General features: G+C 35.6%; 4 protein-coding genes across 4 annotated transcripts; all 4 read left to right on the forward strand.

The window, feature by feature from the left end:
• The first annotated feature begins 6,680 nt into the window (after window positions 1-6,680).
• On the forward strand, window positions 6,681-7,070 carry LOC142508298 (putative mitochondrial protein AtMg00820). The gene has a single exon (XM_075619527.1). The coding sequence runs from the start codon at window positions 6,681-6,683 to the stop codon at window positions 7,068-7,070; it is 390 nt and encodes a 129-aa protein (XP_075475642.1).
• A 33,415-nt stretch (window positions 7,071-40,485) lies between these two features.
• LOC142518751 (uncharacterized) lies at window positions 40,486-41,077 on the forward strand. Its single transcript, XM_075621568.1, has one exon. The coding sequence runs from the start codon at window positions 40,727-40,729 to the stop codon at window positions 40,922-40,924; it is 198 nt and encodes a 65-aa protein (XP_075477683.1). The 5' UTR covers window positions 40,486-40,726; the 3' UTR covers window positions 40,925-41,077.
• A 2,529-nt stretch (window positions 41,078-43,606) lies between these two features.
• LOC142508329 (uncharacterized) lies at window positions 43,607-44,671 on the forward strand. The gene has a single exon (XM_075619528.1). The coding sequence runs from the start codon at window positions 43,607-43,609 to the stop codon at window positions 44,669-44,671; it is 1,065 nt and encodes a 354-aa protein (XP_075475643.1).
• Window positions 44,672-47,581: 2,910 nt separating this feature from the next.
• On the forward strand, window positions 47,582-48,394 carry LOC142508361 (secreted RxLR effector protein 161-like). Its single transcript, XM_075619529.1, has one exon. The coding sequence runs from the start codon at window positions 47,582-47,584 to the stop codon at window positions 48,392-48,394; it is 813 nt and encodes a 270-aa protein (XP_075475644.1).
• Window positions 48,395-72,089: the final 23,695 nt, after the last annotated feature.

A 72,089-nucleotide genomic window follows, 5' to 3' on the forward strand; every position in this document is an offset into this window, starting at 1 on the left:
ATCATACCAAGAGTTTCACCTTTTTATCTCAACTTTGGGAAGTTAGCTACTCATTATTTAAAGAGTAAAACTTTGAATATGAAATTAACATGCTAAATATATTTAAATGAAAAAATAAAGGAAAACACAAAGAGAGAAATATTATGAACTCAAGGTTTTGTTCATAAAATGAGGGATATCTCCATACATTACAATGCACCCCTATTTATCGCCCAATTGGGAGAAATAACCACAAATAAAATATTATTTTATATACATAAGTTTTCATTGGTGTTTCAAGAAATTATGTAATCATAAACTTCACTTTTGAAAATCTTCCCATCCGATTTTGTTTTTCTACATAAAACAAAACATGTAGATATTTTAGTTGTTTTAATTGTGGTAAATTTTTTTTTACTATTTGATCAAGTAATTTGAGATATATGGTCAAAATGATAGAGCATGGTAAAACTGTCACTCTTTTGGTAACTTTATTTGTTGATTAATTTGATCCCAATTGTGAGAAGATTTTTATCTCAAGCTTGCCACCAATATTGTAGATATTAAAATCAACTTTCTACAGGTCAAAGAATCGCCTTAATCTAATTTGCAACGCCAATGTTATTCTTGTTTTATCGAACCTGTAAAAATAGTAAAAACTTATAATTACACAAAAACTTATATTTTATACAATTTATTATAAAATATATAATATTTAAACATTTAATAAAACAAAAATTCTAAATTTATATTATAAAATATTTAATTAATATATAATTTTTATGTTTATCACACCACCCACCAGCTTTTTTATAGTCCCTAGCAATTTAAGCATTAATAGCAACACAAAACATATTGATTGATTTAAATAGAAATGTAATCGAAACTATCTTAAGTGTTTAAATTAAAGTTGAAAACTGTCAAAATTATATCAAGACCATCATAATTATAATTTATGAAATAATTTGAGCTGATCAATTCAAAGCTTATTTTAAGTTAATTAAATATACATGGCTTTCAGAAATTCCTAGTAAGAGTCTCAACTTCATATCGTCACAGGTTAATAAATGTTTCAATTCATGGGAACGATTTCTCTCATGCAGTTGAAATACAGATTAATTCTCAGGAAAATGGTTTACAGAATGCAGACAGACAAACGAGCCAAATTAATCAAAAGATAGGAAATCCATTTATTCAAAATCTAGTTATTCTTATTATATTTTTTTCCTGATCTTCTTTTTTTCATAACACCATGGAATCAGATTAAGTTTATGCTCCTTGACAACATATTTATTTCATTCGTACAATATATTTCTCTCTTTCTATTTTTTTCTTTTTTTATAAAAGATAATTCGGTCGTAGCATATATTTTAAAGTTACATAGATCTTCAACATTTGTTTTTCTCTTTTTTTCCAGGAAATATTTTTTTCTTCAAAATAAGAACTCAAGATCTAAACAATAGATAGCCTTTCTTATGATCAATAAAGGCTCGAAAGCTGTTTTTTCAATCATCTCCACTCACTCACAAAATATGTGTGAGTTTAAAATTTTAGGCGCTCTTATCAGGTATATCTTGGGCCATATACTTTAATAATTGATCTTATCACAATGGTTAATCACTCAAAAAGATTTCATTAATCATATTTTTATAGTGATCGGAATATTAAAATTGACTTTTTATTTCAAATAAAAATTTAAACATCCTTAGATAGATTAATACATTTTCTAATTTAAACCTTTCTGTTAAGAAAATATTATTTCCAAGAATTTATGTGTATGACAAAAACAAGACAGCACGAAAACAGTTGCGGTTTGTATATGAGATATGCATCAGTTCAACCGCTCGGCTCATTATCTGGAATATCTTCATAACTTGCTAAAGCTCAAAGAAGTCTCAACCGCTTACTTCAGACCGCTAGCTGTTTCAGCTTGGACTTAAATCATCCTCAGAACCAGATCATTAAAGAGAATCATTTTTGCTCAAAGACATTCTCTGTCCGGCTTAATACATTCAAAGTATTACACCGTCTTGAAGTCAACGTATACATTCAAAATTTTCAAGAATGATCTGCATTTATATCTTTATCCCAGAAAAGGTAGACCAAGTATAGACTTCAAGTTCTGATGAAAGAAGACAGTTACCATAAAGAGAACTCCTCAGGAAAAGCGCTTCAGAACTACGCTGAGCAAAAAGAACATTAAATGCTTTTATGAAAGATCATTTAATGCTAATAAAGACGATAGCAACACATCTATTCAGTGGATCAGGTTAATGTTATTGCATCCTTTCCGACCGTTAAGAAGATCGTGTATATTAACGGAGGAGTGTGTTAGCTAAGACCAACTCTTGATCCACAGCCAAAAACTCTCGTTGCTAGCATACACAAAAATCTCAGAGCGCTATCAAAAGCATTTATACTTCATCGCTCTTTCAGCACGCTTTAACCATCATTACATTCGATCTTCTAAGGATCAATTTCGTGCTACTCAACAAACTGATTGTTCATATCCGTAACCTTTTGGTTATCGGATTTAGCCTCGGTATATGGTGAACTAAGTGTTCTTAAAACCCAAAAGTGTAAAATGATCACTAAGATTTCCAAAACACGCAGTGTGATAAGTTCTGATTGGAGTGGGCTGTTGCAAAAAGTTTGTAGAGCCAAAGTCTTTTAGTGGAAACATTCCTAAGAAGGAAGAAGGGGTGACGTAGGAGTATTCATTCTCCGAAAATCCATAAAAAATCTTGTGTCACTTTACTTATCGCAGGCATTTTCTTTGTTTCCAATTGTTGAATTAGATTGTTAACGTGTTCAAGTTTCCATTGGAAATTGTGAACAGTCTTCCGCACTAAATAGTGGTTCATATTTCCAACCGTTTGAGAAGAATTAATTCAACCGCCTAAAAAACGGTAGAAATCAACATTTTACATGAGAAAATTTGAAATAGTTCATTCACCCCCCTCTAAACTCTTTCTCGATCCTACCAAGTGGTATCAGAGCGGACTTTTCTCAAACACTGATATCTTTTTGAACACTTATGGCTTCTTTCAATAAAATTCCAATGTTCTCTAAAGAAGATTATGATGATTGGAAAATTCGTATGCAGGTACATCTAGCAGCACAAGATGATGATATGTGGTATATTATCACTGATGGGCCGATGAAAATCTTGAAAGTTAATACAGCTGCCGCTACAATCGAAGGTGCTCCTCAGATGGTAGAAAAGCACATATCTGAATGGACAGCTGAAGACAAAAAGAAGGCAAATCTGGATAACGTTGCAAAAGACATCCTCTACAAGACTCTGGACAAAAATATGTTTGTCAAAATCAAAACTTGCACTACTGCTGAGGAAATATAGGAAAAACTCACTCAATTATGTGAAGGCAACGATCAGACAAAAGAAAAAAAGTTAATTGTTGCCATCCAGAAGTTTGATAATGCGAAAATGAAGCCAGGAGAAACTCTGGCAGAATTTGATGAACGGTTGGGCGGTATTATCATCGAACTCATTTCATTAGGAAAAGATTATTCTAATCGTGAAATTGCCTTAAAGGTTATGCGAGCTCTTTCTAGAGAATGGGGCATAAAGACTATAGCAATGCGAGAATCTAAAGATCTAAACAAACTGGAACTTCATGACCTCTTCGCCGACCTTAAAGCGTATGAGTTCGAGCTTGGAATACGAACTGAAGAAGAACCATCAACCTCTCAACAAACGAAGGCCTTGGCAGCTACCACACTGACTCATCCGGTCAAAGAGTCCACAAGTAAGAAATCGGCCGAGTAACTAAGCAATGAAGCCATGTCTTTATTTGTTAAAAAATTCTGTAAATTCATGCGTAAGAATCAATCACAGATGAATAAACCTCATTTCAACAAGGACCATACTGATGATGGTCAAGCTTGTTTTAACTGTGGAAAGAAAGGACACTTTATTGCAGAATGCAACATACCAAGAAAAGATGAAAATAAATCAAGTGACAGAAGACGAGTTAAAGAAAACAAAAGATTCATCAAAAAGAAGATTCAGCGAGTCTTAGTTGCAGAAGAAGATAAAGGCAAATGGGCTGAATCAGAATTTGAAAAGTCCATCTCTGAAGAATCTTCAAGTGAAAGCAAAGATGAGAAGTAGAATGTCTCATGGCCAAAGAAGATCAAGAATCTACCGATGAAATGATATTTGACTTTAACTCTGATGAATTCACATGAGAAGATCTTGTCACCGCACTTCACGACATGGTAAATGAGTTTAAGATGATATCACAGCTGTTCAATGAAGCCAAAACAGAAAAACAAAACTTTGAAAACAAGTTAACTCTCTCTAGTTGTTCGCAGCAAAAAGAGGTTGACAGTTTGAGAGTAAAGTAAAGTCTGTTAACGGCTGAGAACGATGACCTGCGAAGATTGTTCCATGCTACGTTAATAGAAAATAAACGGTTGATAAATACAATCAACACTTGGAACAAGTCCTCTGTTTCTCTTAATAGGATGCATGAAATGCAGAAATCGGTCGGAGACAAAACCAGACTAGGTTATGGCATTAATGAATGCAGCACTTCTGGAGGATCAACTCAACCGCTAATAGAGAAAGACAATTTAAAACAAATTAAATTTGTCAGATCTAGTATGGTATATGAACATGATAAGACTGAATATCAAGGTACTCAGAATGTAAATCTTGAAAACAACAAAAGGCGATGTGGTTTAGGATACGTCAAAATTGAGAATACTAAAACCAACCGATCACGGCTCAGATGCAGGCCAAATACAACCATTCACAACGGTTCAGGTTGGGCCAACAGAAAGTCAGGGTCAACCGAAAATCATTCAAAAACTAGACCTGACCATTACCACAATAGCCGACCTGTTCAAAAGAGGTACCGATTGAGTGACAATGACAGACGGTTGAAACAATCTACACCAATTGATTATGCTCACAACATCACTTACTTTAGGACACATCATGAAAAATCCTTCAGGATAATTCAAGTGTGGATTCCTAAAGGACTAATAAACTCAGGACCCAAATAGGAAAGGGTACCAATCTCTTATTTCAATAATGACAGGCAACAAAGAAAAAGGAGCTGGAAGAATCCATCTGGTTTCTGGATAGTGGTTGCTCTAGACACATGACTGGAAACAAAGATCTTCTATCAGAAATAGTCAACTACAGAGATCCAACCATCACCTTTGGTGATAATTCTAAAGGTAGAGCTGTGGGTAAAGGTAAGATTATCCACGACAAAGTTATCATTAAAGATGTGCTTCTTGTAGAAAATCTATGCTATAACTTGATAAGCATAAGCCAACTATGTGACAAGGGTTACACAGTTGAGTTTCAAAAACTCTTATGCACTGTTAAAACCACAGCTGGTAATATCATGTTAACTGGTCATAGAGAGCAAAATACATATAAAGTCAAATGGAATGATGATTATCTTAATGCACATACCTGCTTTATTGCCTTAAATGGAAATAAAAATTGGCTTTGGCATAAACGACTCAACCATCTCAACTTTAAATCCATTGCTACTATTAGCATACTTAAATTTGTATCTGGTTTGCCTAACATTGACTTTGCCAAAGACAGAATTTGCAATGCCTGTCAATTAGGAAAACAAGTTCGCTCAACATTCAAAAGCAGAGGAAGAAACTCATCAGTAAGATGTCTGGAACTTCTTCATATGGATTTATTTGGACCGATACCCGTAAAGAGCTTAGGGGGAAAGAAATACACTCTCGTAGTAATTGATGATTTCTCCAGATTTACATGGGTAACATTTCTAAACTCCAAAGATCAAACCGCCGATCAACTAATCAAGCTGCTCAAAAGACTTCAGAATGAGAAAAAGCGAAGCAATTGATAGAATCTGGAGTGACAGAGGAACTGATTTTTTAAACTAATTCCTGTCATCCTATCTCGAAGATCATGGCATAAAGCATGAATTATCAGCGGCTAGATCACCTCAACAGAAGGAGTTGTTGAAAGAATAAACCACACATTAAAGGAAGCAGCTAGAACTATGCTAGCCGAATCTAGTATTTCACAAAGGTTTTGGGAAAAATCTATTAACACAGCCTGTTACACTCAAAACCGGTCCATGATCAATAAAAATCATGAAAAGACTCCATATGAAATCTGGATCGGCAAGCAACCAGAAGTTGGATACTTTCACAATTTCGGTTGTAAGTGTTTTATTCATATTAATGGCAAAACACATCTCACCGCATTTGATGTAAAAGCTGATAACGGTATCTTTTTAGGATATTCAGCAGTGGGCAAAGCATACAGAGCTTATAATCAAAGAACCCTCACTGTTGAAGAATCCATACATATTGTATTTGATGAATCTTCTATATGTCATGACAATAGTAGTAATAGTATATATGATTTAATAAATAATCTTGATGCTACTAAGCTTGAAGCAAGCAGTGATGATGAGGTAGATCTGAGAAAAATAGGGGGAAACATATCGAAAGAAAATCCAACTGCACAAGAACAAACTCAACAGATGCACGAACCAGAGGACTACCAGCAGACACAAAATACACAAATAGAAGAAGCACTGGAGCAAGAAGAGGAAATCATTCAACCAACTGAGCAAAATCCATATGGACCATGTCTGCAGTAGAGAAAGGATCATCCACTCGAACTGGTAATTGGTAACCCGACTAATCCTCTTAGAACTAGAAATCAAATGATAAATGAATTTATGCATGATGCGTTTGTATCTCAGATAGAACCTAAGAAAATCGATGATGCACTACTTGACACAAATTGGATAGAGGCCATGCAAGAGGAACTTAATCAGTTTGAAAGAAGTAAGGTTTGGCATATAGTCCCTCGGCCTAATAATACTCATGTGCTTGGAACAAGATGGGTGTTTAGGAATAAAATGGTTGAAAATGGCTTAATTATAAGGAACAAGGCTAGACTAGTAGCTCAAGGCTATAGACAAGAGGAGGGTATAGACGTTGATGAATCATTTGCCCCAGTAGCCAGGTTGGAAGCCATTAGAATATTTTTGGAATTTGCAGCATTTAAATATTTCAAAATATATCAAATGGATGTTAAATCTGCATTCTAGAATGTGTGAGAACCCGGATTTTTCGAAGCAAAGCACCTCAAAAAGCTCGGAAAGTAACTCAAAAAGAAGCTGAGGCAATGCAAAACCTTGAGAATTAAGGGTACGCCGCTCGGAAGAGGAAATCCTCAGCTTAAAAGCTAAAACCCTCAGCTCAAGGAAGCTCCAGGATTCTTGGACAAGAAACCCTCAGCTCAAAAGCTAAAACCCTCAGCTCAAGGAAGTTCATTTATTCTTAGGGATAAAACCCCTAGCTCATGAGCTCGATCTTTCAGCTCAAAGAAGCTCAACCATGCTTGTCCTAAAAAGGCCAAAAAAAGGAGCTAAGGGAGGAGCTAAAGGACTAAGACATATTGATGATGCAAGAAATGACCCTTTAGAAAACCAAGGTGACATTTAAGGATGCATGAAATTTTGAACCCACCATTATAGCTAGTCTTGGACTTGGAGAAACAAATGGAATTTTGGTCTACAATTAATCACACCATTATTGGTTTTCTTGATGGCCAAGAATTCGGCCAAGGGGGTGGCAAGGTGGAGAGTTTTTTTGTGCCTATAAATACTACTCAAATGGTTGAGAAAAGGCACACCATCAAACCTCTAAAATTTCGGTCCTCTCTTCCCCTCTCCCTAAACCATTCGGCCGAAGTAAAGAAAGAAAAGGAAGGGAATATTTTGTGCAGTCCAGAGTTTTCTAACCCGTACCGGAGGGCTCCCCGATCGAAGACAGTGTTTGTTGGAGTTGTGCCGTAGTGCTGCCGAAATTTCGAGAAAGAACTTTGTATAAAAATCAAGTAAGTGGGCTTTTGATATATATTCGTTTGTATTTTAAAACTTGAATATGTATATCATGACATGCATGTATGTGTGTCTTCATTTTCGAAAATTGCTATCTGTTCTATTTAAAATTTCGATCGATTATGTGTTCTCTTTTATGCTTCGAAACTCGTTGATTCCGCTGTGTCCATATGAAAACTCTGAAATCTGAAAATCTGAAAAGTTCTATCTGTTACTTCTGAATTCTGTTGCACTGTTACGATTCGAAGTTGAAATGGGATGAGAATTGTGATTCTGTTTGGCCCCCAATGGTGGGTATAAAACCATTTCTGTTTGGCTCCCAATGGTGGGTATAAAACCATTTCTGTTTGGCCCCCAATGGTGGGTATAAAACCATTTCTGTCTGGCCCCCATCGGTGGGTATAAAACCGTGTTCTGGCCTCACCCCTTAGATGACTAACATATTAGGGACAATTTTACCACGGAAATGAGATGAGTAACAGTGTTCTATTTGTTCTGATATGTTCTGTTCTGAATTGAGTAATCGGTTTCCGAATTGTTCTGAATCATCTGATGAATTCTGTCATTTATTCGATTTGTCTCTGTCCTGATAAGTTAAGAATATTAAGTTTTGAAAATCTGTTAAAAGAACGTTTTAAGAAAACTAAGTTCTATATGTATCTTTGGAATCGATCGACCCCCACTTGCTGAGTGTTTCCCAAAACACTCACTTCTTACAAATTTCAGATTAAAATGAAGAGCAACTGAATGAGGAGGAACAAGAAGCCTTCTGAGGATGGTAGCCGATGAGCAAGATACAAGAAATCAAGACTTTATTTTCCTTTTGTTCAGTTTCCGCATTTGCAACTCTGATGTATTTTTATTGTCAATGTAAAGACGATGTTTTATTTATGAAAAAGACTGGTCTTTGGCATTTCGATACGAGGCTTAATTGTTTTCAAGTAATTGTTAAACAATGCCGGATGTCACAGACGCTTCGGACACGGGGCGTGACATTTAAGTGCTATCAGAGCCGCCAGGTTCATAATCCCGCTGGGATTTTGACAGACAAAATTTGAAGAAGTCAAATTTTGGCAAAAGCCTAGTACAATATGAAACAAACTTTCATTCTTTCCAAAATTCTTTGAGATTCGAAATCTATTCCTTCAATCGTTCTGCAAATTCTTAGTATCAAAAATCCCACGAAAACATTGTTTGTGCCTTTCTATTCTTTATTCGATTCTGAAATTTTACCTCAACGGATGCCTTCGTGCTCGTGCTCAATCCATCCTTCGCAAGCGTCAACATACCATTGAAACCCAAACACGAGAGATTGCAACCCTAAAGGATCAACTCGCTATAGAAAAACAAGAGAACAAGAACTCGTAAAGATTAAAAACCTACTTCAAACTGATATACGTCGTCTCACCTATCGCCTTGATAGATCAAAGAGCCAGCTCGCCCTAACACTACGTAACCCATCTCACGTGATACGACCCCTAATCGAAAGTTGATAGTAAAGATTGAAACTGAGAAGGATCTTGCTCACCGCTCTCTTTATCAACATGAAGACCTTTCTAGCAAGCAAGAACGTTACATCTCCAAGCTTCATGGTGATATGGATAGAATGCAAGAACAACATAATTATATGCACCTTGTCATGGAAAACATGGAAGAAGAAGAAGAAGAAGAAGAAGAAGCACCTATGGAAGTAGTTGAAAAAAGAACAGTGATGATGAAGAAATGATAAGGTAGGCTAGACTGGTATTATGGTTATATGATACGATAAGAAAGAAGTGTAAAATTTCTTTGAGAATGTACAGAGATAAGTTGAATTATATTTTTGGGAACATACCTATCAGAGATAATTTGACTTATATTTTTGGGAATACAAATACTCTGATATAAGTTGACTTACATTTGGAAATTTACTTATCGAAGATAAGCTTCTGACTTAAGATGAAATGTTTGATTCGGGGATAATAAATTATTTATGAAAAAATGAGATAAGAATTATATAAGTTTTGATATTCGGAGATAAAAGTTGATTTTAGGTCAATAATTAACGGTATGGACATTTAAATTTGGGATATTAAGCGATAAATTTAAAAATGTAAGATTTTGAAATATTTAATAGAGGTAAGAAACAATAACTTAAGTTAAGAAATTAAGGTCATTACCTTAGTTAAATAAAGAGAGTTATGAGATATTGGTGGACATCGAGGGAAATGTAGCATGCATAATAGGTTCTGACTCTTCTTATAGTAAAAAGAAAAATAGGGGAAAGATTTGTGGAGAAAAACATCCAACGAAACTTGTTTGTATTAAAGCATGTTAGGCTCATAGTTTTGATTAAAAACAGATTTAGTAAAAGAAGAATTATTTTAGGATTTAGTTTTTTTTTTCGTACATTGTTGTAAGAAATTTTAACTAGGTTATTGGGACTCAAGTCAATAGGCTGATAAGGAGTTATGTTCTAAGATTCTATATTGATTTTAAGTTTTGAGATATTAATCGTGATAATTTTAAGATAGAATAAAATAAGTATGGATACGCATATATTCAGTGCCGATTTTATTTAGTGTACTATGGTAAATTTCAACGTCATTCTGAGAATTGGTTGGTTGGACAAGAATCATGCAATGGTAAATGGTTCGGGGTAAGAATGTCAAACTCCAATCCAAGAATAAATCATATTTTATGGTAAGGATAAGGAGCCGAAATCCTTCCTTTCTGCCTCTCAGATCTAGAAAGGCATGGAGTACAGGAAGAAGTCTAACTAGCAATAATGAGAGAAGCAAAAGAAAGAATTAAGCTCAAGATATAAAATATTCCTGTGGTAGCGAGCTTCGGAAAGGTTACTTTGAATTATCTTAGACTGTGAAGTAGAATTCGAAAGTAACTTGATAGCTCGTGCTACACTAAAATCTAAGGAACCCTAGCAAATGGCTTCAGTTGAACTTAAGAAGCTAAAAGATCAATTCCAAGATTTGTTAGTCAAAAACAAATCAGACTAAGTGCCTCTCCTTGGGGAGCTTCAGTCTTATTGACACAAAAGAATGGTGAAAGCACAAGATGGTGTGTCGATCTATAAAGAACTCAATAGGATCAAGAACAAATGTCATCTTTCAAGAATAGATGACATTTTCTATCAGTTAAAAGGAGCTAAGATCTTTTCGAAGCTCTATCTAAAGTCAGACTACCACAATTGAAGACCAAGGCAGAGAATATTCCTAAAACAGCCTTAAAAAAAAAAGGGTATGGACACTATGAGTTCACGATAATACCTTTTGTCCTGACCAATGCTCCAGCAACATTCATAGAACTCATGAGCAGAGTGTTCAAGAAAATTCCTCGACAAGTTTGTGGTAGCATTTATTGATGACATTCTTGCATATTCAACAAGTGATTAAGACCGCAAGGAAGATCTTCGTCTTGCTCTACCGATGCTCAGAGGAAAATAACTAAATACTAAATTTAAGAAATGTGAATTTTGATTAAAAAATGTCACATTCTTCGGTCATATAATCTATGAAATGGGCATATCTGTGGATCACCAATAAGGTGGAGGCAATCATAGACTGGCCTTGATCGAATACTGGAATAGAAATTTGAAGTTTTTGGGATTAGTTGGCTATTAAGAAAATGTGTTGAAGGATTTTCTTCCGCTCACCAAGCTCACTCAAAAGAACTCTAAATTTAATTAAAGTGAAAAAAATGTGAGAAGAGTTTTTAGATCTTGAAAAAGAAACTCGTTTCTGCGCTAGTATTAGTACTTCCCGAAGAAGGCAAGAATTTCTTAATGATGCATCGAAAGAGGATTGTGATGTGTTCTCATTCAAGAGGGCAAGTAATTTCTTATGCAACGATGAAATTAAAATCATGTGAGCAAATTATCCAAAACATGATAGTGAATTAGCCACAATTATATTTGAGCCAAAGATCCAGAGAATTAATTTCTTTGGTGTCAAATGTGTGATATTTATAGATCATCAAAGCCTCAAATACTGTTCACACAAAAGGAATTAAACATGAGGCAAAGATGGTGGATCGAACTATTGAAGATATTTTAGGGCGTGTGCCATGGACCTCGGAGGAATTAAATAAACACCCCCCTTGATTGAATTTGCCGATAACAATAATTATCATGGAAGTATTGAAATCAGAGAGAAAGCTATCATGGTACTTGAATTGTTGATAAAGTAGCTATTATCAAGGAAAAACGCAAGGCAGCTCATGATCGACAAAAGAGCTGGACTGATTTAAAGTGAAAACCGTTGGAGTTTGAAATCGGTGAGAAAGCTTACGACAACGTTTCCCTATGAAATGAGTGGTTCGATTCAGCAAATCTAGAAAGCTAACTCCAAGGTATGTCGATCCTTCATAATACTGGGAAAAGTGGGAAACCTAGCTTATCGGTTGGCTTTACCACCAGGCATGTCAAGGATTGACAACATCTTCCACGTCTCACAGCTAAGGAAGTACGTCTCAGATCCAAGTCAGAATTTTAAAGTTGCATCGCTACTAAACGAAGGAAAGAAGTCCCTATTCAAATAGTGGACACCAAAGACCAAGTGCTGAGACGCTAAACAATTCCATATGTAAAGATACAATGGTCTAATCATATGGAATGAGAAGCAACTTGGGAATTTGAAGAAAGTATGCGCACTCGGCACCCTTATCACTTTATTGATCTAGCTAACTAAAGTTTCGAGGACGAAACTTCCAATAAGGAGGGTGGGATGTGAGAACCCGGATTTTTCGAAGCAAAGCACCTCAAAAAGCTCGGAAAATAACTCAAAAAGAAGCCGAGGCAATGCAAAACCTTAAGAATTAAGGGTACGTCGCTCGGAAGAGGAAATCCTCAGCTCAAAAGCTAAAACCCTCAGCTCAAGGAAGCTCCAAGATTCTTGGACAAGAAACCCTCAGCTCAAAAGCTAAAACCCTCAGCTCAAGGAAGTTCATTTATTCTTGGGGAGAAAACCCCTAGCTCATGAGCTCGATCTTTCAGCTCAAAGAAGCTCAACCATGCTTGTCCTAAAAAGGCCAAAAAAAGGAGCTAAGGGAGGAGCTAAAGGACTAAGACATATTGATGATGCAAGAAATGACCCTTTAGAAAACCAAGGTGACATTTAAGAATGCATGAAATTTTGAACCCACCATTATAGCTAGTCTTGGACTTGGAGAAACATATGGAATTTTGGTCTACAATTAATCACACCATTATTGGTTTTCTTGATGGCCAAGAATTCGGCCAAGGGGGTGGCAAGGTGGAGAGTTTTTTTGTGCCTATAAATACTACTCAAATGGTTGAGAGAAGGCACACCATCAAACCTCTAAAATTTCGGTCCTCTCTTCCCCTCTCCCTAAACCATTCGGCCGAAGTAAAGGAAGAAAAGGAAGGGAATATTTTGTGCAGTCCAGAGTTTTCTAACCCGTACCGGAGGGCTCCCCGATCGAAGACAGTGTTTGTTGGAGTTGTGCCGTAGTGCTGCCGAAATTTCGAGAAAGAACTTTGTATAAAAATCAAGTAAGTGGGCTTTTGATATATATTCGTTTGTATTTTAAAACTTGAATATGTATATCATGACATGCACGTATGTGTGTCTTCATTTTCGAAAATTGCTATTTGTTCTATTTAAAATTTCGATCGATATGCGTTCTCTTTTATGCTTCGAAATTCATTGATTCCGCTGTGTCCGTATGAAAACTCTGAAATCTGAAAATCTGAAAAGTTCTGTCTGTTACTTCTGAATTTTGTTGCACTATTACGATTCAAAGTTGAAATGGGACGAGAATTGTGATTCTGTCTGGCCCCCAATGGTGGGTATAAAACCATTTCTGTTTGACCCCCAATGGTGGGTATAAAACCATTTCTCTCTGGCCCCCATCGGTGGGTATAAAACCGTGTTCTGGCCTCACCCCTTAGAGGACTAACATATTGGGGACAATTTGACCATGGAAATGAGATGAGTAACAGTATTCTGTCTATTCTGATATTTTCTGTTCTGAGAGAAATCGGTTTCCGAATTGTTCTGAATCATCTGATGAATTCTGTCATTTATTCGATTTGTCTCTGTCCTGATAAGTTAAGAATATTAAGTTTTGAAAATCTGTTAAAAGAACGTTTTAAGAAAACTAAGTTCTATATGTATCTTTGGAATCGATCGACCCCCACTTGCTGAGTGTTTCCCAAAACACTCACCCCTTACAAATTTCAGATTAAAATGAAGAGCAACTGAATGAGGAGGAACAAGAAGCCTTCTGGGGATGGTAGCCGATGAGCAAGATACAAGAAATCAAGACTTTATTTTCCTTTTGTTCAGTTTCCGCATTTGCAACTCTGATGTATTTTTATTGTTAATTTAAAGACAATGTTTTATTTATGAAAAAGACCGGTTTTTGGCATTTCGATACGAGGCTTAATTGTTTTCAAGTAATTGTTAAACAATGCCGGATGTCACAGACGCTTCGGACACGGGGCGTGACAGAATGGATTGTTAAATAAGAAAGTTCATGTAGAACAACCACCCGGCTTTGTTAATCACACTTTCCCTGAGTATGTTTACAAACTTGACAAATCTCTATATGGACTAAAACAGGCCCCGAGAGCATGGTATGACACTTTAACCAAATTCTTGCTTGGGCATGGTTTCACAATCGGGACGGTAGATAAAACGCTGTTTAGATTCTCAAAAAATGATCATTCACTGTTTGTACAAATATATGTGGATGATTTTATTTTCGGATCAACTAACCCTAAGCTATGTGAGAGATTCTCTAAGATGATGCAAGAGAAATTTGAGATGAGCATGATGGGTGAATTAAATTACTTTTTAGGATTGCAAGTCAAGCAGTCCGAAAATGGTATATTTATCAATCAAGCCAAATACACTCGAGATATGCTAAAGAAATTCGGCATGGAAAATTGCTCTCAAGCTTCCACCCCAATGAGTTCATCAATTAAACTGGACAAAGACGAAGGGAGAATCTCTGTGGACACAAAAATGTACAGAGGGTTAATTGGTTCTTTGCTATATTTAACTGCAAGTCGACCGGATATTATGTTTGCGGTTTATTTATGCGCACGATTTCAAACTAAACCTATGCAATCTCATTTTATTTCTTCTAAACGTATCTTTAAATATCTTAAAGGTACTGCTAATATGGGTCTTTGGTATCCCAAAGATTCAAGTCTCAATCTTGTAGGGTACTCAGACGCAGATTCTGTTGGTTGCAAAGTCGACAGAAAAAGTACAAGCGGTTCATGTCAGTTCTTAGGCGAAAGACTAATATCATGGCTTAGTAAGAAACAGACGTCAATTGCTACATCAACCGCTGAAGCAGAATACCTTGCGGCTGGAAGTTGTTGTGCACAGATGCTATGGATACAACAACAATTAAAAGATTATGGCATCCAAGCTACTGAGTCACCCATTTTTTGCGACAATACCAGCGCATTAGCCATCACATACAACCCTGTTATGCACTCTCGGACAAAACATATTGACACTAGACACCATTTCATCCGAGAACAGGTCATGAAGAAAGAATTACGGCTTGAATATGTTCATACGGATCAACAAACGGCCGATATTTTCACAAAACCATTACCAGAGGCTAAGTTTTCACATTTCTGAAATATGCTTGGATTAATCGATTTATCTTGATATAATTATTTCTTGCATATGTTAAGTTTGTAATGCAGGAAATAAACGGAAATATAAAGAGACAGCCAGTAATACAAAATAGAAATTTTTTATTACAACAACCGGGCACGTACAACTATAATTTCATTATCAACCGCCCTCGACCAGCTATCCAACCAAGCGGTCAGCCCACCGGTGGAGGTACGTAAAAAATCATCTGAGGAGGCAATCCTCCTCAGAGTCCTCTGCTATTTTAGGAGCATGAGGAGGGAGACGCCATCATCAAAAAAGACGTCTGCATTATCAGTGACGTAAAGACGTCGCTGATATTTCTTCAGAGTTGCCACCTCCTTAGAGGTAACAAGTAGTCCTCCCTCAAGGGAGGAGTGAAGCTCCTGGACCTCTGTCCAGACTGCCAGCGTCTTCTCAAAGACGCTGTCCTCAAGAGCAGTCTTGCGAGAAGCCACCACTGATTCCATAAACACTTTAGCAAGATCTGGCTCACTTGAACTGCCTGCTTTCGCCATTCTGATATCAGTTGTTTTTATCTCTAATATTTGTAAAACTAACCCCTCTACCTGTATTTATAGATGAGTACCATATGAAGGGTCTCTCTCTCTCATAATGACAGACACTAATGTTTGAAGAGGCTTTCTATCAAAGCCATCGCCGGTTCATCTTCTAGGATTAGCTTTAATCCACATGCTTAGGGGAAACAGTGGTTAAGTCAATAATTAAATAGACTTCTCAACTGTTTCCTCCTAACTACATTACTTATACAGTTCATTTTCCTTGGGCACGATACTTCCACGTCATTTCTTAAAAATTACTCAAACTTTTTGACTGCCTCTGACTGACGTGACGGTTTTTACTTTTGAAATTTCAAATTAATGATGTTACCGCCGCCCAATTTTTTTTTCAAAACTTACAAAATTTTCTCCACTAACAGTCCTCCACGTGGACTGACTGATGATTATCTGAACCGCACATACATACTCTACATTTGCAACCTTGTTGATATTACCTTTCTATTACAATCGATCGCGTTTTAACTTAACTTGCAGGTGCTAAATTCAAACCTTCTCGGTAAATCAAGGAAATGGCTGCCTACATTGCTCAAAACACAGTTGCTATTAACTTTGCGTCAATATTTTCCATGCCCAACAAATCTATGCAAGCCATGTTTCGCACGATAGAATATTCTTTGATTCCGCGTACATGAAAAACGGAAAAATTGTTTGTGCTATTCAAAACAAAAACCTCTTGTTCACAGAGAAGATGTTTGCTGAATTGTTCAGCTTACCACGGAAAGAACTACTGATTTCTCCACACTGCCGGTCGGAACTATTGACATTTGGCATAGTGCCTTCTCAAACACAGATTCTCCAATTTCTCATCCAACATGTCAAAAACGCGACTTAAAGATTGAATTCAGACTGTTGGCAGATATGGTGGCAAATGGACTACTTGCCAAAGCTGGTGCCTATGATAAAATAATCTTGGAGAAATTTCTTTTTATGGCCACTATCTCATCCAAATTGCGGATAAATTGGTCTGACGTTCTCTTCAAGATATTGGTGGCCATGATCAACAAAGAAAATCAATCGCAAGGTTTTGCGGTTCAAACTGCCATATGCTGATTGATGCTGGGGTTCAACCGGTTGATATGGTAGAAGTTGGAAAAACTAAGCTTTTCAACAGGGTATCGATTGAAAAATTTATCAAAAATAATCGGCCGGCAGATGAGGAGATAGTCTCCATCAAAATCGAAACCGGGGAAGAATTCGTGAAACAGAAGAAAACATCCAAGACCGCTTCAACAGCCAAACAAACCAAAAGGAAGCTAGTTCTAAAATCCAGTTCCGATGATGAGTCCAAGGATGACGTTCCAGTCTCTCAAGTTTTTAAGAAGAAGAGAACTGCACACTCAAAACTAGCAAAGATCAGACTGGTCAAACATCTCTCTGCACCACTCGTTCCTGCCCCAATCCCTGCAATCTCAGCCACAAAGTTAAAAGGGATTCAAATTACTGAACCAGAGATTGAGTCCTCTTGCTCAGGAGTTCCTATTATTCTCTCCTCAGATAAGGACAAACAGGTAATGATTGAAAATTTGCCACAAAGCAATTCAGTTCATATGGCCATAGTACTCACAAGCGAGCGTGTCAATGAGGCCGTCCAGAAGAAAATGAAGATGTTTGATAAATGGGTTCAATATCGGACTGCTGTAACTTTTGACTCTTTACTTCAAACCGGCAAAATAAAAGCAGCCGCTAAGCTTGAACGGTCCATTTTGGAATGGACAGAGACATCTGATATCCAAACCGCTCTACGTCGACGAGACTTTCTGGAACTTCAGATGAAAGAAATCACTCTCCGAGTCATCAAACAATTAAAAAGGAAAAAATTTGATCCTTTTTGTCCTACGGCCAAGGATGATTCAGCTGTCATCTCTCAACTTGAGATGGACGCATTGTCGCTTGCTATGAAAGTCGCTCTAATGCGACAGGATATCAATCTTCCAGCTGAGTGGACCCAGACGCTAACTCACTTTCTTAACTCATCGTTGGGATTAAATGGATCAATTAAATAAACTAGGTCGAATTTTTTTTTTTAACTGTTGAACACTTCATACACAAATGTTCAAAATACTACAACAAGTTATGTTCCATCTTATTCAATTTACAAGATCAAGTTCAATATCTACAACATGATCAAAGGTACAAAACTTGTTCAAAATAAAGTCATAACAAACTAGTGTTTAACAACCACATAACAAGTGTAGAACAACCAGTTTCTACATCTAAGCCCGGATCACCACTCTAATCCTGATCTTTCATGCTCTTCTCGACCCTGATCATGTCCCACCTATTGTCATGCACACATACAAACACAACAACAGCCGGATAACTCCGGTGAGAAACATATTTCCCATTATAAACAATGTATACATGCATTTCATACAAGCATATACAAAAGCATATAACGTTTGTCAATCAACATGTATCATAATCTACGAAAACATAAATCGATACAAAGTTTTAAATCAAACTCTTTAACTCTTAATCTATGACTCGACTCATATCTAGGGATCCCGTTTTGAATAAGAACGTAACAAGTCTCCCATCTACCCTCCCATTCGAGATGGTGGTACGTCCTTATTCCCGGATCTTGCAGGATCAAAATTACAAAAGATTTAAGAAATAAGCTTGAGAATTCTTCATGAAGGGTCTCGGTTCTTGTTCTAAAATTCTGAAGAAAAATGTGGATTGTTGGGGTTGATTACATGTTCAAGTGCATGGCAAGACAAGTGTCGCGTTTTCATACATTACTGCTCGCGCATATGCGCGCCCAATACTTGCGCATATGCGCGAGACCTACTGTCTCGGCACTTAGGACTTCATCTGCTCGTGCATATGAGCGCCTTATCTCACGCATATGCGTGAGACTCTCTGTCTTGGCATTTTGAAATTCACCAGCTCGCGCATATGCGCGAGGTCTTCTGCCTCGGCATTTGGCTGCTCGCGCATATGTGCGCCTCATCTCCGCGCATGTGCGCGAGATCTTCTGGCCTCCACATAATTATATGCTCTCCCAAGTCTTTCTCGGAGTTTGTCCTTCCATAATCACATCAATTCATCAATTAAATAATTTCAGATTAAATAATATAATCTCGGGCATTACAATTCTCCCCCTCTGAGACATGATTTCGTCCTCGAATTCACAGGCAATCAAATAACATAAGATAAGAATATATAACAGAAGCTGAATAAGAAACTCACATTAGTGAAACAACTCTGGAAATTTCTGTCTCATGTCTGATTCAGTCTCCCAAGTAGCTTATTCAATGCCATGACGACTCCACTGAATTTTCAGAACCGGAATAGTCTTCGTTCTGAGCTGCTTTTCTTTACGATCTTAAATCTAAATTGGTTTCTCAAAATAACTCAGAGTTTCATCAAGTTCGGCCTCTTTAGGTTGAAGGACATGAGAAGCATCAGGAAGATATTTCCGCAGCATAGACACATGAAAGACGTCATGTATTCCAGATAGAGACGGAGGAATAGCGAGTCGATAGGAACGATTACCTATCTTCTCAAGAATCTCATAAGGACCAATATAACGTGGAGACAACTTCCCTCGTTTGCGTAATCTGACAACGCCTATGAAAGGAGAAATCTTCAGAAATACTCTGTCTCCTTGCTCAAATTCTAAAGGTCGACGTCGAATATTTGCATATTTGGCATGTCTATCCTGAGCTGTCTTCATTCTCTGCTGAATCAGCTTTACTTTTTCATTCATATCTCGAATCATGTCAGGCCCAAGTTCAGGTACCTCGGAGATATCATCCCAGTAGAGAGGGGATCTGCACTTCTTGCCGTACAAAGCTTCAAACGGAGCCATAGCTATTGTTGTATAAGAATTCACAAAGTAGTAAGGAATCTTGCTAACTAGTGCTAAAGTCTAGCACTACAGCTCTAAGCATATTCTCCAATGTCTGGATAGTCCTTTCTGATTGCTCGTCTGTCTGAGAATGATATGCAGTACTCAAATGTAATTTCGTACCTAGAGCTTGTTGCAAATTGTGCCAAAAATGTGAAGTAAATCGAGGATCACGATCTGATACAATGGACTTTGACATGCCATGCAATCTGACCACTTCTCTGACATAAATCTCTACCATCTGGTCGTGTCTGTACGTCATTCTGTAAGAAATAAAACACACTGATTTGGTCAATCTGTCAATAACGACCCAAATCGCATCACAACCTCGGGAGGATCGTGGTAGCTTCGTAACAAAATCCATGGAAATGTGATCTCATTTCCATTATGGAATAGATAAGCTATGCAACAGACCTCCTGGTTTCTTCCTTTCTGCTTTCACCTGTTGGCAATTCAAACATCTAGATACAAAATCTGCAATAATTGATTTCATCTGTTTCCACCAAATCTGATTCTTCAGATCATTGTACATTTTTCTGCCACTAGGATGAATACTAAAACGACTACATTGTGATTCTGTCAAAATCTGTTGTCTCAAGTCTGAAACATCTGGCACAACAAGACGATTATTAACATATAACACATTATCACGAACCTCACATTCTGATTGATGCTCTGATTTGACCATCGCAATCGAATTCTGAATATTCTGATCAACTTTCTGTGTGTCTTTGATTCTTAAAATCAGCTCTGGTTCAACTTGAATGGTATAAAGTCTCAGAGGTTGATAATCTGTCTCAAATACTAGTCCAGAAAGACAGCAATCTTTAATCAAATTCGAGACACCAATCGTCGATAAGAATAAGGAATATACCTTTCGACTCAGTGCATCAGCTGCTGCATTTGATTTCCCCGGATAATATTTGATTTCACAATCAAAATCTTTCAATAAATCAAGCCATCTACGTTGTCTCATATTCAGTTCTGACTGTGAAAATAGATATTTCAAACTCTTGTGATTAGAATAAATTTCAAATTTCTCACCATATAGATAGCGTCGCCAGATTTTCAATGCAAATACGATGGCAGCCAATTCAAGATCATTATTCGGGTAGCGAGTCTCATGTGGTTTCAATTGTCTCGAGGCATAAGCAATAACATGTCCTCACTGCATCAAAACACAACCTAGTCCTCTGTGAGAACATCACAATAAACAACAAAATCACTAGTACCTGACGGAATAGTCAACACCGGAGCACTGGTTAATTTCTTTTTCAACTCTAGAAAACTGGATTCACACGCCTCTGACCAAACAAAAGGGGCATTCTTCTGGGTTAGCTGAGTAATCGTCTTAGAAATATTGGAGAAATCTTTGATGAATCGACGATAGTAGCCTGCTAAACCCATAAAATTGCGTATCTCTGGTACTTATGTCGGTCTAGGTCAACTGATCACAGCCTCAACTTTGCTAGGATTAACAGAAATACCATCTCCAGTTATAATGTGCCCCAGAAATACAACTTGTTTCAGCCAAAACTCACATTTCGATAGCTTTGCATACAGTTTCTCAATTCTTAGAGTCTTCAATATAATTCTCAAATGCTCAGCATGATCAATCAGATTCTTTGAATAAATCAGAATATCGTCAATAAAGATAATCACTAAGTCATCAAGATATTTCTGAAATATACGGTTCATCAAACCCATAACTATAGCTGGAGCATTCGTTAAACCAAACGGTATGACTATAAATTCATAGTGGTCATACATGGTTCTGAAAGCTATTTTCGATATATCAGAATCTCTGACTCTCAAATGATGATATCTAGATCTCAGATCGATTTTGGAATAAACAGAAGAACCCTGCAACTGATCAAATAGATCGTCAATACGAGGCAAAGGATATTTATTCTTTATCGTAGCCTTGTTCAATTGCCGATAATCAATGCAGAGTCTCATTGAACCGTCTTTCTTTATGAAAAATAGTACTGGAGCGCCCCAAGGAGAAACACTCGGTCTGATGTAACCCTTGGCTAGTAAATCTTCTATCTGATTTTTCAATTCAACTGGGGCCATTCTATATGGAGTTTTAGAAATAGGTACTGTACCTGGTATCAGTTCAATGCTGAAGTCTATTCCTCGGACTGGAGGCAAACCCGGAATCTCATCTGGAAAGACGTCAGCAAACTCACATACCACTGGCAAATCTGCCAATGAAGGGCTCGACTTCAGTACATTTACTGAATACACAAGAAACCCTCTGCTCCCTTCTGTAATAATCTAGTCATAGACAAAGCAGATATCAAAGGAATTCGAGCTCTGGAACCCTTACCGTAAAATTTCCATTCATCAACCATCTCAGGTCTGAATCTTACAATTTTCTGGAAACAATCTACGGTAGCTCTGTACTTGGTCAGCATATCAATACCAATAATGCAGTCAAAATCAAACAACCCGAGTACAATACAATCTAACTCTATCGCATTACCATCATACTGCAGCATACAATGTCTAACAGACTTCACTGATATAAGACCTCTCCCAAAAGGTGAGGAGACATATACTACAATAGATAATGAATGACTCAACAGGCAAATCATGTATCAATGCAAATCGATCAGAGATAAAATTATGGGATGCACCTGTATCTATCAACACATAAACAGGGTAACCATAAAGAAAACAATTACCTTCAATCACATCATCAGGTGCTTCCTGGGCCTGTTCCTCGGTCAATGCAAACACTCTGGCCTACTGTCTCGGAGGCTGGCTAACAGTCTGGCTTCCTCCAGGCCTCGGCTGTGACCGGGTAGTTAATGGCTGGAAAGAGTGGACCGAAGATGTTCGTCTATCAGCCTGAGTCACTGATCCAGATGATTCTGCTCCCTAGGATCGTTGAGAACCTCGCTGTTGACAGACTCTAGCAAAATGTCCCGGCTGTCGACAGATATTGCAACTACCAAGCACTCTTTGGCATTGCTCTTTTAGGTGTCTTCCTTCACATGTTCTGCAATAGACCCCTGTATAACTCTGGCCAGAACCGGTTTGTCGTGAGCCACTGAAGCTAGATGAACTACTTCCAGACTTCTTAAACTATTTCCCTTTGGCTTCCAGATTATCTTTATTCCCACTGCTGCAACCACCACTATCAAATCTGGGAGGTGGTTGGTGGAACTGGGCTGAAGGTTGTGGCTGTAACATCCATCGGATTATTTGAAGTACTACCCTATTTTAGGGCTCTTCGAGTAGGAATATTTGATTATCAAAATGGTTAGTAATCAAATCTAACAAATATGTCTAAGTCCTCCTCTGATCATCATACTTCTGATCAAGAATCGGTTCTGATTCATTCTCAAATAATACACGCTTCCAATCAAATCAGATAATCAGGGAAACATATATTTTCTAAAGTAGTAAAACATGCTGTCATACTTGCATATCATTATGCAATCAACATTACAATAAATCACATGCTAGTATCATAGAAGCAAGAAAGAAAATGTAGCCCGCTAACTCGCTTCTATTTCAGTTTAAGGAATGTACAACTCTGATATCACCTGTTGTGGGGACCCGGACGCTAACTCATTTTCTTAACTCATCGTTGGGATTAAATGGATGAATTAAATAAACTAGGTCAAAATTATTTTTTTTAACTGTTGAACACTTCATACACAAATGTTCATAATACTACAACAAGTTATGTTCCATCTTATTCAATTTACAAGATCAAGTTCAATATCTACAACATGATCAAAGGTACAAAACTTGTTCAAAATAAAGTCATAATAAACTAGTGTTTAACAACCACATAACAAGTGTGGAACAACCAGTTTCTACATCTAAGCCCGGATCACCACTCTAATCCTGATCTTTCATGCTCTTCTCGACCCTGATCCTGTCCCACCTGTTGTCATGCATACATACAAACACAACAACAGCCGGATAACTCCGGTGAGAAACATATTTCCCAGTATAAACAATGTATACATGCATTTCATACAAGCATATACAAAAGCATATAACATTTGTCAATCAACATGTATCATAATCTACGAAAACATAAATCGATACAAAGTTTTAAATCAAACTCTTTAACTCTTAATCTATGACTCGACTCATATCTAGGGATCCCGTTTTGAATAAGAACGTAACAAGTCTCCCATCTACCCTCCCATTCGAGATGGTGGTACGTCCTTATTCTCGGACTTCGGTACACTATATCGAGTATCTACAATAGGAGTCGATCTGCTCCTAAGCGCATCGATATAAACCAAACGTCCAGTGACTTGGCACCTCTGCCAAAGACTCATAATACATGCTTTGCTATAACTCAATAGACTAAGCATATTAATCTCAAGAATTGCAAACACATCAAAGCAATAACAATTTAGTATGTGGTTTTGGGAAACTCGAGTTATATCTTACTCGAGTTGTCTCTCTCGGTTTAACATTGATTTATACCTTTCTTTTCGTAGTTCTTGGTTGATGCTACAAATCTCAATCTTGCTTTGTTCGCTCTTCGAAGCCTTCAATACCAAATCTGGAATGACATTTTCGAGAGGCACTATATCAACACACACCTCAAAGCAAGACATGATATGATCAATCTCAATCTAATTACGTTTCGACGGCATAACAGCGCAATCTCAATATATCCGGCAACCAAAACATCAACAGATACAAACCACAACTCATAATCAATAACAATTAAAGCCCACAATTTCAAAATCTGTACAATCTCATTCAACATAGGCTGAAAAATGATAACAATTGCATACACTATCTGTTCTTCAATCTGGTTTCGATTATAGGCTTATCATAATCTCAAGAACCCATAATATCAATCAAATTATGATTTCTCCAATACCAAATTTTCGAATCATGCAGGAAAGTAATAAAACTTACATCCCTTCGAAGCACTTGACAATAGAAGCACGAAACTAAACTCGGATTGAAAATCGGACGGTCGGATCTTGCACAATCAAAATTCCAAAAGATTTAAGAAATAAGCTTGAGAATTCTTCATGGAGGGTCTCGGTTCTTATTCTGAAATTCTGAAGGAAAATGAGGATTGTTGGGGTTGATTACATGTTCAAGTGCATGGCAAGACAAGTGTCACGTTTTCATACATTACTGCTCGCGCATATGCCCGTCAAATACTTGCGCATATGCGCGAGACCTACTGTCTCGGCACTTAGGACTTCATCTGCTCGCGCATATGAGCGCCTCGTCTCGAGCATATGCGCGAGACTCTCTGTCTCGGCATTTTGAAATTCACCAGCTCACGCATATGCGTGAGACTTCTCGCGCATATGCGCGAGGTCTTCTGCCTTGGCATTTGGCTGCTCGCGCATATGCGCGCCTCATCTCCGCGCATGTGCGCGAGATCTTCTGGCCTCCACATAATTATATGCTTTCCCAAGTCTTTCTCGGAGTTTGTCCTTCCATAATCACATGAATTCATCAATTAAATAATTTCGGATTAAATAATATAATCTCGGGCATTACACCAGCAGTTACAGAACAGGGAAAGTTCGACTCTCTGATGGAAATACATGAAGATCTGAGCTCTGAACAGTTTCAAGCCATCCCCACAAATAAGGATTCCTCATCTACTTCACCCGGTACCACCACTAAGCTCTCATCACAAGTACTTACCGTAACAGCTCAACCGGTTGCTGAAGAGAACACTCTGCCTCCTTATGAAAAAATCATGCCAGAAAACTTTACTATTGCTGAAAAACAATGCCACCAGATTACTTCCGACATCCCATCTGTGTCTCCAACAATCTCTGCCATTGATACATCTGCACAACTGCCTCCACTTCATCTTTTAGCCGCTCAACCTATTTATGTTGATGAGGCAGAGAAGTTTCTAGCTGATTTTGATTAAGCTATCACCTTTCAAGATAAATCGATTTCTCCAACAGACTCTCCAACGAAAGATGATCCAACGGCTCTTTCAGAACAGCTGTTGACCTCTCCCAAGGAATTTCATGAAACCGAGCTGATCAATCCTTCGATGTATGCACACTCTCCTCCACCAAGTTCTCCGCCAGCAAAACCAGAGGAACCAGATGTCACCGAATCTAAACCGTCTACTTCCACTGAAGACATTGATCAAATTATTCAGAGCATTACGAGTGAACTCCATGAGCCTGAACCATCAGAATATGCTGTTAAGCTATCTTCCTCTCAACTGGTCTCTTTCAAGAACAGGTTATTATCTGAAGACGACGTACCTGAAGAACAAGAAGTTCTAGAAGAGAGTTGCCAACAGCAGATTCTGACCAGACTAATCGCCATGGATCAACCTATTCTGGCTCTCAATTGCAAACAATTTAATCTAAAGGAGGACTTTCGATCCGTCAGGACTGCTTTCCGCAACATCTTTCGACCTTGGAAAGAAGTCTTTCTCTCACGCAAGCAAAACATAACTCTGCTCATCTTAAAATCTGCCTTGGCCTATCGGAGCAAATGACTCGTCTTCAGACAAATCTGGAACAACGCTTCGATGCCCAAGGTGCTCAGCTTGCAGAAATCATGGAGTTCCATGTTCATGGTGATGTCAAAAAGGGGGAAAGAGAGCGACAAAGGGCAATTCAAGATGCAGAAATATCTGTTCTGAAGGAACTGCATGAGTTGAAAGAAAAGGAAGACAAGGCCAAAAGCAGTGGAACAAAGTAAAGGTCCAAAGAAACACTAGTTGCCTATTTTCTTACAACAGTTGGTTATTTTGAATATTGTAATTTCATTTATTTAATGAAATACAATACTTTCGCTCTTATATATCCTCTTCAAAATTATTATGTTACATATCTTTACAGCTAGGTTTTGTCATCACCAAAAAGGGAGAAATTGTTAATAAAATATTATTTCCAAGAATTTTGGTGTATGACCAAAACAAGACAGCACGAAAACAGCTGCGGTTTGTATATGAGATATGCATCAGTTCAACCGCTCGGCTCATCAGCTGGAATATCTTCCTAACCGGCTAAAACTCAAAGAAGTCTCAACCGCTTACTTCAGACCGCTAGCAGTTTCAGCTTGGACTTAAATGATCCTCCGAACCAGATCATTAAAGAGAATCATTTATTGCTCAAAGACATTCTCTGACCGGCTTAATACATTCAAAGTATTACACCGCCTTGAAGTCAACGTATAAATTCAACAGTTCCAAGAATGATCTGCATTTATATCTTTATCCCAGAAAAAGTAGACCAAGTATAGACTTCAAGTTCTGATGAAAGAAGACAGTTACCATAAAGGGAACTCCTCAGGAAAAGCGCTTCAGAACTACGCTGAGCAAAAGGAACATTAAATGCTTTTATGAAAGATCATTTAATGCTCATAAAGACGATAGCAACACATCTGTTCAGTGGATCAGGTTAATGTTGTTGCATCCTTTCCGACCGTTAAGAAGATCGTGTATATTAACGGAGGAGTGTGCTAGCTAAGACCAAGTCTTGATCCACAGCCAAAAACTCTTGTTGCTAGCATACACAAAGATCTCAGAGCGCTATCAAAAGCATTTATACTTCATCGCTCTTTCAGCATGTTTTAAACATCATTACATTCGATCTTCTAAGGATCAATTTCGTGCTACTCAAGACAAACTGAATGTTCATATCAGTAACCTTTTGGTTATTGGATATAGTCTCGGTATCTGGTGAACTAAGTGTTCTTAAAACCCAGAAGTGTAAAGTGATCACTAAGAGTTCCAAAACAGGCAGTGTGATAAGTCCTGATTGGAGTGGGCAGTTGTAAAAAGTTTGTAGAGCCAAACTCTTTTAGTGGAAACCTTCCTAAGAAGGAAGAAGGGGTGACATATGAGTATTCATTCTCCGAACATCCATAAAAAATCTTGTGTCACTTTACTTATCGCAAGCATTTTCTTTGTTTCCAATTGTTGAATTAGCTTTTTAACGTGTTCAAGTTTCTATTGGAAATTGTGAACCGTCTTCTGCACTAAATAGTGGTTCACATTTTCAACCGTTTGAGAAGAATTACTTCAACTGCCTAAAAAACGGTCGAAATCAACATTTTACACAAGAAAATTTGAAAGAGTTCATTCACCCCCCCTCTAAACTCATCCTAACACTTTCAAACATGTAATGTGTGATATTTTTGCAAAAAATACTAAGATATAAACAATAAACATGGTTTTATTTTAAAATAAATATTTTTTAATATATATTTTTTTAAATTTTTTTATATATATAAGTTTGTTCTCTCCTCAATCAGAATATGACATTGTCCCTACTGCCATAATAACTATTAATAAAGATTACATAATGAAAGAGATATCACCTGAAATTTTATTGAAGATAACAAACTGAAACAAATAGAATCTAATCCACGACTTTTGAATCAATGATCCAACTTTCTTTTCTTACTACTTGATTGCGACTAATTGATCTTTGTTATCATCGGATCATGCTTATGAACAGAAGCTTCCAAATCATCAATTAATTGATCAGCAGTCGAAGCAGAGATGAGCATCCGTCGTGAATATTTTTTTGAAGTTAAATTCTGCTTCACATCTTTATCAAGAAATGTCAACAAACTGTCATAATAATTATTGATATTTAACAAGCCCACAGGTTTATTATTGATATTAAATTGTGCCCAACTAACAGTGTGAAAAATTTCTTATAATGTACCCAAACCACCTGGTAATGCGATAAAAGGATTAGAATTTTCAATCATTATGGTGATTCTTTCATACATAGAAGAAAATTTTAAGCCCTCCCCAATCGTAACACCTGTAATATTTCCTTAAGTTAAAGCTATAGGAATAATACCCAAAAGCTAACTACCTCCAAGATGAGCAGATTGAAATAGATCTCATTAACCCAATATTAGCTCCCTCATGTACCAAGTGAATTTTTTCCTCAGCCAATATCTTTCCAAGATTATTCGCTGGTTCTATAACACTTCATTTTTTCTAGGACTCGACCCACAAAATACACAAATATTTTTCAATGTTTGTGTAGAGGATCCAGCAATGTTTTTACTTTATTTTTGGTCTGTGAAAATAGATAGAAAGATGAGAGATTTTATAAGGGTAATATGTTATCATGACAAAACTATGGGTCACAGCTGTAAGCAGAATAAACAGTAAAAACAATAATGACACACATGCATATAAACAGTAGTGTGATTGTGGCTAATAATTTTCCTCTGGTTTTACGTCCAGAAATGGCTTCAACGCTTTCTATGAGTCGAGAATATGCTTCCCATCCAATTTTCTTATAAATTGGCAAATAATGTCTTTTTTAGTCAGATTCCAGACACTATTACGATGACGCTCATCTTAGAATTGTTTCCATAAATGGAGAAGTTCAATATGCATGTGTCCACTAAAATGCTTTTCAAGAGTCAATAAGATGTCATCTAAAGACTCTGTACTTGGCTCATTCTTAATGAAACCAATTTTATCTTCTCTATTATGTGAAACACATCCCAAAGATCTGCATCATTTTTCACAAGTACATCTTGCACACTTATGACAAACCCCTAACCTTTTGGCCCTTCGTTTTTCGCATAAGTGCTTTTTCCTAATGCATGCATATATCGAATGAGCAATGATTGTGGAACTTCTCCTCCTAATTGGACCTTAGCTTCTATTACAAGACAAATATCTTCTGGAATTCTTTTTACAATAGCAATCTCAATCTTTCACACATACCTGTATAAATTTTTCTTGAACATTTTTAGAAATAGAGGGAAAATATTTACAAATTTTTGAGATAATTTCATCCATTTTGGAAAAAAAAATTTAATTTTTGTATCAGCAATTGTGGGAAACTGATTTAACTGACTATGAGAGAAACGAAGTACCGTTATCCACCATTTAACCGGAAAAATAAAAATATTAAGGAAACCTCAAATAAAAACAAACAAAATTAAATGCAACACAAAAAATCAAGGATTGGAAAGGGAAATATTGAAAGATTTCATTTTCTAGAAATGATTTAAGCCTTTTTCTATTTACTTTAAAAATATCACTATTTTTAGGATTTTCAATGTCCACAGCTCCATAAGGATACACATGTTTAACAACATATAGGCATGTCTATCTTGATCTTAATTTTCCTGGGAATATGTGAAGTCGAGAATTATAAAGAAAAACTTTTTTTACCAATCTCAAGTGATTTTCTAAAAAAAAAAATTATCATGAAATGATTTGATTTTTGCTTTATAAATCGTTGAATTCTCATACGCGTCATTTCTGGGATCATCAAGTTCATTAAGTTGCAATTTGCGCAATTTGTTGGCATCATCCATACTTAAATTAAAAGTTTTGATCACCCAACAAGCTTTATGTTCCAATTCCGCAGGCAAATGACAATGTTTTCCATAAACCAACCTATAGGAAGACATATTCAATGATGTTTTAAAAGCTGTTCGATATGCCTAAAGTGCATTATTAAGTCGCAGAGACCAATCTTTTCTATTTGGGTTAACGGTTTTTTTCCTAATTTTGCTTTATCTTCCTATTATTTAATTCAACTTGTCCATTTCTTTGAGGATGATAAGGAGTAGTTACTTTGTGAGTAATACCATATTTTTTATTAATGAAGCAAATGATTTATTAACAAAGTGAGTTCCCCCATAACTTATCATGGATCGAGAAATTCCAAATCTACTAAAAATATTTTCTTTCAAAATTTGATAACAATTTTATGATCATTTGTTCGACATGGAATTGCATCTATCCATTTGAAAACATATTCAACTGCAACTAAAATATACAAGTATACAAACGACGGTGGAAAAGGTCCCATAAATCAATTCTCCAACACTCAAAGATTTCAGCTACACCATTTTGCTGAGGAGTTCTAGCTACTGAGAGCACATGCTTGATCCCTGTATTTTCTAAAAACGTTGAAAGATTTTGATTGATGAATTCAGTCCTTCTATCAGACCTTATTCGATTGATCCCAACTGATTTTTCATTTAATAATCTTTTGAAAAGCTTAATTAGTTGTGCAGCAGTTTGGTCTTCGGATTTGAGAAAAATAACCTAAGTAAATATTGAAAAATCATCCACAACTACTAAGGAGTATTTCATTCCCCCTAAACTCGTGACTAGTATTGGATCAAAAAGATCCATATGTAACAGTTCTAAGCATCGGGAGGATGATTTACAACCTCTTTTTTTGAATGAAGATTTTACTAGCTTACCAAACTGACATTTTGAACAAATTTTATCTTTTGAGAAATCTATTTTGGGAAATTCAGTTACAAGATCATGGTTACTCAGATAGACAATAGATTTAAAGTTTTATCGGTTCAACCTCTTATGCCACAACCAGTTTTTAGAAAATTTGGAAGCAATGAAACAAACAGAAGCATAAGGTTTATCAGTCCAACTGACTTTATAAGTATTTCCACAGCGATTGCCAATTAGGATGACCTCATCAGTTGAGTCTCTAACTGAACAAGTGTGTTTGTCGAACTGAACTGAGAAATTATTATCGCATAACTGACGGATGCTAATCAAGTTATACTTCAAATTCTCAACTAGTAAAACATCTTTGATAGTAAAGTTACCATGGATAAGCTTACACTTACCCACAATTTTACCTTTGGATTTGTCTCCAAAACTGATGTTTGGTCCAGTGTATTTGATCAGTTGAGATAGCAGACTTGCATCCCCTGTCATATGCCGTGAGCATCCACTGTCTAGATACCAGGTGGATTCCTTGTTTGTACCTGTCACCTCCAATCACACACAATATATGATATTGGTACCCATATTCATTTGGGTCCTAAACCTATTAGTTCTTTAGAAACCCAGACTTGGACAAGTCTAACTGACTTTTCAGTTGCTGTGTTTCAAATAGTTTTTCTCGACTTTTGGGTATTAAGTGTGTGGTGTGAGGAAGAAACAATACGATTTGTACCCTTTTTCAACTGACTGATCTTTTGATATCGTTTCTGAATTGGCTTACATTTGTAATAATTGTAATAGTCATTCCTTGAGTTCTGATTTTTGCAACTGAATCGTTTAGGTGACCAGTTTCTTGAATGAGTTGAACTCTCAGAGCTATATCCAATTCCATACCGTTTGGCTCTGTTATTACTTTCAGTCAATTGGACAGTTGGTTTACTTGGTTCTGAAATTCATTTACCATAGTTGATTTTACAAAAGTAATGTACTTTCCTTTGTTTTCATTCAACCTTGGCTGTGTATCACTTGCGGAATTTTCAACATGACTGTTAAAGCCTAAACAAGTTTTATCATCAACTGATTTTTGTGAATTCTGCATTTCAGTCAATGCAACTGATGACTTGTTCCAAGCTTGAATCAGTTCAGTATGTTTTGAAATTTCAGTTTTTAACTGATATATCAAATCTTGGTTCTCAATCATTTCAGCTTTTTGCTTTGCAATCTCCCTTTTTAAACTCAACACTTCAACCGACTTATCAGTTTCAGTTTTGTTATCATTGGGATCATTTTGCTCAGTTCTGACCTTCTCAAATGATTGAGCAAGTTTGTGATACTCGTTTACCATGTCATGCAATGTGGTAATGAGTTCTTCACGAGTGAAGTCAGTACAGTTGAAGTCAAATACATGTTCACTTGTTGACTTTAGTTCAATATCATTTGCCATTAAGCACTTGACTTCTTCTTCACCATCACTTGAACTGTTTTGGCTTTCAGGTTCTGACTCCTCACTGTCAGTTTCTGCCCACTTTGACTTACTTTCCTCAGCTAGAAGCACTTCATGTTTCTTTCTGAGAGATTTCTTGTCATCCTTGGTTCTTCTTCTGTGCTCATAGGGCTTCTTTCCCTTTTCAGTTGATCATCGACTGCCCTTCTTTGGTTTGGGACAGTCAGCAATGAAACGGTCATTCTTGCCACAGTTGTAGCAAACATAAGGTTCTTCTTTGGAGTGATCTTTCTGAAATTGTTTCTGGAAGTTTCCTTGATTTCTGCTCATAAACCTTCCAAACATCTTGACAAACAATGATATTACTTCATTGCTCAGCTGATCAGCAGATTTGTCAACTGAACCAGTTGGTTCCAACTTGACAGCAGTTAAAGCAGTTGTGACATTTGATGTAGAAGGTTCCCCTTCTCTGGTATTTAGTTCAAACTCATATGCCTTTAGATCAGCAAAAAAATCGTGAAGTTCAACCTTGTTAAGGTCCTTTGATTCACGCATAGCCATGGTCTTGACTTCCCACTCTTTGGAAAGACCTCTTACCACCTTCAGTGCTATTTCATTGTTAGAATACACATTTCCAAGTGCATTCAGCTCGTTTATAATACCCATGACCCTCTCATCATATTCATGCATAGATTCTCCAGTTTTCATCTTGATATTGTCAAATTTCTGAATAGCAACTGATAGCTTGTTCTCCTTAGTTTATTCGTTTCCTTCAGAAAGCTGACACAGTTTCTCATCTCTTTAGCGGTTTTGCACATTTTGATTTTGCTGAAAGTGATTTTATCCAGCGTTTTATATAAAATGTCCTTATCCACATTGTTGAAGTTTGCTTTCCTCTTATCTTCTGTTGTCCATTCCTCTCTGGGCTTCTCAATGCGATGAGGTTCCCCATCAGTTATTGCAACTGCTGTATTTGCTTTTAAGATTTTCATGGGTCCTTCAGTAATGACATACCACATGTCATCGTCTTGTGCAGCTAAATGAGCCTGCATTCTGATTTTCCAGTCATCGAAATCTTCTCTGGAAAACATTGGTATTTTATTGAATGAAGACATGGTGATCAGTTTTGAGGATAAGAATACTCTGGGATAAGATTCAACTGCTCTGATATCACTTGATAGGATCGATTAATTGGTGAAAGAGTGTTTAGAAGGGGGGTTGAATAAACACACACGATTTCCACAATCTTTTCGAATGTTGAGTCAGTTTCGTGACAAACTGAAATTCGAAATCTCGTCAGTCGATATCAATCAGTTAACAATAAAGTGCGGAAATAAACTGACTGATAGATAGAATAAAAACTGAAATAAGAACACGAGATTTTATGGATGTTCGGAGATTTCAATCACTCTTACGTCACCCATTCTATCACAAGGATAGGATTTCTACTAAAAGAATTTGATCGATACAAACACTTGTACAGACACACTTCAGTTTGGACTTAACAATGCCAAAACGGAAACTCTTAGTTTACAATATGTTTCACAGTACTCAACTGAACTTAGCACAACTGATCTCTTTCAAGATCGAATTTAAAACAAAATGATTTGTGCTAGTGAGCTCGAAAAGTAGCCTAGAATGCTACGAATATATCTGAGAAGTGTGAGCTTCTAATCTTTTGAATATGAGTGAAAATTTCAGCAGAGTAAAAGCAAGATTGATAGAATGATGAATCATTAAAATCCTTTTCTTCAACTTCTCTTCTCTGCTATTTATAGGCTTCGCTTCAACGATAATAACCAATGTAATTTGAATCTTTATATCCGTTGTTTGCCACGTCATTATCTTTCTGACATTCGTACACTGCAGCTTTTCTGTAATGCGGCGTTCCCACTATTAGTTGCAGTCTGCTTTGTATTGTTTGTCGGTTGAATGTCCTTTTCGTTAACTGACGACGTGTACAACTGAAAGATCAGCTGATAGGCTCGCGACTGAATGTAGCAACTGATCAGTTTCTAACTGATCAGTTGGTTGTCTGCGTAAGTTCATTTCAGCTGGTTCAGTTTCTTTTGTTATTCTGCGCATTAATCTTTAGTTATAGGCAACTGTCAGTTTGAGCATTTGTTCAGTTACTTTCAAATTTCTTGATTAGTTAATCCAATCTATTTAAGCATTTAGTTTGTCAAACAATCAAAATTTAGTTTCCAACATACACGCATGATGGTGGCTGATCCGTTTACTAAGCACCAAGAGACATATTTATAGATCGTATTAGATCTCTTGGACTACGTAGGATATGATTGTAACTAAACACATGTATTTAAGACATTGTACTCATTATTATAATGATGTTTTCATTATGTGTAATGTGTGCACTTTATGAATTACTAATCTGAAAATTGAACGTATGTCTGACAAGTTGAGATTGGCTCTCTCACACGAGCAATCACCTCTGGTGCTGAGAAACATGCAGAGATGAGACGATATTGGTTTCGTTGAGAACAAATCCATACATATGTTGCCTTGGTATATATTATGAAGATGAGATTACTTATGTAGATTTTATTGTAATCGAAATGGATATTCCCACAATCCATTTAACTTGTCTTATGGCCAGATTAGAGTTTTCTTTATATTGTTGGAGGATAAGTAAAAAGAAAACTCAAGTTAAGCGTTGAGATGCACTTGAACTAAGATCTATACGATGTGAATATTTTTTTGTGACATACATTTTAAAGAGGAAGAAACACATCGTAGCACGTGTTTTCATACCGCGTGTGCTGGAGTGACCATTTGGATATTAATTATTCGAGTCCCAGATCATTGTGTGAGATCCATAGGTTTATCTATATAAACTTAATATTATACTCTTAAGACTTTCAACAGTCTCTTTAATATTATTTTAGTGATCCTATTTTAGCATCATACCAATAGCTATGGATGATTCGGTAATGCGGTACATGTCTAAGAAAGCAGCTAAAATAAAGATTGAAAGATTCTAGTGGGAAAGGAATATTTATTTTGACACTTATTTTGTATTCACAAGCCGGCTAATTATGTTTAACTTAGTTGTTAGAACACAATTGTGAATACATAAAGAAATGAATAATTTTGAATCAAGTATGCTCTTTTATTTTATTTTGGGTCAAGATATACGTTGATTAGTATAATAAAATATATCTAAGGTATAACGAGTAGAATGTCCTCATAAATATGTTTTGAATTGAGTTGCTATATATCCTTAATCGGTGTATAGCTCTGAGCTCTTATTTAATATGGTCGTTGGTCACACGATCCATTTGCTTGTATGAAATTGGTGGTATATGATAAGTGATTATGATCTATCGATGGATGATGTCTAGCCTTCATGTGCGACTGGGAGATGTAAGAAATAACTAATGGGTTAACGAGTCGCCCATGAGGGCTAACCCGACCCGACCCAAATAATTCAAAAGTATGATTTTGAATTATATAAAAGGGAGTAGTTATTTTTGGTTGGATAATTTTCTTTTAACTTCAACTACACAAATAAAATAAAGAGATGTGTGGCTCTTGGAAGCAAGAGAGAGCCAAGACATTCATTTCAAATACAAATCATATCACAATTATTAAGCATTTGTATTGTGCAAAATTGATTCTTTTCCGTTCGTAATCGGCATCAGACTATCGAAGTGTAATAATATTATCGAAGAAGGTTAGTAAATCAACTACAAAGATCTTAAATCAAAATATGAATTTATTCCATAATCATATGCGATATTCGAATGTATAATTTCCATCATTCCCCAGATAATTTCATCTTTGGGGGCATTGATTTTCTGGTGAATATAAATTCAATTAACTTATATTATTATTATTTTTATCATTATTATTGAAACGTCTGCCCTTTTTATTGCTTTAAAAGTATTAGAATTTTTTTTATTTTTTTTAAAATATTTCGGCCAACTCACTTAATACATGAAAATATTTTTAGAAAATATTTTTATAAAATATTTTTAGAAAATATTTTTATAAAATATTTTTAGAAAATATTTTCCCCTATTTAAAATAAAACCTCAATCAACTAATATATAAATATTCGAGTGAAATAGTCGTAAAGTAAAATCGTCTACTGTTTTACCAAACCTAAAAAGCAATAATTTGAAAAGTAAAGCCCATACTAAACCTCTCAAAATCTCTCAAAGCATAAATAAATAATCTTAAAAATCTTTAACTTAAATCATAAAGCATAATGCGGAAAATGTAGCGCTGGTCCTCGGGTTATGTGCGCCTTCAGTCCGGTCAAATCACTCATCAAGTCCTCCCTCAATACCACCTGCATCCATCACACCTAGTGAGTCTAAAGACTCAACACACCATAATCTTTATAACGAGTAATACGTAATACAGTCAACATATAACGGTGAAAAATACTTGTACTTAAAAAATCGTTTTCATGAAGATGCATAAACATAAACATTTTCGTAAACATTCTCATGATGCATAAAACTTTAAACATAAACATTTTCATGACATGCAAACATGAATTTCCTTTTCCTCAACATGACATGACATAAAACCTTAAAAATAATCATGAACATCTCCCTTTTTTTTTTCTTCGTTGAATTCAGATCGTTAATTGTGACTTTCCTGATCATGCTCATGAGGGTCTATGGATCCATCTACATAAAACCACAGTACTGGGCGGCGGGGGACACCAGCAACACTCTCACCGGTCAACTGGGCCCTGGCCTATCATGATTCGAATAGAAATACGATCGTCGGGGCTCCCTCTGGGGCCTTTTCCCATAAATGGGCTCCCTCTGGGGCCTTTTCCCCTCACGATATTCCCATTCTTTCGTTACCACAAAACCGTTACCACATATCCGTTACCACATATTCGCAATGATGGAAACACGATCGTCGGGCTCCCACTGGGACCATAACCCTCACGACGTCGCCAACATTAACGAATTAGTCACAATTATTTCACATCCTTCAACATTTTTCATTCACATCACTTTAGAAAAATCATGAATATCATTACGTTTTTCATTTTTGAAACCAAGCATGCAACATGTATTTTAAATGTCTTCTTAAATCATAAAAATCCCTTAGACATTTAAAAATCATCATTTAATCATGAACAATTCATAAACATTTAAAAATTTCATAAAAATAGCATTTAGGGCACTGCCATGACCTTTACTAATTTCTAGGTGTAAAAAGACCGTTTTACCCCTGGACTCGACATTTTACGTTTTCGACTTTTTTTCTTGATTTCATGACTCTAACATGTCCCAAATAATTATTTAAGCTTACGTGAATTTTTTCATAATTTTATTTGGCTTAAATGTTAGACTTTTTCAATTATCTTTTCTTAATTATTTTGACGGTGTTTTAATCCCGAAAAATCCCAAACTTTAATATAAAATTCCTAAATTCTAAATTTAGTCTTTTTATATTATTTTAGCCCTTATGGACCTCAACTCGACCCCCGTGAGCCGTTTTCCAATTTTTTCTTCTTTTAAATACCCTATTTGACACCTAAACTTCGACCCCGAGCCAACTTTCGATTTTCACGAGTTACCCCCGAACCATGTCGATCCAAAAGGTGCCCAACATGTTAAATTAACCCACTGGACTCTAAATTTACCAAGAAACCACCCCAAAACCCAAAAACAAAGCCCTCCCATGAGACCCATAGCTGGCCGAGAGTCCTTAACATACTAGGACTCTAGTTTCATGCACCTAAGGCCCTAGCCGCCTACCCAGCACCCGAGCCAACCCCTAGTTCTTCTTCCTAGGACCCTAATGAGTCACCCTAGCCCAGCCCACGAGCCCTGGACCGAGCCCCTATCCTATACTGATCGCACGAAGTCTGCACCTCAAGGTGCAGCTTCTCGGGTGGGAGTCCTTGCTTGCAAGGACTCCTCCCTGCCCTTCCAGACCGAGTCCTAGCATGGCTAGGACTCTCCCCTAGACACCATCAGACCCTAGGCTAGCCATGAGCCCCAGCCTAGGCCAGCCCTCCCATTAAAACAAGAACACCGAACCCCTCAAGCTTCTTGACAGCAAAAAAAACGATTTTCTGTGTACAGCTTGTGTGTGCAGCAATTAACGTGGGTCTAGGACCTTCTAAATTCATGTAAAAACATCTCTTGATCATGTCATTACATCATGGCAGCCCCCTACATGCATTAAACAATTTGTGGGATTCAAAGTCATGAGTTCAACATACAATAGTGCATAAATCCGAAAATTCCAGAAACTTTCTATATAATTCTCATGCATCCAATATTTAAAGAGTTATATGATATGATGGATGAGAAAAGGAGATTAAGGTGTGCCTTTGCGTAGTGTACGCTCGAATATACGTTGAGGACGAAGAACGGGACGCGACGATGGCTTGATCTTGCTTGCCTTTCCAAAATCCTCTCCAAATTGAGTGAAGTGCCGTGAGGTTGTGTGTGTGTGGTGGAGACTTTCAGATTATTGAGAGTTGGTGGCCGATTATGATCATGAAGTAGAATAGGGTTTTGATTTAATTAACACTTTAAATACTAATTCATTAACTAAGTAGGCTTTAGGCCTATTAAGCCACAAAATTCAAGCCCATTAGCTTTAATCAAAATTAATAAAATTTTAACCAAAGTTTTTATTAATTAAACATGTGAATTTATTAGCCGGGTTGCCAAAAAGTTCGTATTTTAGTTGAAGAACCAACACCGATAAAATTTACGTCCCGGCGTATAAAATCACCTCAAAACCTTTTATTTTCAAAAATACTAAAAAGCATCAACCTTATTTTCAAATAATTAAAAATAATTATTTAATAAAAATATTTTACATTTTCTTCAGCCCTCGGTCTCCGTTCCTCGATCGGCGCTTGAATATTCCTAAAATACCATTTTATGCATGATGACAATAAAGATCTCCTTTAGCATATAAACAAATATGTCACACAATTAATTAGCAATTAAAATCAATTAATTACTCATTTTTTCTTATTTTCTAGATTCGCATGCAGTCGGATTACGTCGTCTTAATTTTGGACCTTACAATTATTATTATTTATAAAATAATTTGTTATAGGGTGTTTGGTTTGGTGAAATTTAGGAGAATGATTGTTTCATGATTTTGTTTAAAGTGCATGTACTGAATCTTGTGTTTTTTAAACCTCCATATTATCCATGTCAGAGTGGCATCTGCCGCATCTCCTCCTCCTACCACTACCACCCCCTTAAATTTTGGATTTCATCTGCTGGAATTGCTACTGAATCTGTGATTTTGAGTATAGGGGCATGAAACTTAAAGCTTAAATATTTTTTAAATCGGGCTTATGTAATTAATATCACGTTTCACCGTTTTAGAATTATATATGTTTGGAAATCAAATGTTTTATGTTCAAAATAATTATAATTGACCATATTGGTTCTTCCACGTAACTTGGTTGCGTGTTAGTTACAATGTCAATGGGTATTAATTATGCTACATTTAAACAATGTATTTATCTATATGTAGACTAGCAAAGTTTTATATAATTGTATTATATATATATATATATATATATATATATATTTCAGTCTATAGTTAAAAGAAATGATTCTATTATAACAAAATTTTTATGAGATCATTTTATGAATCAATTTTGTGATTACAGATGCTATGAGCCATAAAAAAATATTATTTTGTGAGAATTATTAATTTGCAACATGTATTAACCGACTTGATCTATCTCACGGACATAAATTTGTCAAACAGTCACAAAAGACCTATTTTTTTTGTACAAGTCAAACTTTTACATACATGTTCGAGGAAAATTTATAATTTTAATTTTGTATATTTGTTTTTTAACATCTCCTTTTATATTATCATCTTTCAATGACAAAAATTACAATTTTCGGAGTTATTTGTCAATAGTTTTAAAGTCCATTCGATAGACAACAAAGACCGTTAAGACTGCTATAATTCATGCAAGTGTCAACTTCTCGGCCGGGCACACCCCACTTCCTCCGCCGAGATCCGTCGCCTTTTCGTCCGCAATATCCCCTACATTTAATGAATTCTCAACCCAAAATTAATCAAAATTACTAACTAAAAAGACTGATAAAAAAATATAAAGAATAAATCAAACCAACCTTTCATTTGTTGGTGTAAACACAGTAGAGCCTATAGACTCGGGAAAATGGCGATTCAGCTGGAGAATCTGGTGGAATCTATAAAGTCCAAGGTCCGATCGTTGAAGAAATTGAAGAAGCCTTATGTAAAGATGGACAAGAGCGCGAGCGTTAAGGTCGAGATCCGAAGCCGGAAAGCTCGGAAGATCATTGAGAAAACCCTCAAATCCGCCGATCGCCCCGGCAAGCCTTCTTACTTCGCTTGATAATTTTAATTTAATTGCCTGCTTATCTTCTGTGCCATGATCTATATGTATGTGTAGATTATACATATGGTTTTCTGCGGAAATTTCACCGTGTACAAACTGGTAAATTCGAATAACATACTGTAATAGAAAAGTGTGCAAGAATTTAGATTTCGTGAAAGTGGCGGATTCTCGGTTTCTAGTCATCTCCTTTGAAATTAATAAATTAAACTTTAATTCATTATTCTTTTAATTTATATTTGATATATATATTTATTTTAAAATTTATTATTATCGTTCAAAACAAGATGATATACGAAAAATCATTTAATTTACTTGTTAATGTCTGTCTATTCATAGATAAATTTCATCACAAAAATTTATAGTAACTAACTTTAATCTAAGTTTATGTTTCCCATAATATTTCTAAAAATATCAGTCTTTGATAATTTCAAACCATTGGTAAATTTATATTATATGTAGGCACAAAATATTATTGGTCCCTTAATTTAATTATGACTTTAATTTCAAAATTTTAAAAGTTAATAATTCCATTAGAAGTTATTTATTTTTAGCGAAAAAAGTCACCGTCTCATGCATTTTGGGTTAATTATGTTTTCACATATATTAAAAAAAAAATTAGAAAACTAAATTTTACAATAAAATGTGTCGTTTTACGGTTTTTTTTTAAAATAATTTGATTTTTAAAATTAATTTAAAAAAAAGGTTTGCAAAACTACCACCACGTGAAGCAGCGTCCGTGCTTCGTAAGCGTGGACGCTGCACACGTGGAGCCATGTCCGTACGACGGAATATTTAGCGACGGAATATATAAAAAAACGTCGCTAAAATTATTCGCGACGGTTACGGTTTCTAAACAACCGTCGCTGATAAAAACCGTCGCTGATCCCATTTTAGCGACGATTACTAAACCGTTGCTGAATCAATTTTAGCGACGGTTGTCACAAACCGTCGCGGATTCAATTTTAGCGATGGGTTTGTTTATAAATTCCGTCGCTAAATATTCCGGAGCACACCTACTTACAAATCACGGACGCCGCTCCACGTGAGCAGCGGATTGTGGTAGTTTTGCAAACTTTTTTTTTTTAAATTATTTTTGAAATTAATTTTGAAAATTAAATTATTTAAAAAAAAAAACCGTCGTTTTACCCTTATTTAACGAATATTTTATATTTGAGTTATAAAATAGAAATTTAGCATTTATATTAGAGACTAATGAAGTATTATAAATTAATAGATAGAATTATATATACTCGAAATTTTGTTCATGGTACTTCATTACTTAGTAAGTTACTTTTTGTTTTCTTTTTTATCATTTTTTACCGAAATATTGATGTTGGGCTGTATACATTACTAATATATGACGTCATGTTCATAAGCACCGCTCATGTAGGCTCAATGTGGGCCGCACTGGGTTGATGCCCACATTGGATCAGAAAAAATAAAAACTTATATAAGTTTGGTTGTATTATAGAAAAGATATTATAGATGATTATTGATATTGTTACCTATTCAAGTTCTGTAAATCTACTCTATAAATAGAGGTCTCCAATGATGAATAAAGCACACAAAAAATCATTCTCTCTTCTCTATATTCTCTACTATTCACAACACGTTATCAGCACGAGTGCTCTTCAAAGTAAAATTTATAAATAATTTATTCTTATTCTTGTATGAATGCTCTTGAAGAAGCACAATATTTAGATTTAATATTGATGCTCCCGAAGCAGCACAAATTATAGATTTATATTGATGCTCCTGAAGAAGCACAACTTTTAATTTTATGTTGATATTCCTAAAGTAGCACAACACAACTTTATGTTGAAGATATTTATAGATCTATGAATAAAATATAGATGAATAAGATTTATCAATATTCCCGAAGAATCTTGATCTAAAATCATAAAGATCTATCAATATCTATGAATAATATTGATATAAAATATAATGTTATCATATTCCTGAAGAATTTAGATAACTATCATATGTTTCGACAATATTCTTGAAGAATATTGATTATAAATGTATTGTTGTTTTGATTTAAGTTTTTTTCATATCTTGGATTGCTTATTTAAGATTTATATTATTTGGATTTTGATGATTTAAATAGTCGCTAAAATATTGTGTGAATACTAGTATTTACTAGTTTTATGATAATTTTTGAGTCAATCACAACACTATTTTTGATATCAATTGGATCAAAAAAAAAATTATAATAATTCTTCACAACCGCAGCAGTGGTGTGAGAAATCTAGGTGTGGGAGTAATTTTTTTTTAAGACATAAATTTTATTATAATTTCTTTAAGTCCAAAGTGTTGGATTTTTTCCTTTTCAAGAAATATATGGCTTGTTTACGAAGTTGGGCAGGATTCTGTGATATTTGTTTTACGTATTTAGAATAATTGTGCATAAAAGAGTTTTATTTTTTTCTTTAGTTTATAATGCTACAATTTGTAATTAGTTCAATTTGTAATAGATACATAAATTATTAATTGAGCAGATCTCAATGTACACCTGCATCGATGTTAGTTTAACAAATAGAATAACAAAATTTCAAAATTGCATAGTAAAAGTAGTAACATGCATAATTTGTTATAATATTTATTTTCAATAATAGTAATGCAATTTTACTCTATTTATGTCATGATTCTAATTATATAAAAAAATTTTTTTAAGTTGCAATGGCGAACATCACCAAACTTGAATTTGAAGCACTTGACTTGACTGGAAAAAATTATTTATCATGGATTTTGGATGCCGAGGTTCACCTTATCTCTATGAATTTAGGAGATACAATAAAAGAAGGAAATGAAATGTCCCAGCAGGACCGTGCAAAGGCACTTATTTTTCTCCGTCATCACCTCAATGATGTGTTGAAAGTCGAATATCTCAATGTGAAAGAGCCACGAGAGCTTTGGAAAAATCTAAAAGAAAGATTTGACCATCAACGAACTGTAATTCTCCCAAGAGCCCGATATGAATGGATGCACCTACGGTTACAAGATTTTAAGTCCGTAAGTGACTATAACTCTGCATTATTCAAGACTAGTTCCACACTGATACTTTGTGGAGAGAAAGTCACTGATCAAGACATGTTAGAAAAAACATTCTCCACTTTTCATGCATCAAACGTGCTCCTGCAGCAGCAATATCGTGAACGTGGATTTCAAAGGTACTCTGAACTCATCTCATGCTTATTAGTTGCTGAACAAAACAATGAGCTGCTCATGAAAAATCACCAAATGCGCCCAACTGGATTCACACCATTTCCTGAAGCAAATGGAACTACATTTCCTGAAGAATATGAAATTGCATTTCCTGAAGCGAATGCTAATTCCACTCAAAATCATAACAATGGACGTGGACGTGGACGTGGGCATGGGCGTGGGCGTGGGCGTGGCCAAAGAAGATACTATCAGCAACAAAATGAAAAGAAACATAAAACAAGCCACCAGCAGTGGAATTCCAATAATGAAGAAGCAAAGGAGAAGAGTTCCAAAGTATATGAAGAAAAATGTTATAGATATGGAATGGAAGGGCATTGGTCTCGTACCTGTCGTACGGCAAAACATCTTCTGGATCTATATCAAAAATCAATCAAGAAAAATGGAAAAATGGAGATAAATTTTGTGGACAATGATGATCCAATTGATATAACTCACTTGGACGTCTCTGATTTCTTTGCTAATCCAGATGGAAATACAGATAATTTGATTGGTGGTGGTGTGTTAGAAAATAATAAGTAATTGCTTTCATTGCTCTTGTTCCTACTTTGAATTTCTATTATTTATTAGGTTATCGTGGTCTCGTTTTTATTTTGATGTTCAGTTCATGTTTAGGATTTGTCATGGAGGTTTATTTTGTTATTCAATAAATGTTCTCATTATTCAATAAAATATTTCCTTTGAAAGCTTTACACATTATTTATTGAATTTAGCTTATTGAATTATATTTTTATTTTAGATTAACGATGAAATGTCAGGATGAATGCTTAGTGGATAGTAATACAACACATACCATTCTTCAAAATAAAAGGTATTTTTTGGAGTTAACATTAGCTGAAAATAATGTTACAACAGTATCGGGTGCATAAAAAATTATTGAAGGTTATGGAAAGGCAAAAATCATTTTACCAAATAATACAACCCTATATATTGAAAATGCCATATATGCGAGCAAATCCAGTAGAAATTTGCTTAGCTTTAAAGACATCCGCCGAAATGGATACCATATTGAAACATTAAATGAAACTAATTTCGAATACCTTTGCATAACATCTATTATATCTGGCCAGAAGCAAATAAAAGAAAAATTATGTGCACTTCCTTCTGGAATATATTTTACAACAATAAAAACAGTCGAAGCAAACATTGTCACAAACCAGAAGTTTGTTGACCAACAGAGCTTCAAATTATGGCATGATCGACTTGGTCACCCTGGGGCAACAATGATGCGCAGAATAATAATTAACTCACATGGACACCCTCTAAAGAACCAGAAGATTCTTTTACACAATGATTATCCATGTGTAGCTTGTTCACAAGGCAAACTAATTATAAGACATTCCCCTACAAAGATTGATGTTGAAATCCCAACCTTCTTGGAGAGAATTCATGGGGATATTTGTGGACCTATACACCCACCATATGGACCATTTCGATACTTCATGGTATTGATTGATGCGTCTACTAGATGGTCACATGTTAGTTTGCTTTCAACTCGAAATATAGCTTTTGCTAGATTACTTGCGCAAATTATTAAATTACGAGCTCAATTCCCAGATCACTCAATCAAGACAATTCGTCTTGATAATGCTGCTGAATTTAAATCGCAGACATTTAATTACTATTGTATGTCAATAGGGATTTCAGTTGAGCATTCGGTTGCCCATGTCCATATACAAAATGGCTTAGCAGAGTCATTCATTAAGCGTTTGCAATTAATTGCTAGACCATTATTGATGAGAACCAAACTTTCATCATCTGTGTGGGGACATGCCATATTACATGCTGCATCATTGATTCGTATAAGGCCAACTAATTATCACCAATACTCACCCTTACAACTTGCTTATGGTCGAGAGCCTCATGTTTCTCACCTTCGAGTATTTGGTTGTGCAGTACAAGTCCCTCTCCCACCTACACAGCGAACCAAAAAAGGCCCACAACGTAGACTTGGGATTTATGTGGGATATGATTCACCATCTATTATTAGATTTTAGGAACCTTTAACAGGAGATTTGTTTACTGCGAGATTTGCAGATTGCCACTTCGATGAATTGGAATTTTCAAATCTAGGAGAAATAAAGTTGTGTCCCAAAGAACAACAAAAGATTTGTTGGAATGAGAAAACACTATCTCATTATGATCCTTGAAATAATCAATGTGAGCAAGAAGTTGAAAGAATCATTCACTTGCAAAGAATTGCAAATCAATTGCCCGATGCTTTTGTTAATACAAAGAATGTGACAAAGTCACATATACATGCAGAGAATACCCCTGTAAAAATTGATGTCCCCGTAGGACTAGCTATTATTCAACCTGCAAATGAATCTAAAATACGCCAGAAGCGTGGTCGACCAATTGGTTCAAAGGATATTGTACCTCGAAAAAGAAAGGTACAAGAGAAAGAAAATTCAAAAGCTCCCGAAGAAGAAATCTTGGATGATATAGTAAGAGAGATCAATGAACCAAACGTGGATAATATTATTCCTGAAGAATCAAATTCTCAGGAAAATAATGAGATTTCAATAAATTATATATCATCTCGAAAATTGTGGAATCAAAATAACACAATTGTTGACAATGTCTTTGCCCTAAATGTCGCCCTTGACATCATACATAATGAAGACCCAGAACCACAATCCGTTAAGGAGTGTCAACAAAGAGATGATTGGCCAAAGTGGAAGAAGGCCATACAAACTGAATTAGACTCACTAGAAAAACATTAAGTGTTTGGACCTGTAGTACGAACACCTGAAAATGTAATCACAGTAGGATACAGATGGGTTTTTGTACGAAAGAGGAATGAAAATGGTGAAATTGTAAGATACAAGGCCCGACTCGTAGCCCAAGGTTTCTCGCAGAGACCTGGAATTGACTATGAGGAAACATATTCACCTGTGTTGGATGCCACTACTTTTCGATTCCTAATCAGTTTAGCAGTATCAGAAACTCTTGATATGCGACTTATGGATGTTGTAACTCCTTATCTTTATGGTTCACTTGATAGTGATTTATATATGAAAGTGTCTGAAGGATTCAAACTATCGAAAGAAAATGGTGAAGCGCCCAAGGCTATGTTATCAATAAAACTGCATAAATCCTTATATGGATTAAAGCAATCTAGTCGCATGTGGTACAATCGTCTTAGTGAATATTTGTTAAAAGAAGGATACACAAATAATGCTATTTGTCCATGCGCTTTTATAAAAAGAATAGATGAGGGTTTTGCAATTGTGGCAGTATATGTTGATGATCTAAATCTTATTGGCACTCCAGAAGAGCTTACTAAAACTGCCAATTACTTGAAAAATGAGTTCGAGATGAAAGATTTAGGAAAGAAAAAATTGCCTCGGATTGCAGATTGAACATTTGCAAGAGGGAATATTTGTTCATCAATCATCATATACAGAAAAAATATTAATGCGCTTTTACATGGACAAGGCACACCCATTAGCATCACCAATGTTTGTTCGATCACTTGATGCTAACAAAGATCCTTTTCGACCACCTGAAAATGGAAAAAAAATCGTTGGTCCAGAAGTACCATATCTACGTGCCATTGATGCATTGTCATATCTCGCAAATTGTACTCGCTCAGATATATCATTTTCTGTTAATCTTTTAGCGAGATATAACTCATGTCCAACCCGAAGACATTGGAATGGTGTAAAACACATATTTCGTTACCTTCGGGGTACAATTGATATGGGATTATTTTATTCGACAAAATCAAAATCTCTTTTAGTCGGATATGCAGATGCAGGATATCTTTCTGATCCACATAAAGCTAAATCCCAGACAGGTTATGTGTTTACAAGAGGAGACACTGCTATATCATGGAAGTCGGTGAAGCAATCCTTAACAGCGACGTCTTCAAATCACTCTGAGATCATTGCAATGAATGAAGCAAGTCGGGAGTGTGTGTGGTTGAGATCTATGACACAACATATTCAAGAATCATGTGGACTCCCAACAGTCAAAGATGACCCAACAGTAATATTCGAAGATAATACTGCTTGCATTGCGCAGTTAAAAGGAGGTTACATCAAAGGTGATAGAACAAAGCATATTTCACCGAAGTTTTTCTATACACATGAGCTTCAAGAAAATGGTGATATTGACGTCCATCAAATTCGCTCAAGCGACAATGTAGCTGACTTATTTACAAAGGCATTACCAATTTCAACAACATTCAAGAAATTGGTGCACAAGATAGGGATGCATCAGTTGAAGAATCTCAGATGATTGAGATCAGGGGGAGTATCTATTGTTGTACTCTTTTTCCTTCGTTCAGATTTTTCCATTGGGTTTTTACTGACAAGGTTTTAACGAGGCAGCATTTGAACTCCCACATCTCTTAGAAGTGATTTAATGAGTCGATAATCATCTAAGGGTGAGTATTATAGAAAAGATATTATAGATGATTATTGATATTTTTACCTATTCAAGTTCTGTAAATCTACTCTATAAATAGAGGTCTCCAATGATGAATAAAGCACACAAAAAATCATTCTCTCTTCTCTATATTTTCTACTATTCACAACAGGTTGATTTTTTTTCATTGGCTTACTCAAACCATTTTTTTTAAAAAAAAAACTAGTGATTGTACTATTATGCATTATGCGTTGAATCACAAATCAATTTGGCAACATCAAGGCATAAATTACTTCAAAACCATCAGCCAAGTTAAATGTTTGTCAATTATTTTTGATTTAATATATTTTTTGTGTATGACATGAAAATTACATAATTTGATTTTGAATTCAATTATTGGAAATTTGATATTAGATTCAGCTCAAGTCTCAAAGTAATTAAAATGAATTCATTGTATGGGTTGAATATAAACATGAGTATGTTTCTTGTGAGACGGTCTCACTAATCTTTATCTGTGAGACGGGTCAACTTTACCAATATTCACAATAAAAAGTAATATTTTTTTATGGATGACCCATATAAGAGATCTATCTAACAAAATACGATCCGTGAGACCGTGTCACACAAGTTTTTATTATAATTTGTTTTATTCTGACGTTATGATAGTTTCATTCTTGATTATTTGGTCGAAACTGATTGAAGAATTATGACTTTGTGTTGGTTTTATTCTTGATTGTTATGTTTAGGCCTAAATTTTGTTTTATTTCATTGTACTTGAAGAATGTAAATAGAATGATTCTCTCATGAGAATTGTGAAGGACAGGTTGCACAATTGAATGAGTGATGATTGGATGAATGATGGTCTTATTGTGTATGTAGAGAAAGATATTTCTAATAGTTGGTCATGAAGCTATTGTACAAAGTTTTCAAAATATGAAGCCTTAAAATGAACAAAAGTAAGGTAATTATTTTGTAATATTTTATGATTAGAAGATTTTATATTTTTTTACTTTATTAGTTATATATATCGCCGCGTACGCTGACTCAAAATCCATATTGCCAATTTTCAGGTTATGTTAGTACACCAAAGAAAAAGGACTAAAAATTTAACAAATATCAACTAATTATATTAAGATCAAATTTTGATCAACTAAAAGTGAAACCAGAATTTATGGGACGGATTTTATAATTTTTCTAATAAATATTTTATTTTTTATCACTGCAAATATTGATTTTATGTCACGGTAAATTTTCAAGCTGGCTTTATTGAATGATATTAATTTAATATGTTGGAAATTTTGAAGAAAAAACTTTAATGTAACGTCCGAAAATCAGTCCACGTAGACCACATATATGAAAATTATTAAATTGCTAAAATATTATAATTAAATGATTTTGGATGCATGAATAATATATTTTGAGTGAATAAATGATTAATTGTATAATTTTATTTGATTTAAATATTTTCATACAAATATCACTAGTTGGCAGGAATGGAAGACCGGAGAAGATTAAAGTGTTAATGATTTAAAAGCTAAATTGTTATTTTTAGTAAAGAAAATATTTATTCTAATATTTTAAGAATTATTGCATTTTTAAGGTCAAGTTTAAGTTAAGTAGTGGGAGCAAGATATATTATATATTTTATAAGAGATTTTTTTGGAAATATGTATTTTTAGATATTTGAGGCCTAATAATTTTATTAATCTTGAAACGTCTGCTAGAAATATTTTTTTTTAAAAATTAAATCTCGAATTAAACATTTTCATGCATGCATGCAGTAACTGCTGTAAAGTACACATTTTAAAATAAGAGAATTCCGATACTAGTAAAAATATTGCAGTTAAAATCAATTTAACATCCTCAAAACCATAGACTGTTCTTTAAAAGAATTCAAGCATAACCATTAAAAATCCTGCTAAATCATCAATGTATAACAAGATTCAAAACATTTAACCATAATACTTAAACTCACGTCTCGTAAACATATTATGCGGAAAAACACAAGGTCCTCGGTTTATCCAGTGCACCCCCTGCTCAGCCTGCTTAGTCTTCATGCCTCCACTCTCCTCAACCGAAAGATCACCTACATCATTCACAACTAGTGAGTCTAAAGACTCAACACACTTGTAACGTTATAGAAAAAACATATACATAACAGGCAATAGTGAAAAGTACCTTAATATAATACATTTCATGATCTTAAATAGTCGTATATATGCATAATCATTACCTGTCAAAGCATAAAAGTTTTCAAAACATATATCATCATATCAATATATATGTGTTCGTTTACTTCAATTGAATTCTGTTCATTAGTTGTTACATTCGTATCATCGTGTCAGTCGATGGATCCATCTACGTATAACCGCGGTACCCGGCGGCAGGGACATCAACGACAACATTACCCGGCCACTGAGCATTGTCCTTATGTGCCATTGTATTAGTCACAACCAACTCACATCCTTCAAAACATGTCATCATATTCATCACTTAATAAAATCATGCTTATACATAAATTTTTCTTGAAACCAAGCATGCAACATATTTTTAATATTTGCATAAAAAACCGTATATTTGATAAAATAAACGTTTAAAAACATGACAAATTGTGATAAGGATGCTGTCAGGACTAAAAACTCGACCTGGGTGCAAAATGATCATTTTGCCCCTGAGAAACTAAAATGACCGTTTTACCTTGGACCTCAAAATTTCGACCCGAAGCTTACCAAACTCCTTAAAACATCGAAAAACATACTTATAATCATTTCTTAAACGTAAACTCGAGCCCGTTACAAAACTTAAATGATTCGTTTTAAAACTTGGACCGAGGTCCCGGTTTCAACCCGAATCAACCTGAAACTTAACCATATTTCTCCCAAATTTTTACCACACCTTATAAACATCTTAACGCCCTTAAACCATCTAGACCAATCCACTAAACACTTCGAACAACCCCTGCAAGCTGCTGGAAAAATCGGCACTTGTACTCCTCAAACCCTAGTCGCACCAACTCGTCGTTTTGTCAACCCTAGACCTAAACCTCGAGGATCAACCTTGGACCAGCCCTCACTAGCCCTTTTAGGACCCTCCTGGACCGACTTAAACCGAGCCCTCACCCCCAAGCAAGTGCACCACTCGAAACCTCAAGCAAACGCAAGCCCAACCCTCATTCGAAGCAAGATAGGATTCTAGCCTAGGGACCTCTCTTCTCCCCGAGACCAGCTGAGTATGGACCTCCCATAGACCTTGGTTGGACCATCTTGGATCGCACCTTGGCCTGGTTTAGCCCTCCCTCAACTGAGCCTACCATACCCTTCACCAAAACCATTCGAAACCCTAATCTCTATGTTCATCCCTTAGACTCCACCATCATGTCACCTTAATTCACAGCATAGACGCCCCTTAACAATCATAAAAATCAGCAGTCCCTTGCACAAATACATGAAGACATGAGTTGCACACAAGATATACGCATATATGTGTCAAAACCTTTGCAAAATTGATGCTACAAGAGGGACCAATGAAATTTCATGAAAAAACATAAACAAAAACATTTAAACATGATGTAAATGATGAGAAAGGAGATACATGGCTTGCCTTAGCATTTATATTATCAAAAGCTCGAAGATAAGCGAGTAGGACGTGAAACAGAGAGGCGGAAGAGACTTTTATTTGAAGATTAAGGATGGGCTGTGACTTGTTGGGGTTTGCTGCTAAAAATCGTGGGTTGCTGCTGAAGAGATGATGGAAGGGGTCTGCCACCTTGTATAATTAGGGTTAGGGTTACTTAGGTAGGGTTTAAATAAAATTTACTTGCATAAATGGGCCCTAATTAAAACTTAAATGGATCGAAAAATGTTTTTAGCCCATTAAGCATTAAAACAAACCCAATAAGCCCAATAAAACTTCCGAAATATATTTCGTTAAGGTACGTTTTTGAAAATATTGCCTGAGCCCTCAAAAAGTCTCCCGATTCGCTAAAATTTACGTACCAGTGAAAAATATAACATGGCGGATAAAAACACATAACCAAGGCTCATTTTCAAAAATCATACTTAAAAACATCTCATATTAAATAATTAAAAATTCAATAAACATATTTTCCTGATTATCTCCCGGTCTCTGTTACTCGTTCGAGCGCGAAATGAAATTTAAAACCCTAATGCATGAAAATAAACATGAATTTAATGTATTAAAATAATTTAATAAAATAAAAAGAAATTTGATAACTTACATACACATGGTTTACGTGAACATTCAAATTTTCGGGACATTACAATTTATCCCCCTTAAATTGAATTTCGTCCCTGAATTTTGCTTATCCCCGGTAAACAAAAAGCTTACTCTTAATTCTAGTATCCCAATAATCCACGTGATATGATCGATTATGGGGGTAATCGTTGAGCTACAATAGCTCGGTTCTTGAAATATTGAACACCGATGAATTAAATCGAGTTTGGTTTCAAACCAAGTGGAATACATTCAAAATAATCCTTCGTAGAAATCGATTAAATATTTCGTAAAGCATTTAGAATATATGCAAGTTGAATGAGTAAAAATATTTTAGTTGAAGCATTTTATCAAACACTTGGTATGCAATATTTTGGTATTTGAAAAACACATAAAATGCTTCAACAATGCATCTTTAAAACTATGAAAATGATAAGTAAATGCAATAAACAAATAGAAACGAATTTGTTTATGGATGTTTGGAGACTTCAAATGCTACTACGTCACCTCTTCTTCTCCTTGGAAAGGATTCACTAGAAGACTTTGATTTATACAAACACTTGTACGAACCCACTCAGCTAGGACTTACCTACTGCCTAAATTGAACTCCTAGCACTCAAGATTGTAGGCAGCACCTAATAATCAGCATATTGTTTAATGTCTCATATGCAAAGACTACAAACACATTGTTTTACGTCTTTGTGTGAAGACTCACTCAACTAAACTTTGAAGTTCAACTCTCTTGTATATGTGTGAGTGATTGTGTGTGAGGAATTTATCCTTTACAGTGTACATCTCAAATGTATCCCCACACAAGGGCTTGTGCTCTCAACTAGCTGATTTCTTCATGCTAACTGCCCATGCTTTTAATCCTCTTTAAAAGCTCTTGTTTGATCTTCAATATATTGTATTTATAAGCTCCAACAATGATATATACGTTAGACACAAGAATATGACCGTTTGAAAAGTTTCTGTACTGTATCTGGAATTGCAACGGTCAAATTCGCCTTGCTGGACACTTTCCCGACTGGTCAACTCTGGTCAACTCAACTGATCGATCAGTTCAACTGGTCGTTCAGTTTAACTGGTCATTCAGTTCAACTGGTCAGCAGCTGGTTCAGTTCAGTTCAGTTGGTCAACTGCTGGTTCAGTTCAGTGCAGTTTCAGCTGGTGTGCTGAAATCAGCCTAACTGATTTCAGTTTGTGCAGAACCAGTAGCTTCATCATCATTTATTAGCATCTTAGTCTTTGATTCAGACTTTGATTTCTGAAGATGATTTGTAGATCTTCGTCTTATCTTTCCAACGCATACTGAATCGCTTCATTTCGATAATTGAGCTGAGAGATATGACCAAAATACTGCAACTGCCCAAACCCAACTGATTGCTGTTTTCGTGTGATCAGTTCGGTAATTCAGTGATCAGTTAGACCATGATAACATCCGATTTTGCCAAACTGACGTGAAATACGATTTGTTCCAAGTTGAATTTTCTGATCAATCCAGTTGGCGGATTGTCATTTGGATCATCCAGTTGAGAGATATCATTAAAATACCGAAGCTTGCCAGAAATTCAGTTTGTGCAGAATTCAGTTTCGACTTGCTTCTTGTTTTAATAACTTCACACTTGAGTAAATATGTTAGAAACGCAATAACAAGTTTTGTCAACATCAAAATCAAGATTGCGAACTTGAAAAGTTCCAACACCACGCTTTCGCTGCGCCACTCTGATAAAATAAGTTTTAAGCTGTCCTTATGTCTCCTCATTCTAATTAAATTGCCTACCAAAATCATCGTTTGTGAATTGCAACTTAAAATGACTTATGGTGACTTAGTTATATTCTTCTATAACCTCGAATATTGACTTTTCTCGCATTTTCTCGTACTATAAATGGATGTCCAACTTATCGCACTTTACTTTTCTTATAAAATACCCATAGTGTTCATCAAATTATTACATTATCATTTATGCAATTCGACTTAAGAAACCTTAGCACCAAAATTTACTGATCGACTTATATCCTTGGTAAAGCACTTAAAGTTAAACCTTATCTCAACCACATAATAATATTAACCTAAGATCCTTAAACCGAATCTTTATTTTATGGCGTCAGCCTTACGTAACTTACTATTTAAAAGTACATCCCGAATATAAAATTTTTGCAAATCTTAAACCTCGAGTAACTTTAATACATAGAACCCAAATATAAAATATCGATCTTCTACCTATATATTAAAGCCATTCTAGCCTCAATTACATGCTTAAACTATTTTTTTTCCCAATTACAATATAGTTGAGGCCTAAGACCCTTGGACTTTCCTCATTGAAACAAATGTCGCATTCTTACGTATATTTAATGCTTAATTAGTACTAGCGTATAAAACTTAACATGATGCCTTAGACTAACTCTAATAAATCAACTTTACTTTTAACCCATAGAGTTTTAGAATCCCCTTATCAAGATTTTAGATTTCTTACTCGATAAAAATCTTAATATTCGTCCATTGGTAACCTAGGTTGAACACAACTAATTCCATTTTGTTTTTATTTCACGCAAAATTTTTGTACGAACACCTATCTCGTTAACTTAAAAGCCAAGCTTACACAACCCAAGTAGTCTTAGACAACCTAAATCCAACACTCATATCCACTGAAACCAAAATTTCTCACTGCCTTTCAAAAAATGTCTTCAAGACAAGGTGTCCACCTCACTTCTTACATGCGCCTATCAAGTAACCTAACCATCAATCATACCCAACTTTCTGTAAAAATTTAACTCTAACAAAGGTACACTCTTAACTGTTAAGATCATGACTAAAACTTATGATACATCAAACTTAAGTTCCCAAAAATGTGTCAACTTAATGTCTAATCTTATAAATTAACCAATTGATCAATTTTACCTTAAATTGTTATCACTCTAGGTTCTTAATTTGTCACAAAATTATTCCGTTAACACTTAGATTTTCAAGCCCAATATTGATTCATCCTACAATGCCCTTGATTATCATTCCTTATAACATCATAACCCAGATGTTTCAAGGTTCTAAATATTTATTCAAGTCTAAATCATCGAAAATTCTTATCATTTAGTGTAATGTCCGAAAAACCAACCTACGTAAACCACATGAATGCAAAATTATTTTAATTGCTTAATTGTTTTTAAATGCTTGCATGATATTTATTATATGATTAAATGATTATGTAACATGTTTTCATGAAATTAAGGATTTTACCCGAATATTCGATAATAGGCAGGGAAAAGGAGACCAAGGACGACCAGGGAAAAAGAGACCGATGATGACCAAGACAAGAATATGTATTTTTATATAATTAGTGGCAAGGCTTCCTAATATGATTAAAAATGATTTAATTTTCCTAAAAATGTTGGAGTTCGAATTATTTTACGAATCGAGCTCGATTTTTCCCGGGAAGCCGGTTTTGGGCAAACGAGAAGTTTTAAAAGATCAAAAATATTATTTTATGGAAACTAATTTTATAAAATTTTATTATTTAATTAATTAAGTGTTATTAGGCCCATTTTAATTAATTTAAGTATGTCCAATTACCCTTTAGCATGCGAGCCCAAAACCAAAGCCCATTTAACTTGTTAAATTAATTATAAATAAGTTACCAAGCTTTCAAAAATACCATAACCAACCCTAGTAGCAGCCGTGAAACACCCTCACACACACACAAGTATTTTCAAAAATTTGGGAAGGAAAGAAGCTTGTGTTCTTCGTCGTCCGATCGTCCAACGTCGCACCCTCGCCGAAGATCGTATATTCGAGAGTTATAAACGTAAAGGCACGTTCCTAAACACTTTTAAACATCATACGAAACATAATATGTGTGTTTTAATTGATTATGCATGAAAATTAGGTGGGTTCGATTATTTCACGGTATGATACGTATTTTCAATGTTTTTACGATTTTACGCTTGTATTAAAAGAATCGTTATGAACCCAACAGACACGCTGCCAATACATGATAAAATATGATTGATTATGATCAAAACATGATAAATTGATAAAAGAGAACAAGATGGAACCGTGGGTTTATCAAGAGGGGCCGAGGAGTTTTTATTGTTGGGTTGCATTGGTTCAAGGGCTTGAGTGATTGCATGGGGTCATGGGGCTCGTCCATGGGCAGTGGTGGTCTCGATCTAGGGCTGGGTTAGGTCCTAGGGCGGCTAGGGTTCGAGCCAGGGGCTGGGGAAGAATCCACGTGAAGTGGGACTCTCCCCCACGCTTGGGTAGATGCAGCAGCGGCTAGGGGGCGCGCTGCTGGGGCTTGGGCAAGCTAGGTAGGTCCATCATGGTCCTAAAGTGATGGGATGGGGTCGAGCCAGGGGCTAGAGTGGCTGGTTGCAATGTGGCTCGAGCCAAAGTGGAAACCGTGAGAGAGCAAAGGGTAGCGCACAACTAGTTCTTGTTCAGATAGGTTGACGGTACTACTTTGCTATCGGTCACCGAGGGATTCTCGCGTCCAGGGGCTTGGGCTAGTCTGGGCAGGGTCTGGACGTGGTCCAGGGATGGTCAGGGTCCGATGGGCTCGGTGGTGGCTCGGCTGGAGGTGACCTAGGTTGACTAGGAGTCTACTAGCGTGAGTTTTAGAAGGGTGCAGTTTCGGGTCTAGTTCCAGGAGGCTTGTGCGTGGGTTAGGGTCATTTTCTATGGGCCAAAGCTGTTCAATAGGGTGCCTAGATGGGTTGGCTCGGGTTTGGCTCAAGGTGGCTCGGGCATGGCTCGAGTATTTTAGGAGATGGCTCGGTGTGTTCCTCGATGGGTCAAAAACGAGATTTTAATAATTAAAATTGAATTCATGGGTCCACGGGTGTGGCTCATGATTTGGAAGGGTAGAATAAATAATAAAAATGTTATGTTTAAAATTTGGGATCAAAATAATGAGTTTTGGAATTATTCGAGATTTAATCGTCGCACAAAATGCTAATTAAAGAATTAATTGAAAAACCTTGTTTTGAGCTTTATAAAATTATGAAAAATTATATTTAGACTAAAATAACATTTAGAATAATCCCATGTCACTAAAAGTGAGAAAAAGATAAATTCGAGAATTTTTACGTCCAAGGGCAAAACGATAATTTTACACTTAGGAAAATACGTAAACACTTGGCAGCGTCCCGAAGGATCATAACACATGTTAAATTATATTTTATGATTTAAAATGATGATTTTGATGATAATATGTATTTTTATGATTTATGGTAAAGTCGTGCAATTTCTACTGTTTAAAAAATGTTATTTTTGGAAGTTATGCTATTTTATGATTTTAAAAGAAAATGAAAATATTTTGATAGAGGTGAATTGACTGTGACATATGATATATGATTTGTGAGGGATCCGTTTATGTTGTTGACTGTGAACTTACAATTTTATGGGGATATCGTGAGTGGAAAAAGCCCTAGAGGGAGCCCATCTACGGAAAAAGACCCCAGAGAGAATCTATTTGTGGGAAAAGGCCTCAGAGGGAACCCGTCTATGGGAGAACTCCCCTGAGGGAGCCCCGACGATCGTATTTTGATGGTGGAGCCTAGTGCACACCCCCATGGGCCATGTGATGGTAAGACTGCAGTCGACCAAATGATAAAAGCTTGTTACTTTCAAGGATCAAACTTCATCCAAAATGATATATGATTGAAAGCTAGCTTATGATAAAAATGATTCTTATGATATGTGATTTATGATGAGGATAAAGCTATTTTTAAAATGAGTTATTTATGCTTAAAACTTATTTTAAATGATTTTTAAAGGACTTATTTATGCTAAAATGATTTTAAATGTTTTATTTATGTTCAAAAGATATTATAAATAAAAGTATGATTTTAATGCATGTGAATGTAAATGTATTATTTACAATCCATGTTTAGAACGTCCTGAGTCTTTTGATTCACTAGGTTTGTATGATGCATGATTTGATGATTTATCGAGGCGCTGACGCTTGAGTTGATCGGGTGCAGCAGTACACACCCGAGGGCCTTTATGTTTCCGAACTAGCTAGATAGATAAATGATTTAAAGGTTATGTTAATGATTTTTATTAGAGATATTATTATGCTCAATTTTATCATTAACCGATCTTTTTAAAGGTCGATTTAGGAATTTTGGTTGGAAATGTTAAGTTTATTTATTTGGTATTTTTGAGTTATGGTTTATGCTTTAGCATAAAAAAAATAGAGGTCGTTTCATTTAGATTATTCAATTCTAACTTATTGATAAACTAGTATCCAAATTTCTTAACAATTGTAAAGTAAATTCCTAATTTCCTCGAAACTTATCCAATTGGTCTTAAATTTCAAAAATTCCACAATTAACTCATAAGTTCTTGGCATTTCTATTTCCACTCTATAGGTTTCCTGTAACATAAAGTTCAATAATTTTAAACCTATTAAACCCAAAATCAATTCTCATAACCAATCTTACATTTCCATAAATATTTAAAATCCCAAATTATACGTTTTTGTACTTCTAAAGATCGTCGTAGCCTTCTATTCATTATTCCTTATATGAATTTCTCGAAAATTAACTCAACCAATAACCGCGAACCATCAGTATTTTCTTCGAAAATCTACAAGTCTCAAAAGCATTCAAAATTTTCATGACTAACTTATGACCCAAAGCGTATTATATCAGTACTTACTAACCAAAAATCAATACAATCAAATCATTTTCAACCTTTCCTAACACCTAATAACCAAATTCTTAATCATGTCCAATTTCACCACAACCCAGCATGCATGAAAATCATAAAATTTTTCATTTCATGTCGTAACATGCATACAAATTTTAAAGCATCTAATTTCGAAACATAACGATGGATGAACCTGTGCTGTAAAACGTATATCATGTAAACATGCAGGTGATAGCATTAAAAAAATTTAAAACCTTTAAACATACAGACTTGAGGCTTGAAGAATGAGTTGCAGAAGTTGGCGGTGGCATAACCCTACACAGGACCCTTGCTCTGATACCAACTGAAACTTCCACTAGAATTTTTTTTTTAAAAAAACTAAATCTCGAATTAAACATTTTCAAGCATGCATGGAGTAACTGCTGTAAAGCACACATTTTAAAATAAGAGGATTCCGATACTGGTAAAAATACTGCAGTTAAAATCAATTTAACATCCTCAAAACTCTAGATTGTTGTTTAAAAGAATTCAAGAGTAACCATTAAAAATCCTGCTAAATCATCAACGTCTAAAAAGATTCAAAAAACTTAGCCATATTACTTAAACACACGTCTCGTAAACATATTATGCAGAAAAACGCAAGGTCCTCGGGTTATCCTGTGCACCCCCATCTCAGCCTACTCAGTCTTCACGCCTCCGGTCTCCTCAACCGAAAGATCACATACATCATTCACACCTAGTGAGTCTAAAGACTCAACACACCTGTAAAATTATAGCAAATACATATATATAACAGACAACAATGAAAAATACCGTAATAAAATACATTTCATGATCTTAAATAATCGTATGCATAATCATGACCAGTCAAAGCATAAACGTTTTCATAACATATCTCATCATATAAACATATACGTGTTCGTTTTCTTAAAATGAATTCCGTTCATTGGCTGTGGCTTTCTTATCATCGTGTCAGTCGATGGATCTATCTACGTGTAATTGCAGTACCCGGAGGCGGGAACATTAGCGACAACATTACCCGTCCACTGAGCCTTGGCCTTACATGTCATCGTGTCTGTAGAGCCCAAAATCAGTACACGTTAACCCATGCATTTATTAAATTGTTAAATTATTTATTTAATTTTAAAATGATTTTTAACGATGCATGATTTATGATTGGCATTATTTTAAATTTTTACATGTTTATTTGATGCACGTTAAAACGTTTTATTGAGTTTTATGTTTCAGGAGAATATTTGATACGAGACCGGGAAAAGAGACCGGTGACGATTTAGGCGATTTATGAATAATGTGATATTTTATTTGAAGTCAAAAAATTTGGTATTTTAAGTGATTCATAAAATTTTAAGAATTTTGAAGCCTAATTTAATTTATTAGATGATTTTAATATTTTAATCTTTTCGAAAATACTAATTTGAATTTAGGAATTTTAATCTTGAAAATTTGGTACTTAATTATTTTATTAAATCTTTGAGTGTGATTAAATAATTAGATTAGTATTATTTTATCACTAATTATTTAACTAAGTATTTTTTAGCCCCTATTTAACCCACCTAATTGACACACACACACACCCATCGGCGCACACACACTTTGTGTTTTCTTTTTTTTGAGAGAAAAACTAGGGTTCTTAAGTCCTCCAGCAGCAAACCCCTTTCCCTTACGATTTCTCAGTAGCCTCACATTTGATTTGTATCAAGAAATGTGCTACAAGTAATCCCAGATCGGTTCTCGCATGTCCTCGCTCCGATATTCATTGTATCGTGAGTATAAATCATCAAGGAATGTATAATTTTTCATTTTTCCACATCGATCTTGTCATAGTAAATATTTTGATGCATATGATGTGTAAAAATCCATATATATTATGAAAAAATTGAGCGATGATGCTTGGAATGATTTTGGAACAACTTTTAGATCTCAAAAATTGAATCTGCTGTCATTTCGAATCTTGTGAATTTTCGTTCGGGTTTCTGGAAAACCTTTCAACATATAAAATGCAGTACTTTTCAATATATTTGATTTGACAGTAAACTCGTAATTTTTGGACAAGAGACGAGTGAGTTATGATCATTCTCGTGTGACAGCTCAAATTGTGATGCTATCAAAATGTGTTCTTTATGTTTTCTTGAGGTTTATTGGTTGCAGGCTTCATTGGGAACCGCTGAGTGGTCACTGTGGTGTTTAGGTATGTCGTGTGTTGTGATCAGACGCCATTTGGTGTTCGTTTTGGGTTGGTAAGTGTTTGGTTACAGTAGAAGTCGTAAGGAAGCAAATTATGCCGAATTTTGGGTTTATTGCATTGTGACGCGTTGTTGTTGCGTGTCATTGCTTGGAAAGGAGTTTGAGAGAGTTTTTGTGGTGCGTCGGGGGTTCGCATGTTGTGGTTCGATGCTGGTCCGGGTTGAGTAAGGACATGGTAGAAGATGACTTCTTTGAGTTTGGGTCGGGCATGGTTAGCGCCGCAATGCTGTATTTGGAGCGTTGCAGCACCTGAGCTTCGCGCCTGGTAGCCCCACGACGCTGGGACGCAGCTCCTAGGCGCTTAACCAGCGCTGCAGCACTGCAGTACAAGTGCCTAGGGGTTGGTCCAGGGTTTGTGGAGCTTTAAGTTTAAGTGCTATTGCCTCGTTTGGGTATTAATACGTCGTTATGGCCAAGCTTGGTGAGAGTTAGATTAGCTGATACGAAGCTTGAATACGAATCTTTGAATTATGGTTTAAGCGGCAGCCGTGTCTTCTATCTCTTAGGAAATGTTCATACTCCATATCAGGATTGTTTCGGGGTTCGATGTCATGGTTTAGTATGATGATTAAGCATGATCAAGTCCCGAGTGGCCTAGAAAGTCATAAGTTATTAATTACTTCGGCAGTGAGTACGAATGGTACAGTTAAGTTATGGAATTTAAGTTGCATGAATAATATGTTAGTATGTGCAGCAGTAGCCCAAGCGAGATCCAATGAAGTCCTCAACGCTATGTAAATATGTTCGACGTGCAAAAAGAAAATGTTTTATGTTTTTGTGGTATGCGAATTGTCTTGTGACCAATTATGTTACGGGTTTTGAAGCCGGATAACGTGTCCAGGGACCTCTCCACCCCGGTAAACCATGACCGGGTTTTGATCAGTATTGGGAAGCGGTAAAGCATGACCAGGGATCTTATGTATGTGGGAGTGGACGTTCGGTCGAAAGGCTCTGATGATACCTGTCAGCCCAGTACTATGTTTTAGTTTGATCAGGCGCATTATGTTATGGGTCACTTACTTTGAAACATATCTGTACGTAAAATGATGATGAGTATGCATGTTTTCGTATGTATGATGCAAGCACGTTTATGAAAAAGTTTATGAAATTATGACATGTCTATGTTTAAGTAAGTATGTTCAGAGTTTAAGTATGTATGTGCTACTTTAAAATGCATGTGGTTTTATTATGTATTACTTGTTATTCTCAGTTTATACATGTTGAGTCTTTAGACTCACTAGACTTGATCGATGCAGGGGAAGTTGAGTACGAAGAGGCGAGAGGTGGGTACCACTGAGTTGGTTCGGATTTTGCGGAAGCCTAACTGAGGACCGCTTATGTTCTCAAGAATTTTATGCATGTTTAATTCATTACTCTGATTTTAATGAAATTACTTCATGTTGTTTAAACAAGTACTTTTTAAAAGCTCGTTTTGATTGTGACATTGATGGCACGGAATTAGTTTGTACTCACTTAGATTTCAATATTTAGTCAAGCATTTTATTTATATTGCATTTTGAAAGATTATTACTTATTCAAGAAAATTTTATTTTCCGCAAATTTTAGGTAGTTTTAAAGTACGGTACGTTTCAATGTCATCGTGTAATCGTATTAGTCACAACCAACTCCCATCTTTCAAAACATGTCATCATATTTATCACTTAATTAAATAATGCATACACGTAAATTTTTCTTGAAACAAAGCATGGAATGTATTTTTCATATTTACATAAAAGTCGTATACTTGATAACTTAAACGTTTAAAAACATGACAATTTGTGCCCAGAGCGCTGCCATGACTAAAAACTAGACCCGGGTGCAAAATGACCATTTTGGCCCTGAGAACCCAAAATGACCGTTTTATCCCTGGACCTCAAAATTTCGACCCGAAGCTTACCAAACTCCTAAAAACATCCCAAAAATACTTATATAATTTTAAAATTACATATATCTTCAACATTTTTTTTATTTTTTTCAGGAAATATCTAATTTTTTCTTCAAAATAAGAACTAAAGATCTAAACAATAGATAACCTCTCTCATGATCAATAAAGGCTCGAAAACTGTTTTCTCAATCCTCTCCACTCACTCACAAAATATGTGTGAATTTAAAATTTTAGGCACTCTTATCAGGTATATCTTGTGCCATATACTTTAGTAACTGATCTTATGACAACGGTTATCACAAAAAAGATTTCATAAATCATATTTTTATAGTGATCATAATATTAAAATTAACTTTGTTTTTCAAATAAAGATTTAAACATCATTAGATAGATTGATACATTTTCTAATTTAAACCTTTCAAACATGTAATGTGTGAAATTTTTTGCAAAAGTTACTAAGATACAAACATTAAACATGGTTTAATTTTTAAATATAATTATTTTTTTAATTTTTTTAAAGTTTTTTTTATAAGTTTATTCTTCCCTACTCAGAATATGACATTGTCCATAATGTCATAATAACTATTAATAAAGAGTATAAAATGAAAGAGATATCACCTAGATTTTATTGAAGATAACAAACAGAAACCAATCCACGACTTTTGAATCAATGATCCAACTTCCTTTTTTTATTGCTTGATTGCGACCAATTGATCTTTGTTATCATTGGATCAGGCTTATGAACAAAATTTTCCAAATCATCAATTAATTGGTCAGCAGTCGAAGCATAGATGAGCATCATTCGTGAATTTTCTGAAATGAAATTCTGTTCCACATCTTTATCAAGAAATGTCAACAAACTGTCATAATAATTATTGATATTCAACAAGCCACAAGTTTATTATGGATATTAAGTTGTGCCCAAGAAACAGTGTGAAAAATTTCTTCTAATATACCAAAACAACCTGGTAGTGCGATAAAAGTATCAAAATTTTCAATCATTATGGTGATTCTTTCATACATAGAAGAAACTTTTAATTCCTCCCCAATTGTAACACCTGTAATATTTTCTTCAGCTAAAGCTGTAGGAATAATACCCAAAACCTGACTACCTCTAAGATGAGCAGATGTTGAACATATCCCATTAACCCGATATTATATCCCCCATATATCAAGTGAAAATTTCTCTCAGCAAATATTTTTCCAAGATTATTCATTGCTTCTACAAACACTTCATTTTTTCAGGATTCGACCCACAAAATACATAAATATTTTTCAATATTTGTGCAGAGGATCCAGTATTGTTTTACTTTCTTTTTGGTCTGCGAAAATAGAGAGAAAGATGAGAGATTTTATAGGGGTAATATGTTGTCATAAAAAAACTATCGGTCACAGCTATAAGCAAAATAAACAGTAAAAACAACAATGACACATATGCATATAGACAGTAGTGTGATTGTGGCTCACAATTTTCCTCTGTTTTTACGTCCAGAAACAGCTTCAACGCCTTCTATTAGTCGAGGATATGCTTTTCATACAATTTTCTTATAAAGTTGCAAACATGAACTTTTTTAGTCGAATTCCCAAAACTATTACGATGACGCTCATCTTTGAATTGTTTCCATAAATGGAGTTCAATATGAACGTGTCCATTAGAATGCGTCTCAAGAGTCAATAAGATGTCATCTAAAGACTCTGTACTCAGCCCATTCTTAATGAAATCAATTTTATCTTCTCTGTTATTGGAAACACATCCCAAAGATCTGCATCGTTTGTCACAAGTCCATTTTGCACACTTATGACAAACCACTAACTTTTTGACCCTTCGTTTTTTCGCATAAGTGCTTTTTCCTAATCCAGGCAGATACCGAATGAGCAATGACTGTGGAACTTCTTTACTTAATCGGACCTTAGCTTCTATTACAAGACGAATATCTTCTGGAATTCTTTTTTGCATTAGAAATCTCAATTATTCACACCTACCTGGATAAATTTTTCTTAGAACATTTTTAGAAACAGAAAGAAAATATTTACAAATTTTGAGAGAATTTCATCCATTTTGAAAAGAAAAGAAATGATTTTTTTAAATATTTGTATCAGCAATTGTGAGAAACTGATTTAACCGACTATGAAAGCCACAGAGTACCGTTATCCGCCATTTAACCGGGAAAATAAAAAAAAATTAAAGAAACCTCAAATAAAACAAATAAAATTAAATGCAACACAAAAAATAAGGATTGGAAAGGAAAATAAACTCTTCTTAAAAGATTTCATTTTCTAAAAATGGTTTAAGCATTTGTCCATTTTCTTTAAAAACATAACAATTTTTAGGATTTTCAATGTCCACAACTCCATAAAGATACACATGTTTTACAACATATAGGCATGTCCATCTTGATAGTAATTTCACTGGGAATATGTGAAGTCGAGAATTATAAAGCAAAACTTTTTTACCAATCTCAAATGATTTTCTAAGAACTGTCCTATCATGAAATGATTTGATTTTTCCTTTATAAATCCTTTAATTCCCATATGCGTCATTTTTGAGTTCATCAAGTTCATTAAGTTGCAATTTGAGCAATTTGTTGGCATCATCGATAATTGAATTAAAAGTTTTGATTGCCCAATAAGCTTTATGTTCCAATTCCACAGGCAAATGACAATGTTTTTCGTAAACCAACCTATAGGGAGACGTATTCAATGATTTTTTAAAAGATGTTTGATATGCCCAAAGTACATCATTAAGTCGCATAGACCAATCTTTTTTATTTAGATTAACATTTTTTTTTCAAAATTTGCTTTATCTCCCTATTAGCTAATTCAACTTGTCTATTTGTTTGAGATGATAAGGAGTAGTTACTTTGTGAATAATACCATATTTTTCATTAATGAAGCAAATTATTAATTAACAAAGTGAGTTCCCCCATCACTTATCATGGCTTGAGGAATTCCAAATCCGCTAAAAATATTTTCTTTCAAAAATTTGTTGACGATTTTTTGATCATTTGTTCGACAAGTAATTACGTCTATCCATTTGGAAACATTATCAACTGCAACTAATATATACAATTATCCTAATGACGGTGGAAAAGGTCTCATAAAATCAATTTTCCAACAGTCAAAGATTTCAATTTCTGTGGGGACCCGGACGCTAATCATGTTCTTAATCATCATTGGGACTATTTAATCAATTATAATAAATAGGGTCTAAATTTTTTTTAAAAGAATTGCGGAACGTAATGGAATTCATCTATTATACATATCTGTATAAAATAAAGTACAAGTCCTGTACAGCATACATTCATTCAACTAAGGTTTAACAGCTACATATTAAGTGTCCAAACCCTATCTCAAATCAAGGTCCGTAGTCTCCACTCTAATCATGATCTCTTTTCATCTCCTCGACCCTGAACCTGTCCCACCTGTTGTCATTCACACATACAAAAACGACAACAGCCGGATAACTCCGGTGAGAAATACATCCCAGTATAAATCAACGAAACATGCAATCATATGATAAATATAAAAGCATGGACAGATAACAGCAACATGTATCAAAATCTGAAACATAATCAATATAAAACTGTCAATCATACTCGTGACTCCACGACTCAGACTAGACTCAATCCTAGTCTAGGGATCCCGATTTCCAGATGTTGGCATTCCTATATCGACCAACAGTAATAGAAGAAACTCCAATTCTATCCACGTCGATATAACCAAGCATCCAGTGTCTTGACCTATCTGTCACAGACTTTGGCCATATCGCCAATTCACTATCCTGTGACATCGTGCAAGGTGCCAGTGACGATTCCACCACTATCAGGCACTTCTGTCATAAGATCACTCGTCTAATACTCATATAATATGTGCTTTCTATAAATCAATAGAACAAGCATATCAAATAAAATCAATGTATATAATAACAATAAGTATGTGATTTAGGGAAACTCAAGTATATCATACTCGAGTCGTTCTCCCGGTACCACATTGACTTATACCTTTCGTTCGTAGTCTCGATCTGACGAAGTTGAAATCTTGAATCCGAAGCTGTCAATATAAATCTGAAATGACATTATCGAGAAGAACAATATCAACATTTCCTTCAATTCAAAACTCAATCTGATCAATACTCAATTTCAGGACATGTCGACGGCATAACGGTATAAATTCGGTATACCCTCGGCAACTCAATATCAATAACCAATCTTAGCAACTCACAATCTCAACCAATACCATCATAATTCCACAATCTCAAATCTGTATCATTTCATTCAAATATATTCTGAACAATGATAACAATCGCATAAACAGTCTGTTTTTCGATCCGATTTCGTTTCTACGATTACCAGTATTCCAGAACACATAATAATAATCAAATCAAAATTTCTCCAACATCATATTTTTGAATCAAGATAAAACTTACATCCTTGTGTAGCTCTTGACGAGGGGATCTCAAAACTGTGCTCGGATTAAAAATCAGATGGCCGGATCTTGCACAACCAATTTTCTAAGATACAAGGAAGCTTGAGGATGTTAGCCATGGAGGGTCTCGGTTTCTTGGCTGAAAATTCTGAATTGAATGAGGAATTACACGTCCAAATGCATGGCAAAGACAAGTGTCCCACTCAAATTTCATTATTTGCATTTAGCCCCTGAACTCTTCACTATTTGCAATTCGGCCCTCAAAACTCTTTTTAATTCCATTTCAATCCTAATTAATTATAAAAACCGTGGAATCTAATTCATCATTCCAAAATTCATAAATTAAATAATCTCGGATTAAAATGATATAATCTCGGGCCTTACAATTCTCCCCCTCTGAGACATGATTTCGTCCTCGAAATCTCATGCAATCATATCAGAGGCAATCAAATCAGAAATAACAGAAACTGAAATAGTAAACTCACATCAGTGGAATAACTCTGGGAATTCCTGTCTCATATCTGATTCAGTCTCCCAAGTAGCTTCTTCAATACCATGACGAGTCCACTGGACTTTCACAAGTGGGACGATCTTCGTTCTGAGTTGCTTTTCTTTACGATCAATAATCTGAACCGGTTTCTCAATATAACTCAGAGACTCATCAAGCTCAGACTCGTCTGGCTGGAAAATATGGGAATCATCGGGGAGATATTTCCGTAACATTGATACATGAAAGACATCATGTATTCCAGATAGAGAAGTCGGTAATGCGAGTCGATAGGCACGATCTTCTATCTTCTGGAGAATCTCATAAGGACCAACGTATCGTGGAGACAGTTTCCCTTTCTTGCCAAATCTGACAACTCCTCTGACATAGATTTCTGCCATTTGGTCATATCTGTACGTCATCTGATACGGAATGAAGCATGCTGATTTGGTCAATCTGTCAATCACGACTCAAATTGCATTACAACCTCTGAAGGAACGTGGTAACTTCGTCACGAAGTCCATGGAAATGTGATCCCATTTCTATTCAGGAATCGATAAACTCTGCAACAATCCTCCTGGTTTCTTTCTTTTAGCCTTCACCTGTTGGCAATTCAGACATTTCAATACAGACTCTGTCATATCTGAGCTCATCTGTTTCTACCAAAATCGGTCTTTTCAATTTATCATACATTTTCCTACCATTAGGATAAATGCTAAATCAATTATTGTACATATCTGACACTACATGTTGTTTCAAATCCGAAACATATGGCACAATAAATCAGTTGTTCATATACAATTCAGTATCACATACCTGATATTCTGATCGATGCCCTGCTCTGACTATCGATATCGAGTTCTGTACATTCTGATCAACTTCCTGAACGGCTTTAATTCTAAAAATCAATTCTGATTTGGCTTGCACAATATCGAGTCTCAACTGTTTACAATCTGTCTAAAATACCGATTCAGAAAAATAACAATTCTCAATCAGATTCAACACAACAGTCATATACAATAGCCTGCAAACTCATGCAACTGCAAATATCTGACACTGTCGTTAATCTCGGCCAACTGATCACGGCCTCACTGTACTCAAATCAACAGATATATCGTCTTCCGATGTCACATACTTTGAATACAATCTGTCTCAGTCCAGATTCACATCTCAGCAGTTTCTGTATATCACATCTCAGTTCTCAGAATATTCAACAAAATCAATCATATTCTTCCAATATATCAGAATATCACAGCTAACACAAGCATAGAATCATCAAAATATTTCTGAATACAGAGTTAATCAACTCATAAGCATAGCTGATACATCCCAACGATAAACACTCAATCAGAGGTAACTCTTGGCCGGTAATCTTCAAACTGATTTTTCAATTCTTTCAGTTCTATCGGTGCCATTCTGTACAAAGTTCTAAAGAAAAGAAACTGTACCTGGTATCAAGTCAAGGCGGACATCAATCTCCCTGACTGAAGGCAAACCCGGAATATCATCTGGAAACAATAGCAACACTCATGCCATTGGTAAATCAGCCAAGAATAGACTCGATTTCAGTAAATCAACTGAGTACATAAGGAGTCCCTCCGCTCCTTTCGATAATCATCGAGTCAGAAATAATACGGATGTCAAAGGAATTCTAAATCTAGATTCCTTACCGTACAATGTTCACTCTTCGGCCATGTCAGGTCCGAATCTTACCATCTTCTAGGATCGGTCTGTAGTAGCTCTGTACTTGGTCAACATATCATATCAATGATGCGGTCAGAATCAGACAACACAAGTACAACACAGCCTAATTCAAACTCATTCTTATCTTACTGCAGTATACAATATTTCACAGAATTCACTGATATCAAAACTCTTCCTAAAAGGTAAAGAGATAACAACTACCGCAGACAATGACTCAACAGATAAAGCATACATCAATGAAATTCTTTCAGAAATCAGGGGTAGGATATATGAATGTCTCTCAATACATACGCGTAATAATCATAAAAGAACAAGTACCTGCTACTATATCGTCAAGTGCATCCAGGATCTGTTCCTCTGTCACTACCACCAGATGCTTCTGCTCCCTGGAATCTTCGGGAACCTCTCTGTGGAAATACTCTCGCAAAATGTCCAGATCGTTTGCGGATATGGCAACTACCAAATACTCCTTGGCATTGCTCAGTGGGATGTCTTCCTCCGCAGATTCTACAATAAACCCTAGTATAACTCTGACTCGAACTACTGGAGCTAGAAAGACTGCTTCCTAACTTCTTGAACTGCTTCTTTCGAGCTTTCAAATCGTCTTTCTTCCCACCACTGCTACTACCAGTCTCAAGTCCGAGTCTCGATGCTAGAGGCGCAAACAAAGCTCCTTTCTGTCTCACCAGACTGGCTTCGGCTCTCTTGGCTCTACCCAGAGCATCAGCAAAAGTATAGGGTCGGCCTGTGTTCACCAAGGTCAGTATTTCAGGATTCAATCCCTTAACAAACTGATCAGTCACAGCTTCATCATTCCCAGCCATGTGAGATGCAAAACGTAGCAAGGTAGAAAATTGAGCAACATATTCTTCAATGCTTAGCTGACCCTGTCTCGGATTTTCAAATTCTGCCCTCTTATCTTCTTGGTACGAACTTGGGAAAAACCTTTTATAGAACTCAACTTTGAAGATTTTCCATGTAATCACTATACCACTCTGTTCCAAGGCTTCTTTGGTTGCAATCCACCAACTTCTTGCGACTTCCTGTAACTGATGTCCAATCAGTTTGAGTCTACATTCATCTGGGTACTCAAGTGAATCAAACAGTATCTCTATATCATCCAGCCAATCCTCACAATCAACAATCGTCTCAGTTCCCTTCAAAATCGGCGGTTGGAATGACTGAAACCACCTCAACTGTACTTTCATCGGAGTTTCTGATACATCCATCTGATCAATCAATATACTTCCCTGTGCTGGGATTCTTCGAGGAGCTAATCTAATTATCACAAAGGTTAGTAACAAGATACCACAACTTGTTTCAAGTTTCAGTCCTCCTCTGATCATCTTACAGCTGATCAAGAATCGGTTCTGATTCAACCTCAATAATGCATATTACTATATCAAATCAGATAAATCAAGTAACATGTATCAACAAGCAAAAAATCATGCTAGCAATCACATGCAAGGAAAGAAAATTCATTCTATCCCGCTCACTAGCTTCTATCTCAGTCTAAAGGATCTATTGCTCTGATACCACCTGTTGTGGGGACCCGGACGCTAATCATGTTCTTAATCATCATTGGGACTATTTAATCAATTATAATAAACAGGGTATAAATTTTTTTAAAATAATTGCGGAACGTAATGGAATTCATCTATTATACATATCAGTATAAAATAAAGTACAAGTCCTGTACAACATACATTCATTCAACTAAGGTTTAACAGCTACATATCAAGTGTCAAAACCCTATCTCAAATCAAGGTCTGTAGTCTCCACTCTAATCACGATCTCTCTTCATCTCCTCGACCCTGAACCTGTCCCACCTGTTGCCATGCACACATACAAACACGGCAACAGCCGGATAACTCCGGTGAGAAATACATCCTAGTATAAATCAACGAAACATGCAATC

The sequence above is a fragment of the Primulina tabacum genome, chromosome 1 (assembly GCF_025594145.1).
Source record: "Primulina tabacum isolate GXHZ01 chromosome 1, ASM2559414v2, whole genome shotgun sequence".
Taxonomy (NCBI): Eukaryota; Viridiplantae; Streptophyta; class Magnoliopsida; order Lamiales; family Gesneriaceae; genus Primulina; species Primulina tabacum.

What these genes read in the sequence shown, in the direction of transcription:
- LOC142508298 (XM_075619527.1), top strand. Translation starts at nt 6,681, where the DNA reads ATGATAAATGAATTTATGCATGATGCGTTTGTATCTCAGATAGAACCT.
- LOC142518751 (XM_075621568.1), top strand. Translation starts at nt 40,727, where the DNA reads ATGGCGATTCAGCTGGAGAATCTGGTGGAATCTATAAAGTCCAAGGTC.
- LOC142508329 (XM_075619528.1), top strand. Translation starts at nt 43,607, where the DNA reads ATGGCGAACATCACCAAACTTGAATTTGAAGCACTTGACTTGACTGGA.
- LOC142508361 (XM_075619529.1), top strand. Translation starts at nt 47,582, where the DNA reads ATGGACAAGGCACACCCATTAGCATCACCAATGTTTGTTCGATCACTT.